This window comes from Staurois parvus, unplaced genomic scaffold, assembly GCF_062004578.1.
Source record: "Staurois parvus isolate SC_StPar_1 unplaced genomic scaffold, SC_StPar_1.0 ptg001775l, whole genome shotgun sequence".
NCBI lineage: Eukaryota > Metazoa > Chordata > Amphibia > Anura > Ranidae > Staurois > Staurois parvus.
Window position 1 is genome coordinate 42,147 of NW_028319571.1, and position 72,089 is coordinate 114,235.

General features: G+C 45.9%; 1 protein-coding gene across 1 annotated transcript; it reads right to left on the minus strand.

Moving 5' to 3' along the window:
* Nucleotides 1-17,174: 17,174 nt before the first annotated feature.
* Nucleotides 17,175-60,411, minus strand: TUNAR (transmembrane neural differentiation associated intracellular calcium regulator). Its single transcript, XM_089663816.1, has 2 exons — nucleotides 59,935-60,411; nucleotides 17,175-17,839 (listed from the first exon to the last, which is right to left on the minus strand). Exons 1-2 carry the CDS (start codon nucleotides 59,971-59,973, stop codon nucleotides 17,654-17,656), a joined length of 225 nt encoding a protein of 74 aa, XP_089519942.1. The 5' UTR covers nucleotides 59,974-60,411; the 3' UTR covers nucleotides 17,175-17,653.
* Between the last annotated feature and the right edge of the window lie 11,678 nt (nucleotides 60,412-72,089).

Sequence of the window (72,089 nt, forward strand, 5' to 3'; positions counted from 1 at the left end):
CCCTAATTGCCTGTCTTATAGCAGATGTATGAATAGTAAATCTTCTACGGATTCCTGTAGGTACTTTTTTTGCACCAGAACTGCATACTGTGCTTTTGCCATGATTTGTGCAGAACATGGCCTCCCAGGGAGGACAGCAACTGTTTGTGTAGACCAGCCATTCTCAACCAAGGTTCCTCAAGAGGTTGTTCGGAGTTCTTTGAGACTCAGATGTTTGGTGCCTCCATATTCCCAGGGCCAATGACACTTGACAGAACCAGCAGCATGATGCCAGTGATCTAGTTAGCTGGAAGGGTGGCATTCTTACCACAACTGTGCAGGACATTCTTCCCACTGACCTCCAATGTAAGGAGCATTCTTCTCACTGACCACCAATGTACGTAGCATTCTTACCACAGACTACCAATGTAAGGGACATTCTTCCCACTGACCACCAATGTAAGGAACATTCTTCCCACTGACCACCAATGTAAGGGACATTCTTCCCACTGACCACCAATGTAAGGGACATTCTTCCCACTGACCTCCAATGTAAGGGACATTCTTCCAACTGATCCCCAATGTAAGGAACATTCTTCCCACTGATCACCAATGTAAGGAGCATTCTTCCCAATGACCACCAATGTAAGGTGCATTCTTCCCAATGACCACCAATGTAAGGGGAAATTCCTCCCACTGACCACCAATATAAGAGACATTCTTCCCACTGACCACCAAAGTAAGGGACATGCTTCCCACTGACCTCCAATGTAAGGGACATTCTTCCCACTGATCACCAATGTAAGGGACATTCTTCCCACTGACCCCCAATGTAAGGGACATTCTTCCCACTGACCCCCAATGTAAGGGACATTCTTCCCACTGATCACCAGTGTAAGGGGGGATTCCTCCCACTGATCACCAATGTAAGGGACATTCTTCCCACTGACCACCAAAGTAAGGGACATGCTTCCCACTGACCTCCAATGTAAGGGACATTCTTCCCACTGATCACCAATGTAAGGGACATTCTTCCCACTGACCCCCAATGTAAGGGACATTCTTCCCACTGATCACCAATGTAAGGGGGGATTCCTCCCACTGATCACCAATGTAAGGGACATTCTTCCCACTGACCACCAAAGTAAGGGACATTCTTCCCACTGACCACCAATGTAAGGTGCATTCTTCCCACTGACCACCAATATAAGGGACATTCTTCCCACTGACCCCCAATGTAAGGGACATGCTTCCCACTGATCACCAATGTAAGGGGGGATTCCTCCCACTGATCACCAATGTAAGGGACATTCTTCCCAATTTTTCTTTATTAAAAGTCTCGCAATCAATAAGCATAAAATATTATACAGAATATAAAAAAATTATATATATTTACAGCAAAACGAAAATAAACATAGCAAATTCTGCTGTCAGACAAAAGAAAACGCCTCAGAAATGAACTTGACATAATTGGGGAAATAAATCGTACTACCACTCACATCACTACACCAGACATCAAACCTGTGAGGTCAAGAAACCACCCCGCCCCCCTTATGCATGCAGCCCTTCTTCAAAAATGATCTTAATCAACAAAAACTACGGGAGTGAAAAGAACAGTATAAGGAAAGAGCCCCTCACCCAGAGATGGACAGTTCACCAAAGGCAGGTCTGATATTCCTCCACGCCCTTATCCAGACCGCCCGAGGCTCTCTGACCCTCTCAAGACCCCGAATCTTCCCAACCTCACCCAGAATATCGTGCACCACCACCTCTACAGGGAGGACTTTCTTCCGGATGGTAATCTGACACCGTGCGTTCCATGTGAAGTAACGGACAACTATACTAACTAGAAAAAGTGTATCCAAATCAAAGTCCCAGCGAGCTGGGAATGCCCCGTACACCCACTCTGCATAACTCATGCGATAGAGAAAGGGGATGCCCAGAGCCCTCCCCACCCTTTTATACACCTCTATGTTAAAGGGACACAGGAGCAGAAAGTGGTCCATAGACTCCACCTTACCAACACACTCTGCTCTAGGACAATCCCGATCATCCACAGGGCGGTGCTTCAGGTTCCCTCTCACATAGAGCCTTCCATGGAAAGCGAGCCAGGCTTGATCCCTAAACTTCAAAGGGATTCTCTCCAAGTTAATTAAACGCAATCCCTCCCTCATTACGGAGCCTGGGCAATCCTTTAAGGCCAGTGACACACTGAAAGCAAAAGCCAAAATCCTCTCCCCCAGAAGCTTCCTGGGAAGGGACCTGATATCCTCCACTGTCACCTGCCACTGCCGAAGTATTTTCAGACACGGGGCAACATAAGCCGGGAGCTTGCCATGTCGGACTCTCAGACTTTTCACTGGGCCGCCATCTTCCCAGCAATGCAGAAAAGGCCTAAACCAAGACTGAAAAATACCCACCCATCCCGGCGGGGTCTCTGCTAACATATTACCAAGATTGTACTTTAAAAAGAGCAAAGAAAAGAAAACTATCGGGTTGACCATTCCTAGGCCACCCTCCCGCCTGGACAGGTAAGTTACATTGCGTTTGATCAAGTTCAGCCTATTTCCCCATAACAGTTGGAAAAAACAGCTGTAGACCCGTGCATAGAGAGATACCGGCAAGATACAGACGAAGCTGACATATAAAAAGATCGGGATCAGGTAAGTTTTGATCAAGTCAACCCTCTCTCTTAAGGAAAGCCTCCATCTCTTCCAGCTTGCTACTTTGGCATTGGCAACTACCAACCTGCTTTCCCAGTTTCGATGACCATAGTCACCAGGACCAAATTTGATGCCCAAAATTTTAATTTCCTGCTGGGGCTCTGGGAAGGCATCCGGAAGTTCGAAGCTTTCACCCTCCTCACCCATCCAGAAAACTTCACTCTTTTCATGGTTGACTTTAGAGCCAGAAGCCTCCGTGTACTGCTCTATCACAGAGACCACCTCCTGCGCCTCCTCAGTCCCAGAGATAATAACAGACACATCATCAGCATAGGCAATGACCTTCAAAGGCGGCACACCAGCAATGCCCAGAGGCACCCCGCACAACGATGCGCCCTCTAGCCTTCTTACAAAGGGGTCGATTGCGAAAGCATATAGCAGGGGGCTCAAAGGACATCCCTGGCGCACACCAGAGCCGACCTCAAAAGGCCGCCCAACCCAACCATTAACAAGTGGGAAGCTCTCAGCCCCTTTATATAATGTCTTCAGCCAATCTATAAACCTCCCCTGCAGGCCGTATCTACCAAGCAGCAACCACAGATATTCATGATTCACTCGATCAAAAGCTTTTGCCTGATCCAATGCCAGCAAGTACTTTCTCCATCCAGCAGCCCTGCATCGTTCCAAAGCCTCCCGGATAGCCAAAACCGCTGAAAAGGTACTTCTACCTTGGACCGAACAGTGCTGATGGCTGAACAACAAATCGCCTGCTACTGACGACAAGCGCCAAAAAAGAATCTTTGCCAAGATCTTTCTATCAACATTGAGAAGACTGATGGGGCGCCAGTTCTCAATCATTGAGGGGTCTTTACCTTTTGACAGAAGAATCACAGCAGATTGCCTCATGGAGGGAGGGAGCGAACCCTCTTCTAGACAGCTATTAAAAACCTCCGCTAAAAAGGGAGCCAGAATGGACTTAAAACACTTGTAAAATTCAGCTGTCAATCCATCTGGCCCAGGCGATTTTTTGGTAGCCAGCTTGTCTATAGCATGAACTACCTCATCCGCTGAAATTGGTTCTGTCAAATTCATCAAAGGCAATGCACCATTTCCCAATCCTGGAGTAGAATCCAGAAAGCTTTCCATCCTGTCCCAGCTAAGGTCCTTTCTTCCCAGGAGGTCTGCATAATACGACCCAAAGATCTCCAAGATCCCTGATCTGGACTTTATCAGGGAACCCGTACTGTCTTTCAGGCCAATGACCGTCTTAACTGCTATGCCTTGCTTACAGTTCTGGTAAGGATCAGGTGAGTGATATTTCCCATAATCCCTCTCCAGTACCAAGGAGGCATGCCGGTCGTATTGACACTTCCTAAGAAGAAGTTTCACTTCAGAGATCTCCCCTGGATCTCCTCCATACGAGACAAGACGATCAAGCTTCCTCCGCAAATGCTGGTAGGCAATATACATACCAAGCTGCTTCTTCTTACTTATGGCCTTGAAAAGTCCAATCGCCCTTTGTTTCACAAGCTCCCACCACTCTGACTTACTGCTGCAAAAGTCCAGAATAGAAACCTGTGCCTGAAAAAAATCCTCAAAGGATTGTCTTACCTCTACATCTTCCAGGAGAGCCGAATTCAGTTTCCAGACACCCCTTCCCCTGGGTGGAGTGTCCGAGGCATTCAGAGTCACAGACAGCATACAGTGGTCAGAGAACTCCACCGCCTTCAACTCAGGAGCTGAGAAAGCAGAGTTCTCCTTTAAAAAAAACCTGTCTATCCTGCTCTGACTATTCCCTCTCTGAAATGTGAACCCCGTGCCGCCAGGGCAGTGCTTAATGTGCACATCTACCAGGCCTGCCTGTCTAACCAAATCTCTGAGAAAAACGCTATCATAACCCAGCCTGTCTATGGAGCCTCTCCTGTCTTCAGGCCTAATTATGGTGTTAAAGTCACCTCCAAAGACAACCTGCTGGGACGTAAAAAGGAAGGGCTTGATCTTTGTGAGGAGGCATTTCCTGCCCCATTTTGACTGTGGTCCATAGATATTGATCAGGCGCAGGTCCTGCCCCCTAACAGAGACGTCTAAGACCATGCATCTCCCCATTTCTACCTCAATTACCCGCCGGCACGTTACCATATCGGTTTTAAAAAGGACCGCAACTCCGCTGCAAGGTTCAGCCGCAAGAGACCAAAAGGAGGGACCACATCTCCACTCCCTTTTTGCTAGATAGACATCGGCCAATGTATTGAGCCAGGTCTCTTGCAAAAATAAAATCTCAGCATCAAACTCGCTGAGCAAAAATAAGGCCGTATCACGAGCTCTTGCAGATTTAATGCTGGTGACATTAATGGTCGCCACCTTTAACAGAGTGGGAACTGCCATCAGGATGATTGGGGTAGTCGTTTCTTAACCTCTACCACACTCTCATCACCCGAAACAGCTCTCTTCAGAGTATGTGACTCCCCCTCATCCATAGATGATAGAGAAATGGATATATCCGATACCATCTCATCACCTGACAAAACTGAAAAAGTATTGCCAAGAGGGACCCCTCCTGGATCTGATTCTGAGGAAGAGAGGACAGCTCTTCTCATCCTCCTCTTCTTCTTCTTCCTCTTCTCCTTCACCCTCTCCCACCCCTCATCAGCCGAATCCCCCCCAGCAGGAGGTGAGACATGGGACATGGATACCCCTCCCTGAGCCCCATCGGCTCCACCCCCATCCGGCACCCCCACAACCTCCTGACCACGTTTGCGCTGACGGGGGACAGGTACCGGAGGTGGAGTAGGCCGAGAGGGAAGATCCACTAAACCAGCCCCCCCAGCAGCTTCCGCCAGTCTGGAGGATCTACGTACCATAGGAACAGGAGGGACAGACTCAGGGGTGACATTACTGGGGGAAACACAATCTGACACAACAGACGGAACAGACACAGGAGGGGCAACAACAGTTTCCTCCCTAGCATCAGCTGCCTCATCCTCTTTATCCAGCCTCTGCAGCTCAGCCTCCAGTCCTGGCAGGTTGTGTAGTGCCTCTGGGCACAGACTGTATGGATGACCCATCTGCTGGCACAAATTACACCGAATCTCAGTGCATTCTTTGGCCAAATGGCCAAAATCCTGGCACAGTGAGCACTTCTTGATGGTGCAGGACGATGCAAAATGACCTTTCTCTCCACATTTGTTACAAACTTTAGGCTGACCTTGATAGAAAATGGTCAGCCTATCCCTCCCCAGAAAGGCTGAGCAGGGAAGATGCTGAACCACATTGCCCAGCACCCTCAATTGCACTGACACCGTCCAGGCCCCTGTCCATATCCTATGCTCATCCAGGACCTTCCGCAGTGGGGTGAGGACCTCACCATGTCGGCGCAGCCAAACTACTAGATCAGCCTCTGGTATAGATTCATTCCGGACCAGGATTGTCACCGATTTTATCAAAGGCTGTCTGGAAACAACCTTTGCCACCAAACCTTTCCACTGCTGAAGGCTCCTGCACCTCCAATATCTTTCCCAAAACAGGTCCAGGCCTTCAGGTTTTACAAATGACAAATCGTATTCATAGCTGCCTACTGGGCAGATCAACGCAAACACATCACAGGCTTTAAACCCCATCTCTAGAATCAACTCCGCCACCCTCCCCCTTACTGGTGGGTTCCCTTCCCCCTCCCACTTCAACTGTACCACATTCCTTCTCCTGACCCCACCAACCATCCCACCACCAAACCTCCCCAAATTGTGACCATTAGCATTCCCAACACTACCCCCACCCCCCTTGGTGCGACTCCCCAAAACAGAGGCATAGCTCCCCCCAATCCTCCCAGCAGCAGAAATATTTGTGGGTCTGGGAGCGTCTGGTGCAACTCCAGCAGATACCGATTGCACAGATCCGGGATTGGATGGTGTATCCTCTCTCTGCTCAGCAGGGGGAGAAATGTCATTTTTAGTCTTAGCAGCAATGTTAACCCCTTCACCTCCACCCACCACCAACACATCCATTGCTTTACCAGTATCAATAGTCATAGACTTCACAGCAATGTCCGCACTCACTGCTGCAACCCTAGAAGCTCCATCAGTCATCTCTTGCTCCAAGAAAGGACACTCAGCCCAGGACTGGATTCGATGTTCAGACACAGCAACAAGTGAGACATCCATGTGTGGTGTTTGCTCTCCATGTTGTGCAGTGTGCTGCTCCCCTCCCCCACCAGCATCAATCAGGTCTGGAGCACCTGGGAGCTCAGGTGAAACAGTCTCTCTGCAGGTGGCAGCCATCTTGCCTTTGGAGGGACTACTGGTCTCAGCAGGAACAGCAGCAACAATTTCCATCTGTGGGGTGCTTGGTGCAGGTTCATCCACATTCCCCTGATGGTCTGGAGACCTCTCTGCCAGGGACTTTTCCTCCAGGTTGGCTGAGGATTCCTCCACAGCAGGCTGCTTGCAGAGCTCCTCATCCGCAGTACTCACCGCAGCAGGTGGGGCAGACATGCTGGAAGCAGCCATGTTGGTGTACTGGGATCTCTCCACCAGTCTTGGCTTTGCTGCTCTGAACCTCCTCTGTCCATCCTCAGGGACTTCTGCAGGGTCATCAGTGAAGGCAAACTTGTCTGCTCTCAGGGGTGACTCCATGTGCTGGATGAACCTCAAGGTTCCATACTCACCCTCAACCCCCTGGCTGGTTGCCACTGGTGATTCCACAGCCTGACATGGGGGGAGAGACGCTGATGTAGATGGAGCCGGGTCATCCATTACCTGAGGCTGCTGATCCACAGAGCTCACTGATGTCTGGCTGGCAAATCTCCTCTCATTATCAAACTTTTCTTTAAATGCTCCACTTCTAGCTTTCAGCTTTTCTAATAATAAAGATTGTCTCTTTACTTTCTCCTCCATGTGCTGGAGCGCTGGCTTCATGCCCAATCTGTTCTTGCTCCAGGCCTGGCAGTATTTGGCTCTGAAGGATTTGTGTTCAGATTTTAACACAATAAGTTTCTCCTCAGCTCTTCCAATAGTCACCAATCTATCAGTAATCTTCTGCCTGAAGACATTGACATCCTCACCAGGGCTGGGACCCACAGTCAGGTCCTCCACCTCCTCCTCCTCACTAGGCCCGGTCTCATCAGGGGAATCCCTCCCAGGGCCTCCCCCTGGATCAGGCATGGTTCCTGGGCCAAGCTAGCAGGCAAGGCCCAGGCTTGAAAACGCTGGTTCTCAGGGAGAGCTCCTTCAGTGTGTCCTCCTCCTTCTCCCACTGACCTCCAATGTAAGGAGCATTCTTCTCACTGACCACCAATGTACGTAGCATTCTTACCACAGACTACCAATGTAAGGGACATTCTTCCCACTGACCACCAATGTAAGGAACATTCTTCCCACTGACCACCAATGTAAGGGACATTCTTCCCACTGACCACCAATGTAAGGGACATTCTTCCCACTGACCTCCAATGTAAGGGACATTCTTCCAACTGATCCCCAATGTAAGGAACATTCTTCCCACTGATCACCAATGTAAGGAGCATTCTTCCCAATGACCACCAATGTAAGGTGCATTCTTCCCAATGACCACCAATGTAAGGGGAAATTCCTCCCACTGACCACCAATATAAGAGACATTCTTCCCACTGACCACCAAAGTAAGGGACATGCTTCCCACTGACCTCCAATGTAAGGGACATTCTTCCCACTGATCACCAATGTAAGGGACATTCTTCCCACTGACCCCCAATGTAAGGGACATTCTTCCCACTGACCCCCAATGTAAGGGACATTCTTCCCACTGATCACCAGTGTAAGGGGGGATTCCTCCCACTGATCACCAATGTAAGGGACATTCTTCCCACTGACCACCAAAGTAAGGGACATGCTTCCCACTGACCTCCAATGTAAGGGACATTCTTCCCACTGATCACCAATGTAAGGGACATTCTTCCCACTGACCCCCAATGTAAGGGACATTCTTCCCACTGATCACCAATGTAAGGGGGGATTCCTCCCACTGATCACCAATGTAAGGGACATTCTTCCCACTGACCACCAAAGTAAGGGACATTCTTCCCACTGACCACCAATGTAAGGTGCATTCTTCCCACTGACCACCAATATAAGGGACATTCTTCCCACTGACCCCCAATGTAAGGGACATGCTTCCCACTGATCACCAATGTAAGGGGGGATTCCTCCCACTGATCACCAATGTAAGGGACATTCTTCCCACTGACCACCAAAGTAAGGGACATTCTTCCCACTGACCACCAATGTAAGGTGCATTCTTCCCACTGACCACCAATATAAGGGACATTCTTCCCACTGACCCCCAATGTAAGGGACATTCTTCCCACTGACCCCCAATGTAATGGGAATTCTTCCCACTGACCCCCAATGTTATGGGAATTCTTCCCACTGACCACCAATATAAGGAAAAACACAAACTGTTGGTGACAGATTGAAAGAAGCAGGAAACATAAATAATTCTTCTCATCCTTGAAAAATATATAGCAGTTCTGAAACACAGTCAGAACCCCAAAAAATCAAGCTATGTTCCTTTCAGGGAAAGCAAGCTAACCCAACTTTTCCAGCCCTTCTTTCCTGGTAAGGGGATCAATCAGTGGCCTCTACATATGACGAAACCCTGCATGTTACAAAGTTTTCTGATGTTGCTAAACAAGTTGTTCAGGTAATTCAGCCGAGAAACGTCAATTTCATTGCTCTGAGAATAGTTGGAAAGGATTGCGAAGTCATCCCAGAGATTGATGCTGATGTATCTACTGAAGGCTTTCTTTCTGAAGATGAGGCTGAAGAGATGGACGCGACTGTCCAGAGGATCTTTTGAGAAAGATTGAAGAATTGAAGGAAAAGCTGATGACTGAAAGACAAAACAAACTGCTTTTGGAACTGCAGATCAGAAAGGAGATGGGGGAAGCAATGTATCAGCAGAGGGTTCATCTTGATGAGACTTGGAGTAAAAAGTTTGAAGACTTTAGAGAAACCACTGAGAAGCAACTGGAGAGCAGACTAGAAATGTACAAGAAAGCCATAAAGAATCATGCTTACCATCAAGCTGTGGAAGAATTGGATGAGAATTAAGTGCCATATGAAGAGTTCCAGGCTGAACAGGAAAAAGTAGAGGAGACGGATCGAAAGATAGAAGAACTTGAGATTGCACTTGGATTGAACAGACAGTCTGACGATGAAGCCATTACAGAAAAGGATTTCATGTCTGGAGCCATTGAAGCATTAACCAAACGTGGACAAGAAAAAGAGTCAGTCTGTCAGTCTGCAGCAAAATCCTCTCTTGTATTAAAAGAGGTATAGACTCCAGAAAGAGAAATTTCATCTCCCCCCCTGCCCGGTACGAATCATTAGTAAGACCTCAATTGGAATATGTATTTCAGTTTTGGGCTCCAATTCAGAAAAAGAACATTGGGGAACTGGATAAAGTACAGAGAAGGGCAACCAAACTGATATGAGGCACGGAGGAGATCAGCTATGAGGCAAGATTAGAGGAACTGAATGTATTCTCTACTGAGAAGAGGAGATTAAGGGGGGATATGATCTCCATGTATAATACATAAGGGGGATATGATCTCCATGTATAATACATAAGGGGGGTATGATCTCCATGTATAATACATAAGGGGGATATGATCTCCATGTATAATACATAAGGGGGGATATGATCTCCATTTATAATACATAAGGGGGGATATGATCTCCATGTATAATACATAAGGGGGGATATGATCTCCATGTATAATACATAAGGGGGGATATGATCTCCATGTATAATACATAAGGGGGGATATGATCTCCATGTATAATACATAAGGGGGAGATGATAACCATGTATAATACATAAGGGGGGATATGATCTCCATGTATAATACATAAGGGGGGATAAGATCTCCATGTATAATACATAAGAGGGATATGATCTCCATGTATAATACATAAGGGGGGATATGATCTCCATGTATAATACATAAGGGGGGATAAGATCTCCATGTATAATACATAAGGGGGATATGATCTCCATGTATAATACATAGGGGGGATATGATCTCCATGTATAATACATAAGGGGGGGATATGATCTCCATGTATAATACATAAGGGGGATATGATCACCATGTATAATACATAAGGGGGGGATATGATCTCCATGTATAATACATAAGGGGGGATATGATCTCCATGTATAATACATAAGGGGGGATATGATCTCCATGTATAATACATAAGGGGGATATGATCTCCATGTATAATACATAAGGGGGGGATATGATTACCATGTATAATACATAAGGGGGGATATGATTACCATGTATAATGCATAAGGGGGGATATGATCTCCATCTATAATACATAAGGGGGGGCTATGATCTCCATGTATAATACATAAGGGGGGATATGATCACCATGTATAATACAAAGGGGGGATATGATCTCCATGTATAATACATAAGAGGGGATATGATCTCCATGTATAATACATAAGGGGGGGATATGATCACCATGTATAATACATAAGGGGGGATATGATCACCATGTATAATACATAAGGGGGGGATATGATCTCCATGTATAATACATAATGGGGGATATGATCTCCATGTATAATACATAAGGGGGGATATGATCTCCATGTATAATACATAAGGGGGATATGATCTCCATGTATAATACATAAGGGGGGGATATGATCTCCATGTATAATACATAAGGGGGGATATGATCTCCATGTATAATACATAAGGGGGATATGATCTCCATGTATAATACATAAGGGGGGGATATGATCTCCATGTATAATACATAAGGGGGAATATGATCTCCATGTATAATACATAAGGGGGGATATGATCTTCATGTATAATACATAAGGGGGGGATATGATCACCATGTATAATACATAAAGGGGATATGATCACCATGTATAATACATAAGGGGGGGTATGATCTCCATGTATAATACATAAGGGGGGATATGATCTCCATGTGTAATACATAAGGGGGGATATGATCTCCATGTATAATACATAAGGGGGAGATGATAACCATGTATAATACATAAGGGGGGATATGATCTCCATGTATAATACATAAGGGGGGATAAGATCTCCATGTATAATACATAAGAGGGATATGATCTCCATGTATAATACATAAGGGGGGGATATGATCTCCATGTATAATACATAAGGGGGGATATGATCACCATGTATAATACATAAGGGGGGATAAGATCTCCATGTATAATACATAAGGGGGATATGATCTCCATGTATAATACATAAGGGTGGATATGATCTCCATGTATAATACATAAGGGGGGATATGATCTCCATGTATAATACATAAGGGGGGGTATGATCTCCATGTATAATACATAAGGGGGGATATGATCTCCATGTATAATACATAAGGGGGGATATGATCTCCATGTATAATACATAAGGGGGGATATGATCTCCATGTATAATACATAAGGGGGGGTATGATCTCCATGTATAATACATAAGGGGGGATATGATCTCCATGTATAATACATAAGGGGGGATATGATCTCCATGTATAAATACATCAGTGGTTCATATAGTGAACTCGGTGTAGTTATTCCCCCTGAGGTCATCACAGAGGACAAGGGGGCGCTCTTTTCGTCTGGAGGAAAAGAAATGTAATCTCCAAACACGGAAAGGTTTCTTCACAGTAAGAGCTCTGAGAATGTGGAATAGACTCCCTCCAGAGTTGGTTGTGGCCAGCTCAGTGGATTTCTGTAGGAAAGTCCTGGATTCTTTCTTGGATACACAGAATATAACTGGATATAAGATTTATAGGGAAAGTTGATCCAGGGAATATCCGATTGCCTCTCGGGGGATCAGGAAGGAATTTTTTCTCCTGCAGGAGCAAATTGGATCGTGCTTTGCTGGTTTTTTTTGCCTTCCTCTGTATCAACTGTGGGTGTAGGATTATAACTTTTTTTAATGGTTGAACTGGATGGACTTTTGTCTTTTTTCAGCCAGACTAACTATGTAACTATGAAAGGAGCATTCTTCCCGCTGATCATCAATGGACTAGTTTTCTCAGAGGTCCCCTGACCTGAAAATTATTTCAAAGGTTCCTTGGGGTAGAAAATGTTGGGAAAGTCTTCTGTGGACAGTGGATTATGAGACATCCAGAGTTCTTTGTATCTTTTTGCTCATTATTTATCTCTAGTATTGTTCTTCTAAGGCTCCCTTTCAGAAAACTCTGAGAACTGTATTTCGCTCAGAGCAGAAGAACACCCAACAATCCAATTATCCTGTTTTCCAGATGTCGTTACCCTAGAGGTTCCCAAGCTTTTTCCATCAGGGACTTTTATATTTGAGAAATGTGTTCTTTAAAGATACAATGTTAATGTTTTTCCTGTTGTTTGGGAAATGGGATTCTATTTGTTATTAGATGGAAGATCAAACCGGAATCTGTTTATTAAAAACATTATAGATACTTCCAAAGGGTCTGCAATTTGTTTTATTTTTTTCTTGCAATTGATACCTCAAAATATGTTGTCACTGCAAACATGCTTGAATTTCCCTTAAAAATGTACGCTTCTACGCTTCTCCTCTCTATCGACCATACGCAGGATATTAGGCTCGGCTCATTTCTGCTGACGGCTCCTGAATGTATTTTTTTGCTGATGGAGCCAATAACGTATTGCATTAATAATAATTTCTCTTGGTAGTTATGTTTAGAACCATTTTTTTTGCAGCAAAGTGTCCAAAAAGACAAATGACCCCCTGTTTATATCCCCCTCCAGCTGTGAGGGACTACAAGTCTCAGCATCGCACACCTAGTCAAGCGTGCTGTTTCCTTGCAAGCCTAGGTGCACCGTTTGCCCACTTTTGGTGTAACCAAAGCTGAGTATTGACTAGTTGGCTTATATGGGTTAACCACTTCCAGTCCGGACACTTCCCCCCCCTTCCAGTCCGGATACTTTCACCCCCTTCCAGTCCGGACACTTTCCCCCCCTTCCAGTCCGGATACTTTCACCCCCTTCCAGTCCGGACACTTTCACCCCCTTCCTGTCCGGACAATTTCACCCCCTTCCAGTCCGGACACTTTCCCCCCTTCCAATCCGGACACTTTCCCCCCCTTCCAGTCCGGACGCTTTCCCCCCCCTTCCAGTCCGGATACTTTCCCCCTCTTCCAGTCCGGACACTTTCACCCCCTTCCAGTCCGGACACTTTCACTCCCTTCCAGTCCGGACACTTTCCCCCCCTTCCAGTCCGCACACTTTCCCCCCCTTCCAGTCCGGACACTTTTACCTCCTTCCTGTCCAGGGCAATTTTCAGCTTTCAGCGCTATCACACTTTGAATGACAATTGCGCGGTCATGCAACACTGTACCCAAATGAATTTTTTAGCAATTTTTTGAGACAGATAAAGCTTTATTTTGGTGGTATTTATTCACAGCTGGGATTTTTATTTTTTTTGCTATGTAAATGAAAATGTCCAAAAATTTGAAAAAAAGTGTTTTTTTTTTTTTTAAAGTTTGCAAATAAATAATATTTCATCATAAATCTTGGCCAAAATTTATTCCGTTATCTTTTTAGTAAAAAAAAAATCCAATTAGTTTATAACCAAAAATTATAATTTTTAAAACATTTTATTTTATTTTACATTTTTATTTTATTTTTTTATATTATTATTTTATTTAATTTTTTTCTTTTTACATACTGTCACCCTAGCAGTACAGTGTCACCATGGTGACACTGTACTACTTGTGGGGGGTGATGAAGATTTTTTTTTTTTTTTTTTTTTTTTTTACACTGATTGCTTTTATACCCATATAGGATGTAAAAGCAATCATTTCTCTTTCTCTCTGTCTGCATTCTTGCAGCCATTGAGAAATACTGTGAGAGCTGTGATTGGGCACAGCTTGTCACATGGTACAAGGCTGTTGTGAATAGCCCTGTACCATGTGACCTCTGTGATCATTCACAGATTTCACACATAGTAAGCAATGATGTCACAAGTGACATCTTGCTTACTACTTTGCATGTAATCACTGATTGGCTAATCAGTGATCACATGATCAGGACCTCGTAGAGAGGTCCCGTCCGACAATCGGTGTTTCACTGTGTCCGGAGGAAACAGCGGGTACCGGATCGTGGTGCTGCGCGCTCCCAGGGAGCGCGCACAAGCAGGGTGCGGGGAGGCCGTTATATATGGCCACCCGACCCTGCACTGCCACCGTCCGGCTGTTTATATACAACGGCCGGTCGGGAAGTGGTTAAAGCATGTCTAAAAAATGTGATACAGTCATGGCCAAAAATCTTGTCCCCCCGCCCGCATTTCAGTCAGATATTGCCCCACTACACCCAGAAAATTGTTGCAATGACAAATGTTTTGGCATTCTTGTGTTTATTTCTTTTGTTTGTATTGGTATGACACAAAAAAGTGGAGGAACAAAATCAATGGCTTCCTATAACCATCAATAAGTTTCTTCCACCTCTCTACTGGAATTTTGGATCGCTCTTCTTCCTCCAACTGCTCCAGGTCTCTCCGATTGGAAGGGTTCCTTTTCCCAACTGCTGTTCTGAGATCTCTCCACAGGAGCTCTATGGGATGGAGATCTGGACTTATTGCTGGCCAGTTCAGCCCTCTCCATCACTTTGTATGAAACCATTTCTGAGGCTTTTTGACATGTGCTTTGGGTCATTGTCCTGCTGGAAGGCCCATGACCTCTGACAGAGACCCAACTGGGCCCAGCAGTAGAATTCTTTGGTAGTCTTCATATTTCATAATGCCATGCATATGGCCAAGACATCCAGTGCCTGATGCAGCAAAGCCACCTCAAATCATCAATGACCCCCCACCATGTGTGACTGGAGGGACTGGATTCTTTTCTTTGAAGGCCTCATTGCTTTTTCTGAAAACAGTAGAATGATGGGCTTTACCAAAAAGCTGCCATTTTGTTTCATCTGTCCACAGCACATTCTCCCAAAAGGATTTTGGTTTCCTCGGGTAAGTTTTGGCAAAATCCAATCTGGCTTCCAATATGTGTTTGTGTCAGCAGTGGTATTCTCCTGGGTCTCCTACCATATTTCTTTGTCAGCAGTGGGGTCCTCCTGGGTCTCCTACCATATTTGTGTGTCAGCAGTGGGGTCCTCCTGGGTCTCCTACCATATTTGTGTGTCAGCAGTGGGGTCCTCCTGGGTCTCCTACCATATTTCTTTGTCAGCAGTGGAGTCCTCCTGGGTCTCCCACCATATTTCTGTGTCAGCGGTGGGGTCCTCCTGGGTCTCCTACCATATTTCTGTGTCAGCGGTGGGATCCTCCTGGGTCTCCTACCATATTTCTGTGTCAGCGGTGGGGTCCTCCTGGGTCTCCTACCATATTTATTTGTCAGCAGTGGGGTCCTCCCGGGTCTCCCACCATATTTCTGTGTCAGCGGTGGGGTCCTCCTGGGTCTCCTACCATATTTCTGTGTCAGCGGTGGGGTCCTCCCGGGTCTCCTACCATATTTCTGTGTCAGCGGTGGGGTCCTCCTGGGTCTCCTACCATATTTCTGTGTCAGCGGTGGGGTTCTCCTGGGTCTCCTACCATATTTCTGTGTCAGCGGTGGGGTCCTCCTGGGTCTCCTACCATATTTCTGTGTCAGCAGTGGGGTCTTCCTGGGTCTCCTACCATATTTCTGTGTCAGCAGTGGGGTCCTCCTGGGCCTTCTACCATAGCGTCCCTTCTCATTTAGATGGTGACGTATAGTGCGAGCGGACACAGTTGTACCGGTGCCTGAAGGTCAGCTTGGATTTGTCTGGAAGTTGATCGAGGTTCTTCATCCACTATTCCAACAATCCTTTGTTGCAATCTTTGATCAATTTTTCTCTTTCATCCACATCCAGGGAGATTAGCTACAGTGCTATGGGCTGCAAACTTCTTGACAATGTTGTGCACAGTGGACACAGGAACATGAAGATCTCTGGAATTGGACTTGTAACCTTGAGACTGTCCATGCTTTTTCATAATTTTTGTTCTCAAATCCTCAGACAATTTTTTGCTGCTCTTTCTCTCCTCCATGCTCCATGTGGCACACAGATACACACAACAGAAAGGTGAAGGCCATTTTTCACCATCTTACCTGGTTGTCGGTGTGATTTCTTTGTTGTCAGCACCTGGTCATTGATACGGGGAGTTTAATGACAAATTACAGGAGTATCACAGGCTTGGAATGTCTCAGTTATTTTTTCCAAGGGGTGTGCTACCAAATATTACTTTGAGGGTGACAAAAATGTTGTCTAGTCCATATCTGGGGTTCTGCGTGGAATGGGTCAGATGTGGCTTTTTGTTTCTCCACTTTTTTGTGTCATACCAATACAAAGAAAGGAAATGAACATGAGAATGCAGAAACATTTGTCACTGCAACAACTGCAACTACTGTACTTTCACTGGCCCTTTGTTTAAAAAGTTTGGAGACCCCCTGTTCTAGGCAAAGTAATTGTTTTCTTGGGTGGAGTTAGGCTTTACTATAACACAGTTTATCTCATAAAGAGTCGTGGTAAAGAAAATTTCCTTTAATCGATAAGAAATCCCATGTGTATTTGCCACATGCAAAAAAGTATTGCACTTACTTCAAAAGTACAGGTATGAACATTCATGTCAACAGGTTAAAATCGAAGTAAAGCAAGAAATAAGAAAGCAAAAAAATCTTTCATTTCCAAACTGAGACGGCGAATTGTCCGTAGGCAGCTCCGCGACCGGCGTGTGACCACAGGAACCAAATCGTTTTCGGAAAACAAAAGCAAAACATTTACATGGCGAGTGGGCCAATGTCCAGACACTCCGCTTCTATGGCATGTAATGATATATTTCATGGTTCTTGTGGACTTTGTCTGAGAAAAGTGAAAAATCGTCTGTTTGGCAGCCAAGGAGAAACCGGTTAAAGTTTGTGCTTGTGGTTTGAGTTTGCTATGACTTCCAGTCTGGCCCAAAGTTTTTGCGGACGGTCTGAAATGTCAGTCTGCATGTCATTGGCGAGTTATAAAGTGGTATATATGTAGACGAATATGATGACCAGCAGGTTGAGTATGGTTCCGATGATCCCCAGCATGGCTAAGATAGTCTCCTCTTTACTTTCTTTTTCTTGGCTTCCTCTGTCATCTTCTCCTCCACCAGGGATGACCATTTTGGTCACAAATTCCAAATTTCCCTTTCTGTGGTTCACCTAGGACAAAGAAAAACACGGTTCTGGATTATTACAGGAAAACTATTACCCTGTAGGACCAATTCTCAACTAGGTTTCCCCCAGAAGTTGCTGGGGGTTCCTTGAACTGTGGCTGTTTGACCTCCCCTTTGATGGTAGCTGAATAAATCTGGGCCCAATGCCACTTGACAGGGCCAACAGCATGACACCAATTATCTTTTAGCTGTTTGTATTTTTCTCAATAATCCCCAACGTATGGACATTCTTCCCAGTGACCACCGATGTAAGAAGCATTCTACCCAATGGCCACCAATGTAAGGAGCATTCCTCCCACTGACCTCAATGTAGGGACATTCTTCCAACTGCCATCCCCCATTCAATTTAAAGGACATTATTCCCACTGACCTCCAATGTAAGCAGCATTCTTCAGACTGACCACCAATATAAGGGCAGTCTTTCTAGTTACCAACAATATAATAAACATTCTTACTACTGACCACCAATACAAGGGGCACTCATCCCATTGACCACCGATTTAAGGAACACTTTTCTCATTGACCACCAATCTAGAAGGAGCATTCATCCCATTGACCACCAATTTAGGGCGCATCTTTCCCCCTGACAACTAATGTAAACAGCATCATCTTCCCAATGATCTCAGATATAAGGAGCATTCTTCCTACTGACCACCAATGTCAGGAGCATTTTTCCTATTGACCACCAATGTAAAGAACATTCATCCCACTGACCACCAAAATAAGGGGCATTCTTCCCATTGACCACCAATGTAAGGATCATTTTTCTCATTGACCACCAATCTGGAGGGAACATTCTTCCCAGTGACCACCAGTATAAGGGGCATTCTTCCCACTGACATGTAATATAAAGAGCATTTTCCCAATGGCATTTAATATAAGGAGCCTTCTTCCTACTGACCTCCAATGTCAGGAGCATTTTTCCCATTGACCACCAATGTAAGGGGCATTCTTCTCACTAAAGACCAATCTAGTGGGAGAATTCTTTCCATTGAATACCTATGTAAGTGGCATTCTTCCCACTGACCACCAATTTAAGAGGAATTCTTTCAATTAACCACAAATGTAAAGGGCATTCTTCCCAATGACCAATAATATAAGGGACAATCTTCCTACTGAACACCAATTTAGGGAACATTATTCCCACTGACCACCGAAGAATGAGAAGCATTCTTCCCATTGACCATAACCACCAATGTAAGGGGTATTCTTCCATCTGACTGCTAATTTAAGGGACATTCTTCCCACTGACCACCAATGTAAGGAGCATTCTTCCCACTGACCCCCAATGTAAGGGACATTCTTCCCACTGACCACCTATGTAAGGGACATTCTTCCCACCGACCACCAATGTAAGGGACATTCTTCCCACTAACCCCCAATGTAAGGGACATTCTTCCCACTGATCACCAATGTAAGGGACATTCTTCCCACTGATCACCAATGTGAGGGACATTCTTCCCATTGACCACCAATGTAAAGGGTATTTTCCCCACCGACCACATATAGATTGGTATTTACAGGGGTTCCCTGAGAACTTAAAATCATTTCAAGGGTTCCCCAATTGTAACAAAAAAAGTTGGGAAAGGTTGATCATGAGAGTTGTCCTACAACACGTCCATCAGATCCAATAGTCTGCACGTCTTTTATTATTGATGCTTTAATAAACCCTCCTGAACTATACTTACGTTTCCACTGCTACTTTCCTTGGTGTTCCCATCTTTCCAGTTCACACAACTTTCAGGCCCTGAAGAAGGGCTATTCACTGATTATTGTCACTCCTATATGAAGTAATAAAAATCCTCTTGGACTTTACGATGATCACTGGTGTTCTGCTCTTCATATATTTTCTACTCTTTATTTTGGTCATAAAAGAGACGTTTGAATTTCGTCCACTAGCATGAAATTAGAACTTACTGACTTAACATGCAGAGTGTTCCCAAGAAAAAAAAAAAAAAAAAAAAAAGCAATTCCCGGATCATTTGGTGGAACCAATTACGGTAACAGTATCAGACATCTCTCATAGCACATTGGTAAATAGCTGCCCAACGAAGATATGCTTCCTCAAGTGCAATAATAAAAGCCAGCTCCGGCTGCACTGAGCTTATGTAATGTGAACAAAAGCAGAACCAGGAGCAACAAACTTGTCCGCAATTATTAGATTCAAACTGCAGGCGGACAGGCTCGCTCTACAGACACTGTCACTTCTTACATTTCACTGGGGATCTGCTGGATTTCCCTCCACCGGCCGCCTGCCTGTCAGGCTCCTGCGATCCGCTTCATGGCGATACAGTGTTTCTTTTTGCCTTTTATTTACCATGTGCCCCACCCCTCCGCCAACAAGATCCTACCCAGTTTATTTCCCATTTTGTTTGAATTTCCCGCACAGGATTTTTACACTGCTCAAAAAATGAAAGGAAGACTGAAAACCCATCAGATCTCAATGGGGACGAATCTCCTGCTGGATCTCTATACTGACATGGATGGGGGATGGAAGAGGTACGTAAGGACGCCCCATCGTTGGATGGAAATGATCGATCTACAGAGGACTGAATTCAGAGACACCCCGAAAATCAAAGTGAAGAAATGATGCAGCAGGCGAGTCCATTTGGCTGAAATGTCATTGCAGCGACTCAGAATGGTCCTCAGTAGTCTGTGTGGCCCCCACGAGCTTGTATGCATGCCTGACAACATCGGGGAAGGCTCCTAATGAGACCATAGATGGTGTCCTGGGGGATTTCCTCCCAGATCTGGACCAGGGCATCAATGAGCTCCTGGACAGTCTGATGTGCAACCTGGTGGCGTCGGATGGACCGAAACATGATATCCCAGAGGTCTTCTATTGGATTTAGGTCAGGCCAGTATGAGGGCCATTCAATGGTATCAATTCCTTCATCCTTCACGAACTGCCTGCATACTCTCCCCACAAGAGGCCGGGCATTGTTATGTACCAGGAGGAACCCAGGACACACTGCACCAGGAGGAACCCAGGACTGTCAAGGTCCTACCTTTTCCCTGAGGTTATGTTTCTCCATGTGCTGGCGTCCATCTTGGATTCTGCTGTGCATGGTGGGAATCCTTTTTATGCCTTCAGGTCTCTGAGGTCCACCCCCCAGGGGGGTGTGGCTGATGACATATAAGCCTGTGGCCTGCACATGCTCTTTGCACTTGTGTCTTGTGTCTTTGTGTCGCTATTACTCTGTTCTGACTCTCGTGACTCTCCTGGTATCTGATTCGGCTTGTGACTTGACTATTCTTTGTATTCTCCTTTGATCTGACCCTCTGTTGCTGAACCCGGCTCGTGACCTGTGATTCTTGTCTGCTGTCCTGTACTGTTTTGTCCTGTTGTTGTTGGCCTGTCTGACTACTCTTTTGTCTCTTCCAGCTACACGCCATTGGCGGCGGCCATTACCGCAGCTAAGGTGTCTCGGGGGCCGTGACCTGGTTCCTGGCTGCGTCAAGTCCATCCCCACCATCAGGGGCCCTGGTGAAGGGCAGCCTGGGACTTAGACTCCGCGCCCTGAGGGACTTCGGTCTGTGGGTGGTGGTTGTCGTCAGCCAGTGCGTTACATTGTTAGGCCTGCCTGTCCGTTCCTCGGCTCCTGCCCTGACAAGGACCCACTGCACCAGGAGGAACACAGGACCCCCTGCACCAGCGTAGGGTCTGACAATGGGTCCAAGGATTTCATCCCCATATCTAATGGCAGTCAGGGTGCCATTGTCTAGCCTGTAGAGGTCTGTGTGTCCCTCCATGGATATGCCTCCCCAGACCATCACTGACCCACCACCAAAACGGTCATGCTGAACCATGTTTCAGGCAGCAGAACGTTCTCCACGGCTTCTCCAGAGATTCTCTCCTGGAATCTCCTCCATGCTCTTGAGACTGTGCTGGGAGACACAGCGAACCTTCTGGCAATGGCATGTATTGATGTGCCATCCTGGAGGAGTTGGACTGCCTGTGCAACCTCTGTAGGGTCCAGGTATGGCCTCATGGTACCATTGGTGACACTGACCATAGCCAAATGCAAAACGAGTGAAAAACAGTCAGAAAAGATGAGTAGGGAAAAAAATATGTCAGTGTCCTCCACCTGTAAAACCATTCCTGTTTTCGGGTCGTCTCATTTTTGCCCATCTAGTGCACCTGTTGTTCATTTCATTAACACCAAAGCAGCTGAAACTGGTTAACAACCCCCTCTGCTACTTCCCTGACCAGATCCATATCCCAGGAGTTTCATGGACTTGATGCTACACTCTGATTACAAAGTCTTCCTTTAATTATTTTGAGCAGAGTATATTGGAAATATGGACTATTTCTGTTCAGTTTCAAGTGGTTGTAAAGGTTCAAAGTTTTTTACCTTCTTGTATTCCATGCATGAAGGTAAAAAAACCTTCATTGTGCAGCCCCCCCAGCCCCCTAATTCCTGAGCCACTTCTTGATCCAGAGATGTGCACAACAGCCCTGGCTGTCCGGGGTCTCTCCATTCTCATTGGACATGACAAAGAATTACAACTTCAAAAAACTTTCCATGTCTCTTACTAAATACCTCAGACTGTCTACTTTCCAAAAAGGGGTCATTTGGGGGTATTTGTACTGTCCTGGCATTTTGGGCCTCAAGAAAAGAGATTGGCCATCAGCACAGCAGAAGTAGTATTGATTGATTTTCAGATATATACCATGATGCCAAAAGTATTGGCCCCGCCCTCCAAATCATTAGGTTCAGGTGTTCCAATCCCCTCCATGGACACAGGTGTATACAATCAAGCCCCTAGGCATGCAGACTGCTTGTACAAACATTGGTGAAAGAATGGGTCGCTCTCAGGAGCTCAGTGGCTCCAAGCGTGGTCCCGTGATAGGTGGCCACCTGGGCAATAAGTCCATCCGTGACATTTCCTGGCTACTAAATATTCCACGCTCAACTGTTAGTGGGATTATAACAAAGTGGAAGCAACTGGGAACAACAGCCACTCAGCCACCAAGTGGTAGGCCACGTCACATGACAGGGCGGGGTCAGCGCATGCTGAAGCGCACAGTGCACAGAAGTCACCAACTGTCTGCAGAGTCAATAGCTAAAGACCTCTCTAAACTTGGTGTGGCCTTCAGATGAGCCTAACAACAGTGTGTAGAGAGCTTCATGGAATGGGTTTCCATGGCCGAGCAGCTGCATCCAAGCCTTCCATCACCAAGTGCAATGCAAAGCGTCGGATGCCGTGGTGTAAAGTACGCCACCACTGGACTCTAGAGCATGGAGACGTGTTCTCTGGAGAGACCAATCATGCTTCTCTGTCTGGCAATCTGATGATCGTGTCTGGGTTTGGCGGTGGCCAGGAGAACGATACTTGCCTGACTGCATTGTGCCAAGTGTAAAGTTTGGTGGAGGGGGATTATGGTGTGGGGTTGTTTTTCAGGGGTTGGGTTTGGCCCCCTAGTTCCAGTGAAGGGAACTTTTAAGGCGACATTTTGGACAATTTCCTGCTCCCAACTTTGTGGGAAGAGTTTGTGGATGGCCCCTTCCTGTTCCAACATGACTGCGCACCAGTGCACAAAGCAAGGTCCATAAAGACATGGAGGAGCCAGTTTGGGGTGGAGGAACTTGACTGGCCTGCACAGAGTCCTGACCTCAACCCCATAGAACACCTTTGGGACGAATTAGAGCGGAGACTGTGAGCCAGGCCTCCTCCCCCGACATCAGTGCCTGACCTGACAAATGTGCTTCTGGAAGAATGGTCCAACCTTCCCATAGACACACTATTTAATAAATATTTTAATTGCATATGTGCTTTTACTTGGGACAGGGTGAGCTAAAAACCTTTTTGGTGCCTGCCCGCATGCCTGCTGTCACTGCTGTCGCAGTCACTGAAATCATACAAGAATTATGCTGCTGATTATAAGATGGGCAGCACACTGACTACCAATAAAATAGCACACTGGCCACCATTGTCATGTGCACACTGCCCACCAATGAAATAGGTACACTGACAACCAACGTAATTGGCACAATGACCACAAATGTAAGGGGGCACCAACGTAAGAGGGCACTCACCACTGATCAACTAATGTTGCATATATCCTTTTGATTGCTATGTTATATGTTGCAAAATAACAGGGACACGCTGCCTGCTATAATGCTGGGGTTAGTTGTTGTGTAGTGTTAGTAGGGTTTAATTATTGTGTTATGTTGGGAGTTAATTATTGTGAAGTGTTGGGGGGTTAATTATTCTGCAGTGCTGGGTGTAAATTATTGTGCAATGTTTGGAGATAATTGTCCAGTACTGGGGGATAATTGTTGCACAATGCTGGGGGTTTATATTGTGCACTGGTGGGAGATAATTGTTGTACAATGCTGGGGTATTGTTATTGGACCATGCTGGGGGTTAACTATTGTGCTGAAAAGTCACAAACTACCATCCTTAGATGGTGAAAAAACACCCACTTTTGGATCACATCGCTATTGTCCCACTTGCCAGCCCAGGACCCCATGGTGAGTGACTCTACGTAAAGGGGAGGGAGACCAGTGAACATATGTTTACTGATCTTTCCTATCTGGTAAAATCCTGGATGCAACATTTACAAAGCCACTCCCGGGTTCAGCTATCACTTTCCTCAGCTACTGTAGCAGGGGAAGAGGCTTATGGAGTGCAATCTGTGCTCCGTTAACTTCAAGGGAGGGCAGGAGAGACATTAGGGGTCTAATACACCACAATGTCTCCTTAAAGACAAAACTACCAATAACTTCAATGATGGGCAGGAGAGGCATTAGGGGTCTTATAAACAGCTGATATCTCATTAAAGAAAATGCTACCATTACCCTCAATGGAGGGCAGGAGAGACATTAGGACCTAATGCACCCCTGATGTCTCATTAAAGACAACACCACCATTAACTTCAGTGGAGAGCAGGACAAACATCAGTGATCTAATAGACCCCTGATGTCTCAATAAAAGCAGCACTACCAGGGAGGGGGGCAGAACCCATGGTGTTTAGGTGACAATGGTCACCAGGGTGGATACAAAGGAGTGAGACTCTCCATTGAGAACACAGTCAGAACACAAAGCTTCAGAAAGACGTAACAAAGAGGCACCGGGGATGAAGGCTCCCATACAGAAAGACTTGACTCAGTTCAAAGAAACAGAGCAAATAGCATCAAACCAAAATATGACAGAGTCTGAAATGCTTTCATTGTTCATAATCTGATCAAATAAAACAGTCAACGCGTTTCGTGGGCCAAGACAAACCCCATTCGTCAGGGATATTTAGTAGATATAGATCGTAAGTGCCATTCAGTGGCCAAATGCCATGACTACTGAGTAGGACAAAACACATTTTGGAATGTCTCATGGTTTTACTGTTGGTTACTGTCCCTGGCCCGCCCCTTTCATTCATTGGATTTCTGTTCTTTCAATCAAGGAGGATCAGCATCAGATGCGGGTGTTACCCAACGTGGTCCACATGCAAATACAGCCTGCTTAGGAACAGCCAGTTCTCTAGATTGACATCCATGCATCAAGGCATTTTGATATTTGCATAACTCCGCCCAATAGCCTGCCCACTGCTTGCATCTAGGCTGAGGGCTCTTGAGAGGAGTACTGAGGCAGGCTGCTGTGATGCCCCCTCCCGGCCCCTCCGACCGGTAATGATTTGCCTGCTTTGCATAGAGAACAGTGGCGGGACAAGGTCATCTAGCGCTCAGAGCAAAGATGCCAAACAATGCCCCCCCCCCCCAAATGTATGAAAATTGTGTGTCAGCAATCCTCCTCCTCCCCCCAAAAAAAATTCAAGCACTAATCTGCACACTTACCCCCTATGCAAACATTCCCTTTGCAAGTCAAAATTCGCCCTAAACAAAAAATGTTCCCTCTTCCAGTAAAAATACCCCCTCTCAGCTCAAATCTGCCCTCTCCCCAGATCTCCCCTCCTGGCACAAATCCTCTACCCCTCACATTTCCCCTCTGAGCCTAAATCCTCTCCCCCCCAAATCCCTTTTCCCAGCACAAATCCCCCTCTCCCAGCACAAATCCCCCCAAATCCCTTTTCCCAGCACAAATCCCTTCTCCCAGCACAAATCCTCTCCAAATCCCCTCTCCCAGCACAAATCCCCTCTTCCAGAACAAATCCCCCCAAATCCCCTCTCCTAGCACAACACCCCTCCAAATCCCCTCTCCCAGCACAGATCCTCTCTCCCAGCACAAATCCCCCCAAATCCCCTCTCCGAGCACAAATCCACCTCTCTCAGCACAAATTCCCTCCAAATCCCCTCTCCCAGCACAAAACCCCTCTCCCAGCACAAATCCCCTCCAAATCTCCTCTCCCAGCACAAATCCCCTCTCCTAGCACAAATCCCCCCAAATCCCCTCTCCCAGCACAAATCCCCTCTCCCAGCACAAATCCCCTCCAAAACCCTTCTCCCAGCATAAATCCCCTCTCCCAGCACAAATCCCCTCCAAATCCCCTCTCCCAGCACAAATCCCCTCTCCCAGCACAAATCCCCCCAAATCCCCTCTCCCAACATAAATCCCCTTCTCCCAGCACAAATCCCCCGAAATCCCCTAACCCAGCACAAATTCCATCCAAATACCCCTATCCCAGCACAAATCCCCCCAAATCCCCTCTCCAGCACAAATCCGCCTCTCCCAGCACAAATCCCCTCTCCCATCACAAATCCCCCCAAAGTCCCTCTCCTAGCACAAATCCCCCCAAATCCCCTCTCCCAACACAAATCCCCTCTCCCAGCACAAATCCCCTCAAATCCCCTCTCTCAGCATAAATCCCCTCTCCCAGCACAAATCCCCTCTCCCAGCACAAATCTCCCCATATCCCCTCTCCTAGCACATATCCCCTCAGTCATCCCTAATAGCACAAATTATAGTTACATAGTCTAGCTGAAAAAAAAAAAAAAAGTCCATCCAGTTCAACCATTAAAAAAAGTTATAATCCTTCACCCACAGTTGATCCAGAGGAAGGCAAAAAAACAGCAAAGCACGATCCAATTTGCTCCTGCAGGGAAAAGATTCCTTCCTGATCCCCGAGAGGCAATTGGATATTCGCTGGATCAACTTTCCCTATAAATGTTATATCCAGTTATATTCTCTGTATCCAAGAAAGAATCCAGGACTTTCCTACAGCAATCCACTGAGCTGACCAGAACCTACTCTGAAGGGAGTCTATTCCACATTCTCACAGCTCTTACTGTGAAGAGACCGTTCCGTGTTTGGAAATTACATTTCTTTTCCTCCAGACGTAAAGAGCATCCCCTTGTCCTCTGTGATGACCTCAGGGGGAATGACTACACTGAGTTCACTATATGAACCACTGATGTATTTATACATGGAGATCATATCCCCCCTTATGTATTATACATGGAGATCATATCCCCCCTTATGTATTATACATGGAGCTCATATCCCCCCTTATGTATTATACATGGAGATCATATCCCCCCTTATGTATTATACATGGAGATCATATCCCCCCTTATGTATTATACATGGTGATCATATCCCCCCCTTATGTATTATACATGGTGATCATATCCCCCCTTATGTATTATACATGGTGATCATATCCCCCCTTATGTATTATACATGGAGATCATATCCCTCCCTTATGTATTATACTTGGAGATCATATCCCCCTTATGTATTATACATGGAGATCATATCCCCCTTATGTATTATACATGGAGATCATATCCCCCCTTATGTATTATACATGGAGATCATATCCCCCCTTATGTATTATACATGGTGATCATACCCCCCCTTATGTATTATACATGGAGATCATATCCCCCCTTATGTATTATACATGGAGATCATATCCCCCCTTATGTATTATACATGGTGATCATATCCCCCCTTATGTATTATACATGGAGATCATATCCCCCCTTATGTATTATACATGGAGATCATATCCCCCCTTATGTATTATACATGGAGATCATATCCCCCTTATGTATCATACATGGTGATCATATCCCCCCTTATGTATTATACATGGTGATCATATCCCCCCTTATGTATTATACATGGTGATCATATCCCCCCTTATGTATTATACAGGGAGATCATATCCCTCCCTTATGTATTATACTTGGAGATCATATCCCCCTTATGTATTATACATGGAGATCATATCCCCCTTATGTATTATACATGGAGATCATATCCCCCCTTATGTATTATACATGGAGATCATATCCCCCCTTATGTATTATACATGGAGATCATATCCCCCTTATGTATTATACATGGAGATCATATCCCCCCTTATGTATTATACATGGAGATCATATCCCCCCTTATGCATTATACATGGATATCATATCCCCCTTATGTATTATACATGGAGATCATACCCCCCCCCTTATGTATTATACATGGAGATCATATCCCCCTTATGTATTATACATGGAGATCATACCCCCCTTATATATTATACATGGAGATCATATCCCCCCTTATGTATTATACATGGAGATCATATCCCCCTTATGTATTATACATGGAGATCATATCCCCCCTTATGTATTATACATGGAGATCATATCCCCCCCTTATGTATTATACATGGAGATCATATCCCCCCATTATGTATTACACATGGAGATCATATCCCCCCTTATGTATTATACATGGTGATCATATCCCCCCTTATGTATTATACATGGAGATCATATCCCCCTTATGTATTATACATGGAGACCATATCCCCCCCTTATGTAATATACATGGAGATCATATCCCCCTTATGTATTATACATGGAGATCATATCCCCCTTATGTATTATACATGGAGATCATATCCCCCCTTATGTATTATACATGGAGATCATATCCCCCCTTATGCATTATACATGGATATCATATCCCCCTTATGTATTATACATGGAGATCATACCCCCCCCCCCTTATGTATTATACATGGAGATCATATCCCCCTTATGTATTATACGTGGAGATCATACCCCCCTTATATATTATACATTGAGATCATATCCCCCCTTATGTATTATACATGGAGATCATATCCCCCTTATGTATTATACATGGTGATCATATCCCCCCTTATGTATTATACATGGAGATCATATCCCCCCCTTATGTATTATACATGGAGATCATATCCCCCCTTATGTATTATACATAGAGATCATATCCCCCCTTATGTATTATACATGGAGATCATATCCCCCCTTATGTATTATACATGGAGATCATATCCCCCCTTATGTATTATACATGGAGATCATATCCCCCCTTATGTATTATACATGGAGATCATATCCCCCTTATGCATTATACATGGATATCATATCCCCCTTATGTATTATACATGGAGATCATACCCCCCTTATATATTATACATGGAGATCATATCCCCCCTTATGTATTATACATGGAGATCATATCCCCCTTATGTATTATACATGGAGATCATATCCCCCCTTATGTATTATACATGGAGATCATATCCCCCCCCCTTATGTATTATACATGGAGATCATATCCCCCCATTATGTATTATACATGGAGATCATATCCCCCCTTATGTATTATACATGGTGATCATATCCCCCCTTATGTATTATACATGGAGATCATATCCCCCTTATGTATTATACATGGAGACCATATCCCCCCCTTATGTAATATACATGGAGATCATATCCCCCTTATGTATTATACATGGAGATCATATCCCCCTTATGTATTATACATGGAGATCATATCCCCCTTATGTATTATACATGGAGATCATATCCCCCTTATGTATTATACATGGAGATCATATCCCCCCTTATGTATTATACATGGAGATCATATCCCCCCTTATGCATTATACATGGATATCATATCCCCCTTATGTATTATACATGGAGATCATACCCCCCCCCCCTTATGTATTATACATGGAGATCATATCCCCCTTATGTATTATACGTGGAGATCATACCCCCCTTATATATTATACATTGAGATCATATCCCCCCTTATGTATTATACATGGAGATCATATCCCCCTTATGTATTATACATGGAGATCATATCCCCCCTTATGTATTATACATGGAGATCATATCCCCCCCCTTATGTATTATACATGGAGATCATATCCCCCCATTATGTATTACACATGGAGATCATATCCCCCCTTATGTATTATACATGGTGATCATATCCCCCCTTATGTATTATACATGGAGATCATATCCCCCTTATGTATTATACATGGAGATCATATCCCTCCTTATGTATTATACATGGAGATCATATCCCCCCTTATGTATTATACATGGAGATCATATCCCCCCTTATGTATTATACATGGAGATCATATCCCCCTTATGCATTATACATGGATATCATATCCCCCTTATGTATTATACATGGAGATCATACCCCCCCCCCTTATGTATTATACATGGAGATCATATCCCCCTTATGTATTATACATGGAGATCATACCCCCCTTATATATTATACATGGAGATCATATCCCCCCTTATGTATTATACATGGAGATCATATCCCCCTTATGTATTATACATGGAGATCATATCCCCCCTTATGTATTATACATGGAGATCATATCCCCCCCCCATTATGTATTATACATGGAGATCATATCCCCCCATTATGTATTATACATGGAGATCATATCCCCCCTTATGTATTATACATGGTGATCATATCCCCCCTTATGTATTATACATGGAGATCATATCCCCCTTATGTATTATACATGGAGACCATATCCCCCCTTATGTATTATACATGGAGATCATATCCCCCCTTATGTATTATACATAGAGATCATATCCCCCCTTATGTATTATACATGGAGATCATATCCCCCCTTATGTATTATACATGGAGATCATATCCCCCCTTATGTATTATACATGGTGATCATATCCCCCCTTACGTATTATACATGGTGATCATATCCCCCCTTATGTATTATACATGGAGATCATATCCCCCCTTATGTATTATACATGGAGATCATATCCCCCCTTATGTATTATATATGGAGATCATATCCCCCCTTATGTATTATACATGGTGATCATATCCCCCCTTATGTATTATACATGGAGATCATATCCCCCTTATGTATTATACATGGAGATCATATCCCCCCTTATGTATTATACATGGAGATCATATCCCCCCTTATGTATTATACATGGTGATCATATCCCCCCTTATGTATTATACATGGTGATCATATCCCCCCTTATGTATTATACATGGTGATCATATCCCCCCTTATGTATTATACATGGAGATCATATCCCCCTTATGTATTATACATGGAGATCATATCCCCCCTTATGTATTATACATGGAGATCATATCCCCCTTATGTATTATACATGGTGATCATATCCCCCCCTTATGTATTATACATGGTGATCATATCCCCCCCTTATGTATTATACATGGAGATCATATCCCCCCTTATGTATTATACATGGAGATCATATCCCCCTTATGTATTATACATGGAGATCATATCCCCCCTTATGTATTATACATGGTGATCATATCCCCCCTTATGTATTATACATGGAGATCATATCCCCCTTATGTATTATACATGGAGATCATATCCCCCCTTTGTATTATACATGGTGATCATATCCCCCCTTTGTATTATACATGGTGATCATATCCCCCCTTAATCTCCTCTTCTCAGTAGAGAATACATTCAGTTCCTCTAATCTTGGTTGCCCTTCTCTGTACTTTCTCCAGTTCCCCAATGTTCTTTTTATGAATTGGGGCCCTAAATCTTCCCCTTTATATCCCTCTTCCTAACACCAATCCCCCCTCCTGGTACAAATCCCCCTCCAAATCACCCCTTCTAGCACAATCTTCCAAATCACCAACCGCGCCCAGGGCAGCCGCCCCTCCTGGTCCCAGCCCTGGTAGAGAAGTGCACAGACCCAGCGATTACATCACTGAGCGCAGACCCAGAGACGACATCACTGAGTGCAGACCCAGCGACGACATCACTAAGCGCAGACCCAGCGACGACATCACTGAGCGCAGACCCAGAGATGACATCACTGAGCACAGACCCAGAGGTGACATAACTGAGTACAGACCCAGCAATGTCATCACTGAGTGCAGACCCAGCGATGACATCACTGAGCGCAGACCCAGCGACGACATCACTGAGCGCAGACCCAGCAACGACATCACTGAGCGCAGACCCAGAGACGACATCACTGAGCACAGACCCAGAGGTGACATCACTGAGCACAGACCCAGAGATGACATCACTGAGTACAGACTCAGCGATGTCATCACTGAGTACAGACCCAGCGATGACATCACTGAGTACAGACCCAGCAATGTCATCACTGAGTGCAGACCCAGCGATGACATCACTGAGCGCAGACCCAGCGACGACATCACTGAGCGCAGACCCAGCGACGACATCACTGAGCGCAGACCCAGCAATGACATCACTGAGTCTAAAATCAGGTGTGTACTGAAAACATAATGATCTCATTGATCGATGTTATTAGCACATCCATGAAGGGGGGGAGCTAGAAAAAGCCAAAATCAGCAGAATAAACTCCATGTTTAACCATTTCCTACTCCATTCAAAATAATAAAAAAGCTTTTAGCTTTAGATATTCTTTAAAACTATTAAAAGACATTTGGTTTTGGCCTTTGGAGATTTTAGCAGCTTGGAAGTATTTGAATGCCATGTCTAAATTTTTTTCTGCAGTTAGGAAAATACGGGCCCAGCCTCATCGGCATCTCCTCTGCCTTTTCCTTCCCTGCAAATTGATGTAAATCCAAAAAAAGAAAAAAAAAAAAAACCCAGCCCAGTGTTCCAGCTGGGTTTTTTTTTTTTTTTGATTTACATCAATTTTCAGGGAAGGAAAGGGCAGCTGAAATTTATTCCGTGACTTCCCTGCGAGCGCGGCGCTCATGTACACAAAGCCCGCGGATGGCGAGATCCGTGTTCTGATACGTTCCTCTTGTATCCTAAACCTGATTAAAATTCCATTTTCGGCCTCCGCGGCGGAGATATCTGATTCTTGTTTCCTGTGAGCGCTCGTGATTTCATTTATCAATCTCCGCTGCGAACATTTCCCTGAGATGTTTCTTGGGCTGCCTAGAAGTGGCAACAGCACACAGGAGCTCCCGCTACAAATCTTCGCTGTCACATGTGCTGAAGATCAGTGCGGAGAATTAGAGTGTGAATTGTTTTATTCAGAGAGTCCGCGGACGGTGCAATATGTGCCGAGCAGCCGGCTCTTCATTGACAAGGAAATCACGAAACAATGTGCAAGGGCAGACTTCCGTTCTATCTATTAGGAAGGATAACCTTCGGGGAAAAGTATCATTTTGGGAAGTCATAATAATAATCATCATAATAATTATTAATCATTTCAGCTCCGAAAGATATTATCCCCTTCGTGACCAGGACATTGTTACTGTAACTGGTAATTGTGTGGTCATGCGACGTTGTATCCAAACAACATCATTTTTTGCCACACAAATACAGCTTTCTTTTGGTGCTATTTGAGCACCATTTTTTTTTTAATTTTGAAAAAATCCAATATTTTTAACTTTCTGCTATAAAATATATCCAATAAGGAAATTAAAAAAAAATCAAATGTCTTCATAAATTTTGGCCAAAATGTATTTTGCTTTCATGTCTTTGGTAAAAACAAAATCCTTAATGGTGGTGATCAGCAACTTATCATTATAAGTTGCTGATTACCTTTTCATTATAAGTTGCTGATCACTGCTATTAAGGATTTTTTTTTACAAAAAATCCCCCTCCAAATCACCCCTTCTAGCACAATCTTCCAAATCCCCTACCGCGCCCAGGACAGCCGCCCCTCCTGGTCCCAGCCCTGGTAGAGAAGCCATTGCACTGCGATAGTGCGGTGGGCAATCTGACACTAACTGACGCTGAGGGGAACCGACTAACTGCCACTGACATCACCACAAACAATATTTTTTTAACTTTCTGCTATAAAATATATCCAATAAGAAAGAAAAAAAAATCAGATGTCTTCATAAATTTTGGCCAAAATGTATTTTGCTTTCATGCCTTTGGTAAAAAAAAATCCCTAATGGCTGTGATCAGCAACTTATAATGGCACTGCGATAGTGCGGCGGGCAATCTGACACTAACTGACGCTGAGGGGAACTGACTAACTGACACTGACATCACCACAAACAAACAATGTTTTTTAACTTTCTGCTATAAAACATATCCAAACAAAAAAAATCAAATGTCTTCATAAATTTTGGCCAAAAGTCACTGCTGGCAGGGCAGAGGACACAGGTCACCACTGGAAGGGCAGTGGACAGGAGTCACCACTGGAAGGGCAGAGGACAGGAGTCACTGCTGGCAGGGCAGATGACAGGAGTCACTGCTGGAAGGGCAGAGGACAGGGGTCACCGCTGGAAGGGCAGAGGATAGGGGTCACTGCTGGCAGGGCAGAGGACAGGAGTCACTGCTGGCAGGGCAGAGGACAGGGGTCACTGCTAGCAGGGCAGAAGACAGGAGTCACTGCTGGCAGGGCAGAGGACAGGAGTCACTGCTGGAAGGGCAGAGGACAGGAGTCACTACTGGAAGGGCAGTGGACAGGAGTCACTTTTGGTAGGGCAGAGGACAGGAGTCACTGCTGGCAGGGCAGAGGACAGGGGTCACTGCTGGCGAGGCAAAGGACAGGGGTCACTGCTGGCGAGGCAGAGGACAGGGGTCACTGCTGGAAGGGCAGAGGACAGGGGTCACTGCTGGCAGGGCAGAGGACAGGGGTCACTGCTGGCAGGGCAGAGGACGGAGTCACTGCTGGCAGGGCAGAGGACGGGGTCACTGCTGGCAGGGCAGAGGACAGGAGTCACTGCTGGCAGGGCAGAGGACAGGGGTCACTGCTGGTGAGGCAGAGGACAGGGGTCACTGCTGGAAGGGCAGAGGACAGGGGTCACTGCTGGCAGGGCAGAGGACAGGGGTCACTGCTGGCAGGGCAGAGGACGGAGTCACTGCTGGCAGGGCAGAGGACGGGGTCACTGCTGGCAGGGCAGAGGACAGGAGTCACTGCTGGAAGGGCAGAGGACAGGAGTCACTGCTGGCAGGGCAGAGGACAGGGGTCACTGCTGGCAGGGCAGAGGACAGGAGTCACTGCTGGCAGGGAAGAGGACAGGAGTCACTGCTGGCAGGGCAGAGGACAGGGGGCACCACTGGCAGGGCAGAGGACAGGAGTCACTGCTGGTAGGGCAGAGGACAGGAGTCACCGCTGGCAGGGCAGAGGACAGGAGTCACTGCTGGAAGGGCAGAGGACAGGAGTCATTACTGGAAGGGCAGAGGACAGGAGTCACTGCTGGCAGGGCAGAGGACAGGGGACACTGCTGACAGAGCACTCAGCAGAGCTCCTTCTCCCACCCCTGCACTGCACACAGGCTGGCCACAACTAAAATCTGAGGGGCATAGCCCACCCCAGCACCCCCCTAGATCCGGCCATGGTCAGGATCAAATCCATGGTCAAAAGGCAGGCAGAGTTCAGACAGTAGTCCAAGTTCAATTCAAAGTTGATAACAGGAGAATCCAAACCAGCAGGCAGGGTGGGGATCAGGTGAAGGCAAATGTCAGGAACAAGATAGGCAGAGAGCTTGAACCCTGCTTTGCAAACACTATGACAAGCATTGCACTGGGGAGCTGCCAGGCTTAAAACGGGTTTGGTCTTCATGCAGAGACTGTGTCTACATCAATCCCCCTGCAGGTGGACAGTCGGACATTAAGAGTGCAGCTCAGCCAAACCCAGGATGCTGGAATGAGACCAGCGCGACACACTTCTGACAGGTAGTCGGTCACTGGACAACTCAACTAGACTTGTTTCGTAGCTTCTCCAAGCCTCAACTTCAGAACCAACGAGTTTCAGGAGCGTACCCCAACATTTATATCAACACAGACAGCACTAACACCTTTATCAGGTCAACATGGAATGTCATGGCAGATGTTAATCAGGATTGGAGGGGTGAAAGTTGTGTAACCACCCTACTCTAGTTAATCAGGATGTCTGCACGGGTGTCGATCTTCCTAGTTAGATGGCTGCAGGTGTGAATTGTTGTTAAATGGCTGGGGTAGAGCATAATTGTCAGGGTCCTGTCCACGGCAGAGGTTCTGGAAGATCTGGCATTTCTGCCAGTACTCTGCATGGCCGCAGAAAGACACATCAGCCTCTGTTTGGTGCCTTTATAAGTAGGCTCATCACTTCCTCAAGTTGCTGGATGATCTCTAGCTCCCCGTGCCCTGTTCCTGTTTCCTGTGACTTTGACACGTGATTTCCTGTTACCGACTTGGCTTGCTCCTGGACCTGTCTACTCTGCCTTACCCCTGATCTGACCTCGGCTTGGCTTACGGATACTCTCTCTCTCTCTCTCTCTCTCTCTCTCTCTCTCTCTCTCTGCTCTGTGTATGACCTCGGCTATCCCATCTGACTACGTCTGCTCTGATTCCCACCTGGTACCTGACCTTGGCTTGAACCGACTACCCAGTAAACATATAAATCCCGGAAGGGCTTGCATACCACGCACAGGCACCTCCTGACTGCAGACCTATCTCCGTGCACCAGCTGTGCTTCTGAGTGGACCACCAACCAGCACTCCTACAGGCTACCTGTGTAACTTTGGGCCTGACTCCCGCTGTCCCGTCTCATGGGAGTCCGTAAATTAACAAGGGAAGCCCTCTCTCCATTGGCCTCCATCACCAGGTACATGTTAATAATACATAGAAGACAGATGGCATTGAAGGTCCCCACCTCTGCTCAGTGATGGTTGTTCCATTTTCAGCTCAAACCATGACTAAGGCCTAATAGATGAAACGCGTTGGCTCTCTTAGTGGATTTTTTTTTGCATTGCTCTACTTAATAAAGACTGCTTATGGATTCTACCAAAGTGCTGGCATTTCTTCAAGATCGGGTTTCAAAACTTTCACCCCTTCCCGGTCTTGGCTAATAACCATCTGCCTTGCCTTTTAAGAACTGGTGAAGTGGTTTGGAAAAGCTAGGAAACATCCTCAACAGAACAAGCCAAACCGGTTGTGACTAATACTGGTTACTTCTTCAATTCTTTTGATGCAAGGCCGATGTTGGTTGTCCAAGAACAGGACGAAAGATATGAAAGGTTGCGAAACCCTCATGTTCTTGCTATATTATCCCATCCTTTGTGTCAGAAAGTCAGCATAGGTGTTAATCCTTCTAGTCACAAGAAGATGTGAATTGTTGTTAAGTGACCAAAGTAAACAGCATTATATGTGGAGGGCAATGGGTGTTGTAGACCTCCACCCTTCTTCAATGAGGGTGTCAGGGCCTTGACTTGAACCTGGGATCTCTACTGTCTCTGGCAGTAACTCTTCTCACTGAGCTACCTGGATGCCGGACAATGCTTAATGATGGTTGTTCCAGTTTCAGCTCAAGCCATTCTTAGGCCTAATAGATGAAACGCGTTGGCTCTCTTAGTGGATTTTTTTTGCATTGCTCTACTTAATAAAGACTATCTTCTTCTGGATTCTACCAAAGTGCTGGCATTTGTTCAAGATCGGGTTTCAAAACTTTCACCCCTTCCCGGTCTTGGCTAATTACCATCTGCCTTGCCTTATAAGAACTGATGAAGTGGCTTGGAAAAGCTAGGAAACATCCGCAACAGAACAAGTCAAACTGGTTGTGACTACCACTGGCCACTTCTTCAATTCTCTTGATGCAAGGCAGATGGTTGTCCAAGAACAGGACGAGAGATATGAAAGGTTGCGAGACCCCCATGTTCTTGCTATATAATCCCATCCTTTGTGTCAGGAAGTCATCATAGGTGTTAATCCTTCTAGTCACAAGAAAATGTGAATTGTTGTTAAATGTAGTAACAAGTAGTTCAAAAACATGTTTGAATCAATTTTATAAAAAAAAATTATCCTGCGATGTCCAAATGCATTTAAATAAATAAAAAAAAAAACATATTTGAATCAATTTTATAAAAAAATTATCCTGCGATGTCCAAATGCAATTAAATTTAAAGAAAAAAAAAAACACATATTTGAATCAATTTTATAAAAAAAATTATCCTGCGATGTCCAAATGCATTTAAATAAATTTAAAAAAAAACATATTTGAATCAATTTTATAAAAAAATTATCCTGCGATGTCCAAATGCAATTAAATTAAAAAAAAAAAAAAAAACATATTTGAATCAATTTTATAAAAAATTATCCTGCGATGTCCAAATGCAATTAAATTTAAAAAAAACAAAAAAAAAAAACATATTTGAATCAATTTTATAAAAAAAATTATCCTGCGATGTCCAAATGCATTTAAATAAATTTAAAAAATATATATATTTGAATCAATTTTATAAAAAAATTATCCTGCGATGTCCAAATGCAATTAAATTAAAAAAAAAAAAAAAAAACATATTTGAATCAATTTTATCAAAAAAATTATCCTGCGATGTCCAAATGCATTTAAATAAATTTAAAAAAAAAACATATTTGAATCAATTTTATAAAAAAATTATCCTGCGATGTCCAAATGCAATTAAATTAAAAAAAAAAAAAAAAAACATATTTGAATCAATTTTATCAAAAAAATTATCCTGCGATGTCCAAATGCATTTAAATAAATTTAAAAAAAAAAACATATTTGAATCAATTTTATAAAAAAATTATCCTGCGATGTCCAAATGCAATTAAATTAAAAAAAAAAAAAAAAACATATTTGAATCAATTTTATCAAAAAAATTATCCTGCGATGTCCAAATGCATTTAAATAAATTTAAAAAAAAAAACATATTTGAATCAATTTTATAAAAAAATTATCCTGCGATGTCCAAATGCAATTAAATTAAAAAAAAAAAAAAAAACATATTTGAATCAATTTTATCAAAAAAATTATCCTGCGATGTCCAAAGGCATTTAAATAAATTAAAAAAAAAAAACATATTTGAATCAATTTTATAAAAAAATTATCCTGCGTTGTCCAAATGCAATTAAATAAAAAAAAAAAAAAACATATTTGAATCAATTTTATCAAAAAAATTATCCTGCGATGTCCAAATGCATTTAAATAAATTTTTAATAAAAACATATTTGAATCAATTTTATAAAAAATTATCCTGCAATGTCCAAATACATTTAAAAAAAAAAGGCATATTTGAATCGATTTTATAAAAAAGTCATCCCGTGACGTCCAAATGCATTTTAAAAGAAAAAAAGAAAAAAAAAAGAAAGTTTCTGCGCAGTTTTTTTCCCAGAATTATGTCTGTCTGCTCTCCTCGCCGTTCCGTACAAATCTTATTCCATTAAGTTATCACTGTTCCCTGATGTAACGACTCCGGCCACAAACCTGTCTGCTATTTTCATGATGTTCCGGGTGACCTTGCCTCCTCTGAGTCATTGCTCCGGCTTTATGGAGCAGATAAAATGTATCTACATCTTTTCAAGGGTCACCGGCTTGCCACAAAATATCTCTTCGCTGAAAAAAAAAGTTACATTGTACCATTTTAGAGGGAATCTATACACTTTTTTTTTTCTCTTTGCTTTAAATATTTATTTAATTCAGATGTACTGTACTGAACGGCTGCCGTAAGTGCTGCTCCCCGCCACTGCGAATTGTCACGCTTCCAGGTATTTCTTCCCTCTCACGGAGGTCACCGGACTCCCACCGACATTGCCTTCTTTTGCTTTTCTCTCCGGAAGGACGGCACCAGCTTTGTCCCGGCATCATCCGGGGTTGCCAGCCACTTTCTGGACTGAGATGTCGGCTCAGAGATGACAGGGTTGTGTACGCTCACCCGCCACTTTATTAGGCACGCCTGTTCAATGGCTTGGTAACACAAATTGCTGTTTAGCCAATCACATGGCACCAACTCAATGCATTTAGGCATCTAGACGTGGCAGCAACTAAGTGCATTTTGGGAACTAGACATGGTAGCATCTCAATGCATTTAGGCATCCAGACGTGGCAGCAACTAAGTGCATTTAGGCATCTAGACGTGGCATCAACTGAATGCAATTAGCATCTAGACGTGGCAGCAACTAAGTGCATTTAGGCATCTAGACGTGGCAGCAACTAAGTGCATTTAGGCATCCAGACGTGGCAACATCTCAATGCATTTAGTCAACTGAATGCATTTAGGCATCTAGACGTGGCAGCAACTAAGTGCATTTAGGCATCTAGACGTGGCATCAACTGAATGCATTTAGGCATCTAGACGTGGCAGCAACTCAGTGCATTTAGTCATCAAGACGTGGCAGTAACTAAGTGTATTTAGGCATCCAGACGTGGCAACATCTCAATGTATTTAGTCATCTAGACGTGGCAGCAACTAAGTGCATTTAGGCATCCAGACATGGCAACAACTGAATGCATTTAGGCATCTAGACGTGGCAGCAATTGAATGCATTTTAGGCATCCAGATGTGGCAGCAACTCAATGCATTTTAGGCAACTAGACATGGCAGCAACTCAATGCATTTAGTCAACTAGACGTGGCAGCATCTCAATGCATTTAGGCATCTAGACGTGGCACCAATTCAATGCATTTAGGCAACTAGACGTGGCACCATCTCAATGCATTTAGGCATCTAGACGTGGCAGCATCTCAATGCATATAGTCGTCTAGACGTGGCACCATCTCAATGCATTTAGGCATCTAGACGTGGCACCAATTCAATGCATTTAGGCAACTAGACGTGGAAGCAACCCAATGCATTTAGGCATCTAGACGTGGCAGAAACTCAATGCAGTTAGGCATCTAGACGTGGCAGCAACTAAGTGCATTTAGGCATCCAGATGTAGCACCAATTCAATGCATTTAGGCAACTAGACGTGGCACCAGTTCAATGCATTTAGGCATCTAGATGTGGCACCAATTCAATGCATTTAGGCAACTAGACATGGCATCAACCCAATTCATTTAGGCATCTAGACGTGGCAGCAACTAAGTGCATTTAGGCATCCAGATGTGGCATCATCTCAATGCATTTAGGCAACTAGATGTGGTGAAGAAGCTTCAAACCGAGCATCAGAATGGGGAAGAAAGGGGATTGAAGTGACTTTGAACGTGGCATGGTTGTTGGTGCCAGACGGGCTGGTCTGAGTATTTCAAAAACTGTCTCTAGGATTTGGCGACTGTGGCGCCCCGGGAAGGTGCGACATGCATGCTCATCAAACTACGATTTGACACCAGCTGTGTGAATCGGAACGGTATCATCTTGGTAAATGGCGCTGTCTTCGGGAAACAATGTCTGCACCATGGGGGGCACGTGGTCGGCCAAGATTTGTACTGTACATAGTCGCTGGCGGTGACTCAACCTTTCAAGGTGATGATGGGGCCTGCAGAACATCGAGATATGGCTGCCCAAACCACAATTGCAACACTATGCCTTACCGTCGGCACAAGACACTCCTGGTGGTAACCATGGGACGTTGTTGGCCACACGTAAACACGTCCGTGGTTGGGAACAGTGTGAAGCTCGATTCATTGGACCGTATTAGAATCTTCCATTGATCGATCGTCCACGATTTATGGGTGTTGCACCCCTCTCTCCTCTCCTGAGCATTAATAATGGTCACTAGTGGTTTGGCCAGGGGCGGATTGACCATTCGAGCACTCGGGCACTGCCCGAGGGCCCGGGGTCAGTAGGGGGCCCCATGAGATGCCCCTGATACCTTTTTTATAGGCTTTTTTGAGTGTGGGCAAGGACACAGGGGCCACATGATCCCCTATTGCCCGGGGGCCCCATGAGTTGTCAGTCCGCCCCTGGGTTTGGCTATTGTATATTTTTGGTTTATGAAGTTCTCCACACAGTTTTTGTGGCTTTGGAAGACTTGGTGGATTGAGCTCTGCAGTCACTTTGGTTGTTTCCATATTCCGAGTCGCAATTCTGCGCAATGCCCTTCTGTCTCTTTTGGTCATTTGGCCATGTGGACCGTGTTTATGCCCATCAGCAGGTGTGTTCCAGGATCAACAGCTGGTGTGTTCCAGGATCAACAGCTTGTGTGTTCCAGGATCAACAGCTAGTGTGTTCCAGGATCAACAGCTAGTGTGTTCCAGGATCAACAGCTTGTGTGTTCCAGGATCAACAGCTTGTGTGTTCCAGGATCAACAGCTAGTGTGTTCCAGGATCAACAGCTGGTGTGTTCCAGGATCAACAGCTAGTGTGTTCCAGCATCATTAGCATATGTGTTCCAGGATCATTACTGGTATGTGTGTTCCAGCATCTGTAACATGTGTATTGCAGGATTATCAGCAGGTGTGTTCCAGGGTCATTAGTAGTTGCATTCTGACATCATTAGCATGTTTTCCAGTATCATTAGTAGGTGTGTTCCAGGATCTTTAGCATGTGTATTCCAGCATCACCAGAAGGTGTGCTCTGGCATCACTAGTAGGTGTGTTCCAGGAACACCAGCTGGTGTATTCTAGCATCCTTAGTAGGTGTGTTCCAGGATCATCAGCATGTGTATTCCAGCATTACCAAAAGGTGTGCTCTGGCATCAGTAGTATGTGTGTTCCGACATCTGCAACAGGTATGTTGCAGCAGCACCAGCAGGCGTGTTCCAGTATCATTCACAGGTGTGTTCCAGTATCATTCACAGGTGTGTTCCAGTATCATGCACATGCATGTTCCAGTATCATTCACAGGCGTGTTCCAGTATCATTCACAGGGGCGTTCCAGCATCATTAGCAGGTGCATTCCAGGATTGCCAGCAAGTGTGCTCCAGCATCTCCAATAGGTGTGTTCCAGCATCATTAGCAGGTGCATATATTTTTTGCTTATGAAGTTCTCCGCACAGTTTTTGTGACTTTGGAAGACTGAGGAAGACTTGGTGGATTGAGCTCTGCAGTCACTTTGGTTGTTTCCATATTCCGGGTCGCAATCTTGCTCAATGCCCTTCTGTCTCTTTCGGTCAGTTGGCCATGTGGACCATGTTTATGCCTATCAGAAGGTGTGTTCCAGGATCAACAGCTGGTGTGTTCCAGGATCAACAGCTGGTGTGTTCCAGCATCATTAGCATATGTGTTCCAGGTTCACCAGCATGTGCGTTCTGACATTACTGGTATGTGTGTTCCAGCATCTGTAACAGGTGTATTGCAGGATTATCAGCAGGTGTGTTCCAGGATCATTAGTAATTGCGTTCCGACATCATTAGCATGTTTTCCAGTATCATTAGTAGGTGTGTTCCAGGATCACCAGTAGTTGCGTTGCGACATCATTAGCATGTTTTCCAGTATCATTAGTAGGTGTGTTCCAGGATCTTTAGCATGTGTATTCTAGCATCACCAGAAGGTGTGCTCTGGCATCACTAGTAGGTGTGTTCCAGGAACACCAGCTGGTGTATTCTAGCATCCTTAGTAGGTGTGTTCCAGGATCATCAGCATGTGCATTCCAGCATTACCAGAAGGTGTGCTCTGGCATCAGTAGTATGTGTGTTCCAACATCTGCAACAGGTATGTTGCAGCAGCACCAGCAGGCGTGTTCCAGTATCATTCACAGGTGTGTTCCAGTATCATTCACAGGTGTGTTCCAGTATCATTCACAGGTGTGTTCCAGTATCATTCACAGGCGTGTTCCAGTATCATTCACAGGGGCGTTCCAGCATCATTAGCAGGTGCATTCCAGGATTGCCAGCAAGTGTGTTCCAGCATCTCCAATAGGTGTGTTCCAGCATCATTAGCAGGTGCATATATTTTTTGCTTATGAAGTTCTCCGCACAGTTTTTGTGACTTTGGAAGACTGAGGAAGACTTGTATGATTGAGCTCTGCAGTCACTTTGGTTGTTTCCATATTCCGGGTCGCAATCCTGCACAATGCCCTTCTGTCTTACAGTCAGTTGGCCATGTGGACCGTGTTTATGCCTATCAGACGACGTTTTCCCGGAAACTGTATACACCGTCATAATCTTCGATCCTGAACCTCGCCACTCGGCAAGTAAATTGGCAACTTCAGTCACAGAGGCACCAGCTGAGCGGCACCAACAATTTGCCATCTATGAAGCTCAGTAAGCTCTGACAGGACTCCGTATTACTGGCAGCACACTAAAGGCAAAACGTCTTTCATTTTGGATTGAGAAAAGGAGGGTTATGACCCCATCGGTGTCTTTTTTTTTTGTCATCTGTGTCCCATTTGGGAGATTTCCCTTCACCTTCTGTCCCATAGCCACAGGAAGCTGGAGGAAATCCCTGTAAATTTAGGAAATTCCCCCAGCATCATTAGTAGGTGTGTTCCAGGATCACAAGTAGGTGAGTTCCAGCATCATTGATAGGTGTGTTTCAGAATCGTTAGCATGTGTGCTCCAAGATTTCTAACAGGTATGTTGCAGGATCACCTGCATATGTGTTCCAGCTTCATTAGCATGTGTGCTCCAGGATCACCAGCATGTGTGCTTCACGATCACCAGCAGGTGTGTTCCAGGCTCATTAGTAGGTGTGTTTCAGGATCACCAGCAGTTGTGTTCCAACTTCATTAACATGTATGTTTCAGCATCATTAGTAGTTGTGTTCCAGGATCTTTAGTGTGCGTATTCTAGCATAATTAGTAGGTATGTTCCAGGATCTTTAGCATGTGTATTCTAGCATAATTAGTAGGTATGTTACAGGATCTTTAGCATGTGTATTCTAGCATAATTAGTAGGTATGTTCCAGGATCATTAGCATGTGTATTACAACATCGCCAGAAAGCATACTCTGGCATTATTAGTAGGTGTGTTTCAACATCTGCAACAGGTATGTTGCAGGATCACCAGTAGGTGTGTTCCAGCATCACCAGTACGTGTTTTCCAGGATCACCAGGTGTATTCCAACATCACCAGAAGGTGGCATCATTAGTAGGTGTGTTCCAACATCTGCAACAGGTATGTTGCAGTATCACCAGTAGTTTTGTTCCAGCATCACCAGTAACTGTGTTCCAGGATCACCAGTAGATGTGCTGCAGGATAAACAGTAGGTGTGTTTCAGGATCACCAGTAGATGTGTTCCAGCATCATTAGTAGGTGTGTTTCAGGATCGTTAGCATGTGTGTTCCAACATTTATAACAGGTATATTGCAGGATCACCTGCAGATGTGTTCCAGCTTCATTACCATGTGTGTTCCAGGATCACCAGCAGGTGTGTTCCAGGCTCATTAGTAGGTGTGTTCCAGGATCACCAGCAGTTGTGTTCCAACTTCATTAACATGTATGTTTCAGCATCATTAGTAGTTGTGTTCCAGGATCTTTAACGTGTGTATTCTAGCATAATTAGTAGATATGTTCCAGGATCATCAGCATGTGTATTCCAACTTCACCAGAAGGTGTACTCTGGCATCATTAGTAGGTGTGTTACAACATCTGCAACAGGTATGTTGCAGGATCACCAGTAGGTGTGTTCCAGCATCACCAGTAGGTGTGTTCCAGGATCACCAGTAGGTGTGTCCCAGCATCATTAGTAGGTGTGTTCCAGGATCATTAGCATGCGTGTTCCAACATTTATAACAGGTATATTGCAGAATCACCTGCAGATCTGTTCCAGCTCCATTAGCATGTGTGTTCCAGGATCACCAGCAGGTGTGTTCCAGGATCACCAGCAGGTGTGTTCCATGATCACCAGTAGGTGTTCTCTGGAATTCCTGGTATGTGTGTTCCAGCATCTATTGCAGGTGCATTGCAGGCTCATCAGCAGGTGTGCTCCAGGCTCATTAGTAGGTGTCTTCCAGGTTCACCAGCAGTTGTGTTCCGACCTCATTAGCATGTGTGTTTCCGCATCCTTAGTAGTTGTGTTCCAGGATCGCGAGCAGGTGTATTCTAGCATAATTAGTAGGTGTGTTCCAGGATCATTAGAATGTGTATTCCAACACCACTAGGTGTACTCTGGCATCATTAGTATGTGTGTTCCAACATCTGCAACAGGTATGTTGCAGGATTACCTGCAGATTCATTCCAGCATCATTGGCATGTGTGTTCCAGGATCACCAGCAGGTGTGTTCCAGTATCAACAACTGGTGTGTTCCAGCATCATTAGCATATGTGTTCCAGGATCAATAGCAGGTGAATTCTGGCATTATTGGTATGTGTGTTCCAGAATATGTAACAGGTGTATTGCAGGATCATCAGCAGGTGTGTTCCAGGATCACCAGCAGTTGTGTTCTGACATCATTATCACATGTTCCAGCATCACCAGTAGGTGTGTTCCAGGATCATTAATAGGTGTGTTTCAGGCTCATTAGCATGTGTGTTCTAACATCTATAACAGGTATGTTGCAGGATCACCTGAAGATGCGTTCCAGCATCATTAGCATATGTGTTTCAGGATCACCAAGCAGGTGTGTTCTCACATTACTGGCAAGTGTGCTCCAGAATCTGTAACAGGTGTATAGCAGGATCACCAACAGGTATATTCCAGGATCACCAGCAGGTGTATTTTGGCATAATTATAGGCGTGTTCCAAGATCATTAGAATGTGTATTCCAACATCACCAGAAGGTGTACTCTGGCATCGTTAGTATGTGTGTTCCAACATCTGCAACAGGTATGTTGAAGGATTGCCAGTAGGTGTGTTCCAGCATCACCAGTAGGTGTGTTCCAACATCTATAAGAGGTATGCTGCAGGATCACCTGCAGATTTGTTCCAGCATCATTAGCATGTGTGTTCCAGGATCACCAGCAGGTGTGTTCCAGCATCATTAGCATATGTGTTCCAGAATCACCAGCAGGTACATTCTGGCTTTACTGGTATGTGTGTTCCAGCATCTGTAACAGGTGTATTGCAGGATTATCAGCAGGTGTGTTCCAGGATCATTAGTAGGTGTGTTCCAGGATCAACAGCAGTTGCGTTCTGACATCATTAGCATGTTTTCCAGTATCATTAGTAGGTGTGTTCCAGGATCTTTAGCATGTGTATTCCAGCATCACCAGAAGGTGTGCACTTGCATCACTAGTAGGTGTGTTCCAGGAACACCAGCTAGTGTATTCTAGCATCCTTAGTAGGTGTGTTCAAGGATCATTAGCATGTTTATTCCAGCATTACAGGAAGGTGTGCTCTGGCATCAGTAGTGTGTGTGTTCCAACATCTGCAACAGGTATGTTGCAGGATCACCAGCAGGTGTGTTCCAGTATCATTCACGGGCGTGTTCCAGTATCATTCACAGGTGTGTTCCAGCATCATTAGCAGGTGCATTCCAGGATTGCCAGCAAGTGTGTTCCAGCATCTTCAATAGGTGTGTTCCAGAATCGCCAGCAGGCACGTCCATTAGCATCTGTGTTCCAGCATCTATAGCAGGTGTATTCCAGGATCACCAGTAGATGTGTTCCAAGATCTCCATTTTAAAAAGGGAAAATGGATGTGGGGTGGATTGTTGAAAAGCAATGTCTGGATGTAAAGGTAAATAATGGGTAGACAGAGTTTATATATACTTGTCAAGGTTCAGTGTTCAACTTTTACTGCAGTCTACCTTTTATGACTGTTGAGGTAGGCATAGTAAGTCTAGAGAGGCCAAGGTTATTCACTCAATTCAAATACATGTATGCGGGCCGTGTTACCTGCCAGAGGATTTGTAATTTCATTCAGCCAACTATTCCAGCCAGACACCTCTACCAGACAACACAACCAAGTTCTAGAAGTCCAATGCAGACCATGCTGTAGTTAGTGAGGCAGCTAGTCCAGGAACCACCTGAGCTTGTGATTGGACAATAAAGGAGCCCCAGCATACAGGCAAAGTGATCCCTGTGCCCCCCCCCCTTCCCTCCTTCCTTCCAGTAAGCATGCTCATTGTGTTAGAATGACAGCTCTGCTAAACAGTAGAAGTGGTGCAGGGGATGACAGGAGGTTTGATATCAGGAAATGTTCAGGCACTTGCAAATTCTGATTGTAAAAATACATTAAGCCCGGGTTCACATATATGCAGCTCGGTACATCGCATGTGATTCGCACAGGAACCGCACCGCATTCCTGTGCAAATCACATGTGATTTGTGTGTGGTGCGATCGCAGCCATACATTATGTATGGCTGAAATCGCACCAGAAAGGTGCAGGACCCTTTTTTGGTTCCGCACTAGAATCGGATCGCACGGGTATTCACACCTATGCGATCCGATTCTGCACATCGCACCTCGTTTTGCGGACTGATTTCGGGGGTGTTGTTAACATACACACCCACATCGGTTCGCATTAAGAGTGTGCGATTCTGCAATTCGCACTGAAAACGCTGCCAATTCTGCACCTAATCAGTGTGAACCCGGGCTAAATGGTCAAATTATCATCTAACTGCTTCCTACACCCACTAAATGCAAAAGCTGGTTGAAGCAGGAACCCATGAACCTGTGGGGGGGGGGGGAGAGAAAATAAACCACGCTGCATAGCAAGACCTACGAGGCGCTTGTTTTCCCTTGCCTCACTTCCAGTCTGCTGAAGCTCTATAGAGATCCATGTGTGTTTCAGCTTTGTAAATAGGTCAACACCCGCACAAGCAGGGCTATATTTCTCAAGAAACAGGTGCAAGAACTCCCCCATTCTGAGTCACCCCTTGTAACACCCCCCCCAGCACACATCTCTGAGCACCATCCCTTGGTTCCTACCCCTATCCACCTCCCCGTACTGCTCCTTTTAGAGAATTTTAGAGAATTGATACAAGTATCAATTTTTACGGAATTTGTTAATGATAGCAAGGAAAGCAGTAAAATCGATCCCTTGCAGCCAGTAACAATAGCCCCACCCCAGCAACAGTAGATTCCCCCAGCAACAATGGACCCTCACAACAAAATACCACCCCAGCAGCAACAACAGATCTTCCCTCAACAGTAGATCCCTTCCAGCAACCATTGACCTACCAGGAACAACAGATCCCTCTCCAGCAACAATAAACATACAAGAGGAACCCCCTAAATGAATTGGGACTTTAACCACCTCCCGTCTGGCCCATGTATATAAATGGCCTCCCTGCCCCCTGCTTGTGCTTGCTCCCTGGGAGCGCGCAGCACCGGGATCCGGTGCCCGCTGTGTCCTCCGGACACAGTGGAACACCGATCGTCGTACGGGACCTCTCTGCGAGGTCCCGATCATGTGATCACTGATTGGCCAATCAGCGATCACATGCAGAGTAGTAAGCAAGATGTCACTTCTGACATCATTGCTTACTACGTGTGAAATCTGTGAATGATCACAGAGATCACATGGTACAGGGCCATTCACAACAGCCTTGTACCATGTGACAAGCTGTGACCAGGGGCGGACTGACCATTTGGAAACTCAGCACTGCCCGAGGGCCCGGGGTCAGTAGGGGGCCCCATGAGATGCACCTGGTACCTTTTTCATAGGCTTTTTTAAGTTTGGGCAAGGACACAGGGGCCCCATGATCCCCTATTGCCTGGGGGCCCCATGAGTTGTCAGTCCACCCCTGGCTGTGACCAATCACAGCTCTCACAGTATTTCTCAATGGGTGTAGGAATGCAGTCAGCAAGACTGTAAAAGCAATCAGTGTGAAAAAAAAAAAAATCTTCATCAACCCCCACAAGTAGTACAGTGTCACCATGGTGATACTGTACTGCTAGGGTGACAGTATGTAGAAAAAAAATAACATAAATAATAATATAAAAAAATTAAATAAAAATGTAAAACAAAAAGGTAAAAATGATAATTTTTGGTTATAAACTAATTTGTGTGTTTTTTTTTTTTTTACTAAAAAGAAAAGGAATACTTTTTGGCCAAGATTTATGAAATATTATTTATTTCCAAAATTTTATAAGAAAAACACTTTTTTTCAAAATTTGTGGACTTTTTTGATTTACATAGCAAAAAAAAAATACAAATCACAGCAGTGAATAAAAACCACCAAAATAAAGCTTCAGCTGTCTCCAAAAAATGCCAAAAAATTCATATGGGTACAGTGTTGCATGACCGCGCAATTGTCATTCAAAGTGTGATAGCGCTGAAAGCTGAAAATTGGCCTGGGCAGGAAGGGGGTGAAAGTGTCCGGACTGGAAGGGAGTGAAAGTGTTCGGACTGGAAGGGAGTGAAAGTGTTCGGACTGGAAGGGGGTGAAAGTGTCTGAACTGGAAGGGGGTGAAAGTGTCCGGACTGGAAGGGGGTGAAAGTGTCCGGACTGGAAGGGGGTGAAAGTGTCCGGACTGGAAGGGGGTGAAAGTGTCTGAACTAGAAGGGAGTAAAAGTGTTCGGACTGGAAGGGGGTGAAAGTGTCTGAACTGGAAGGGAGTGAAAGTGTTCGGACTGGAAGGGGGTGAAAGTGTTCTTACTGGAAAGGGGGAAAGTGTCCGGACTGGAAGGGGGTGAAAGTGTTCTTACTGGAAAGGGGGAAAGTGTCCGGACTGGAAGGGGGTGAAAGTGTTCAGACTGGAAGGGAGTGAAAGTGTTCGGACTGGAAAGGGGGAAAGTGTCCGGACTGGAAGGGGGTGAAAGTGTTCAGACTGGAAAGGGGGAAAGTGTCCGGACTGGAAGGGGGTGAAAGTGTTCAGACTGGAAGGGAGTGAAAGTGTTCGGACTGGAAGGGAGTGAAAGTGTCCGGACTGAAAGGGGGGGGAAAGTGTCTGGACTGGAAGGGGGGAAAGGGTCCAGACTGGAAGGGGGGTGAAAGTGTCCAGACAGGAAGGGGGGGAGAAGTGTCTGGACTGGAAGGGGGTGAAAGTGTCCAGACTGGAAGGGGGTGAAAGTGTCCAGACTGGAAGGGGGTGAAAGTGTCCGGACTGGAAAGGGGTGAAAGTGTCCGGACTGGAAGGGGGGAAAGTGTCCGGACTGGAAGGGGGGGGGGAAAGTGTCCGGACTGGAAGGGGGGGGAAAGTGTCCGGACTGGAAGGGGGTGAAAGTGTCCGGACTGGAAGGGGGGGAAAGTGTCCAGACTGGAAGGGGGTGAAAGTGTCCAGACTGGAAGGGGGTGAAAGTGTCCAGACTGGAAGGGGGGGAAAGTGTCCGGACTGGAAGGGGGGAAAGTGTCCGGACTGGAAGTGGTTAAGGGCATAATTATGTAAATTGAAAATACAAAAAATACAAACTCTTTATTTTGTCAAATTTCCCCAGCATGACAAACCATACCCGATCATAGTAGAACATTGCCATCAAATTTATTTGATAGGTAATACAAATACTTTATATAGTCATACATAGTTACCTATTTTTAAAAAACACATTGTGACATCACCGTCAACACACATTGTTGCAGAGGCATTTTCTATGAGTCCAACGCGTTTTGGAGTGACTTCACTCCTTCTTCAGGGAAAGAAGATAACTCTGCATAGGGGTGACATCATAATACATGAAAGTACAAGAACATAAGGGAATCTTTAACTAGACTTCAAATTGTTACCACCTCATAGGCCAGGGGACCGGCGAGTCCCAGATACATAGGGACCCCCCCAAAACCAGATCAAAGGGCACACCCAGATCATGTTATATTTGGACACTTCAGCACCTCATCCACATCTAACCCAATAAAATGGGGATTACATAGATAAGGCCGTATAAACCTTTTGAGGATTCTATCACAATAATGGGATCTGAAGTGGGCAGCACAGTGGCTAAATGGTTAGCACTCCCACCTGGCAGTACTCGGGTCGTTGGTTCAAATCCCAAACACGGCACCACCTGCCTGGAGTTTGCATGTTCTCCCTGTGCCTGTGTGGGTTTCCTCCCACACTCCAAAGACATGCTGGTAGGTTAATTGGCTCCTGTCTAAATTGTCCCTAGTATGTGTATGTATGAATGTAAGTTAGGGACCTTAGATTGTACGCTCCTCGGGGGCGGGGACTAATAGGAATGTACAATATATATGTAAAGCGCTGCGTAAATTGACGGCGATATATAAATACCTGAAATACGTAATAAAGCTGCCCAACACATACAAAGCCACCTTGCGGTAATCCGGAACCATCTGCATTGGCCCATAAAGAGGAGGATTATCTCCAGCAACAGTAGACCACCATGCAAAAATATATCCCCCTCCAGTGACAATAGACCCCCCCCCCAGCAGCCAGCATCAATAGACCCTCCAGCACGCCTTGCCATTACATACATTCAGTGCTGAAGGTGCCGGAACTGCGTTCTCCCATGTTCCTGCTGAAAAAAAAACACCTGCACGCAAGGATATGTCAACTCCATTCCTCCCACGTGGCAGCCAGCAGGCATGGAGTTGACCATTCAACTCTTCATTGGGGGAGGCAGGAAGGCCGAACATATGATCTCCATACTGGGTGTTTTTGGGGGTGTTTGTGATGTGTTTTCCCCAAAAGGTTCCTCCTAGGAGTTCTCTGACTCTACACATCACAGGTCACATGAAAAAGCTAGTTAACGCCTGTGAGGACCTTGCAGAAGAGAGGAGGAGCTTCTGCATGGATTCTCGACGTCTTACACTGGACACTCTCATAGGCTGATCTTTTTTTCTGTCCCTTACCGGTAATGGTTGGGTTCCAGCGCCCAACCTGGAGCTTCCTCTCCCCACTGGAGCCAAATGGACCATGCTTTCTTGCACTTTTCTCTGTCTCCAAGCACTTGTGGAGGGGGACTTGTCAGCTAAAATGTTGCAGGCGAGCAGGCAAGTGCTTCAAGATGGAGAGAAGTGCCATCTCTGCCATTGGACCCTTGCTTGGACAGCCATGGAGGGGGAGGGGCACCCTGTCTGACCTCACCGCTAGTCTTAAAGTGGTTCTAAAGTCTTATTTTTTTCACCTTAATGCCTTCTACGCATTAAGGTGAAAAATCTTCTCTGCTGCACAACCCCCCCCAACCTCCCTTTATTTTTACCTGGGCCCCTGCCGATCCAGCAATGTGCACAAGAGCAGCAGCTCTTGCCGCTGTCTTCCTCCTCCCTGGGCAGATTGATAGTCATTGGCTCCCCCTGCTTTCAATCAAATGCTGTGCCAAGGAAGAGGGGGTGAGTCCGAACTGCCTGCTCTGTGTCAATAGACGCAGACAGAATGGCTCGGGAGCGAGCCTGCATGGGTGCCCCCATGGAAAGCGGCTTTCCATGGGGGCACCTGCCTAAGAGGAGGAGCCCCAGAAAAGGAGGATCTGGGCTGCTCTGTGTAATACCATTGTAAAGAGCAGGTAAGTATAGACATGTTTGTTATTTTAATATTTAAAAGAAAAAACAAAGCTTTAAAGTAACTTTAAAGGCTCAAGGTATTTCCCTTCATGAATTCTATGCATGAAGGTAAAAAACCTTTTCTGTGCAGTATCCCTCCCAGCCCCCCACCCGATACTCACCTAAGCCCCCTCTCAATCCAGCAATGTACACTGGAGTCTCAGCTATCCCAGGACTCTCTCTCCTCATTGGCTGAGACAGCAGCGGGAGACATTGACTCAAATACAGCAAGTGAGCCAATGAGAAGAGAGCGGGGGCGGGGCTGAGCCACAGCTCTGTGTGTGAAGAGCAGCAGCTTGGGAATGCGCCTGCTCAGGTGCCCCATAGCAAGCTGCTTGCTGTGGAGGCAACCGACAGGAGGGAGGGGCCAAGAGCCCCAGCAGAGGGCCCGAGAAGAGGAGGATCTGACCTGCTCTGTGCAAAACCACTACACAGCAGGTAAGTATAGACATGTTTGTTGTTATTATTTTTTTTTATTTAAGCCTTTAGCATCACTTTAATGTTGCTTTAAGCCACGTCCAGGGGCAGACTGACCATTTGGAAACTCGGGCACTGCCCAACGGCCCGGGGTCAGTAGGGGGCCCCATGAGATGCCCCTGGTACCTTTTTCATAGGCTTTTTTAAGTTTGGGCAAGGGCACAGGGGCCCCATGATGCCCTAATGCCCGGGGGCCCCATGAGTTGTCAGTCCGCCCCTGGCCACGCACACACAATGAGAATTTCAATTGAATGATCACCTGTAATTTCTTGCATGCTAGTCTCATATGGAAAATGAAGAGGTTAGTAAAGTTATGAAAAGTCTTGTAAGACAGAATACAACTTTGGAAGTGATGGAATGTATTGCATGCATGGCCTTGGTCACTAGATTTTTTCCATATGAATACTGTACTAATCAAACGAGAATCATTTTGTTCTGGTATCATACGAGAAAACATTTTGTGCTTGTCCCTTCGGATAATTTTGGATAAACTCATGATCGGCTCTCGAAAACTGTTTATTAATGATCAAGTCATCAGGCGATGAGTATTGGGCCCGCCCTCCAAATCCTTGGATTCAGGTGTTCCAATCCCCTCCATATCATGGGATTCAGGTGTTCCAATCCCCTCCATATCATGTGATTCAGGTGTTCCAATCCCCTCCATGGACACAGGTGTACACAATCAAGCCCCTAGGCATGCAGACTGCTTCTACAAACATTGGTGAAACAATGGGTCGCTCTCAGGAGCTCAGTGACTCCAAGCGTGGTCCCGTGATAGGTGGCCACCTGTGCAATAAGTCCATCCGTGACATTTCCTGGCTACTAAATATTCCTCGCTCAACTGTTAGTGGGATTATAACAAAGTGGAAGCAATTGGGAACAACAGCCACTCAGCCACCAAGTGGTAGGCCACGTCACATGACAGAGCGGGGTCAGCGCATGCTGAAGCGCACAGTGCGCAGAAGTCACCAACTGTCTGCAGAGTCAATAGCTAAAGACCTCCAAACTTGGTGTGGCCTTCAGATGAGCCTAACAACAGTGCATAGAGAGCTTCATGGAATGGGTTTCCATGGCCGAGCAGCTGCATCCAAGCCTTCCATCACCAAGTGCAATGCAAAGCGTCAGATGCCGTGGTGTAAAGCATGCCGCCACTGGACTCTAGAGCAGAGGAGACGTGTTCTCTGGAGTGACCAATCACGCTTTTCTGTCTGGCAATCCAATGGACTTGTCTGGGTTTGGTGGTTACCAGGAGAACGGTACTTGCCTGACTGCATTGTGCCAAGTGTAAAGTTTGGTGGAGGGGGGATTATGGTGTGGGGTTGTTTTTCAGTGGTTGGGCTTGGCCCCCTAGTTCCAGTGAAGGGAACTCTTAAGGAGTCGGCGTACCAAGACATTTTGGACAATTTCATGCTCCCAACTTTGTGGGAAGAGTTTGGGGATGGCCCCTTCCTGTTCCAACATGCCTGCGCACCACTGCAGAAAGAAAGGTCCAGAAAGACATGGGAGGAGCCAGTTTGGGGTGGAGGAACTTGACTGGCCTGCACAGAGTCCTGACCTCAACCCCATAGAACACCTTTGGGATGAATTAGAGCGGAGACTGCGAGCCAGGCCTCCTCCCCCGACATCAGTGCCTGACCTGACAAATGTGCCTCTGGAAGAATGGTCCAACCTTCCCATAGACACCCTCCTAAACCTTGTGGACGGCCTTCCCAGAAGAGTTGAAGCTGTTATAGCTGCAAAGGATGGGGCCAACTCAATATTGAACCCTACGGACTAAGACTGGGGGGCCATTAAAGGTCATGTGTGTAAAAAGGGCGGGGCCAACTCAGTATTGAACCCAACAGACTAAGACTAGGAGGCCATCAAAGGTCATGAGTGTGGAAAGGCTGGCAACCCAATACTTTTGGCAATATAGCGTGTGTATGTATGTATGTATGTATAAAGATATATATATATATATATATATATATACTGTATATATATAAAACATTTTTCATTCTTATGCAAATTATGAAATTTTAGAATAAATCATTGTTTCAGTTTATTTCCAGGTAGCCATTAGGAGTTTCTAACAATATAAACTCATAAATCACAAAACTCTGATGGTGTGACCTATAGAACTAGAGCCCCACACGTGCATGCGCTTGCCATGCGTTCACCAGCGCAGGGAGATTAAATCACGGTGCAAACTGATTGCAATCTAAATTTAAGTAATCTCCAAAGCCGGGGCTCATTAGCCCTTAAATGGCTTTTTGTCCCTAAGAAAGCCATGAATCACATTTAAAGGGTTAACCTGACAGAAGCCAAAAATTCCTGCATTCAGCGGATTCTGCTTCTCCGCGTACGCAGGAAAGACCGGAAAATAATTTAATCCATTAAATCAGCGGCACTGATACACATAAGAGGCATGTTTATCACTCCTGCCACATTGGCATTTTTTTTTTCTTTTACTGGGTCTCACATCTTCCGCGCTGTTGCTAGGAGACAGGAAATCTGGGTACCAGTCTGTTCTGCTTCTATCTCCGTCTTGGGAAATCACTAACTGCTACTTGCTAATCAAGGCAGCATCGTAGCCATGGCTAATATTGTACCAGGGTGGATGATGAGCCTCATTTAAAAGGAATATTCCTGTTTCCACCTAATGCCATTCTTCTTATCCATTCCGATGACATGTGACCCTTCACACTTTACCAAACTTCCTGGGGAACTTTTCCTTTTTTTTTTTTTTCTTCAATAATAAATCAATTATCCTCCAGAATTAGGCTACTTTGCTACAATAGCTTCACTATACAGGGTGGGTGTCAATCTTTTAAATCATCGAAAAATTACATTTAATTCAATCAGACGTCCATCCCAATATATACAGTAATTGTAAAATAAAATGATTGCATATTGAGAGAATACTTCTTAATAATATCAGAATCACCAACTATGCCATGAATCACTCCATATACAAAGCCTGTTACATTGTAGCCATTTGTAACATATACAGATATGGTGTGCAACAATAAATGGCGATGAAGCTTACTTAATGTCATTAAAAAAAGAAGACTGCAATGCATATCTTCCGTGAGTAGTAATTAAAGGGTAATAAAGAACAAAGCTAATACAACTATTATTGTGGTAACAATGATAAATAACAATTTTCACTTCTTAAAAGATCCCCGAAAAACTTCTCCAGCTACAAACCAGCTAAGCAGATGCTGGAGCTAATGAGTTGCTTCAAGGGAAATCCTGACCAAGTTAAAAACTCTTGGATAAGTTGCAGTTAATTTATCAGGTGATACAATGTTTCGCCTAAATATTTCAATGTCTGGATTATTATTTCAATGTAATACTAATACAATATATATTTGAAGCATCCAAGTACAGAGAAATGCTGAGAGCCCCCAACTCCATAGTTTGCTGCTACGAATTCCGAGGTTTTAAACAGAAGGTCCCATAGATTTGGACTGTCTATGGCTGTTCGTGTTGCAAAGCCAATGTGCATTAAAAAATTTGCTTTTGTTCTCCTCTGCAAAACCTGTGATCTTGGTTCACAAGAGGCAGATTTGGCTTTCTTCAGAAGTTGCAAGCTTTTATGGTTTAGGTATGAGATTTCTAAACCATTGGGAGAAAGAGCTCAATCTCATGATGAGGACCTAAGTGTCAGATTCCTATTGTTTTAGGAGCTCTCAAAGATACTTCTCCCCAGAGAGATTAAAAGACTAACAGGTCACATTTAATTAACAACAACAAAAAAACAGTAAAATTCATAAATCTGAGATGCCTCTTCATGGGACTAGACTACGATATTACATTGGAGTAAGAACTGGAACATACAATTAGGGATGATGGCACCCCTTGTATCATACCCCTTTCCCTCTTTAAGAACTGGAACATACACACCTGTAATAAAAAGGTGAGTTTTAGAGCTAGGTGTTAGGTTGGTGCTCGGTGTGGATGTTAGTAGAATGGGGTGGTAGTGGAATGGGGTGGGAGTTCGGTTTACTGTTAGTATTGAAAGAATTGGGGCGAGAGTTGGGGGTGGTGTTGGTGGGTCGGAGTTGGGGTTACAGTTAGTGTTAAAGAAAGGAGTTAGGGTGAGAGTTAGTGATTGGGGGTAGAGGTTAGGGTTGGAGTTAATGTTGGGGTAGAGGTTAGGGTTGGAGTTAATGTTGGGGTAGAGGTTAGGGTTGGAGTTAGTGTTGGGGTAGAGGTTAGAGTTGGAGTTAGTGTTGGGGTAGAGGTTAGAGTTGGAGTTAGTGTTGGGGTAGAGGTTAGGGTTGGAGTTAGTGTTGGGGTAGAGGTTAGGGTTGGAGTTAGTGTTGGGGTAGAGGTTAGGGTTGGAGTTAGTGTTGGGGTAGAGGTTAGGGTTGGAGTTAGTGTTGGGGTAGAGGTTAGGGTTGGAGTTAGTGTTGAGGTAGAGGTTAGGGTTGGAGTTAGTGTTGGGGTAGAGGTTAGAGTTGGAGTCAGTGTTGGGGTGGAGGTTAGGGTTGGAGTTAGTGTTGGGGTAGAGGTTAGGGTTGGAGTTAGTGTTGGGGTCGAGGTTATGATTGGTGTTAGGAGTAGGATGTATAGAATGAGTCAGTGTTATTGGGAGCAGTTAGGGTTGTGGTTAGTGTTAGGAGTAGGAGTTAGGGTTGGTGTTCCGAGTAGGCTGTAGGGTAATAGTTAGTGCTAGAGGCAGTAGTTCTGGTTGAAGTTAGTGTAGGGGTAGGAGTTAGGGTTAGAATTAGTGTTAGGATTAAGAGTTAGGGTTAGAGGTTGTATTAGGGGTAGTAGTTAGGGTTTTTAGTTAGTGTTAGGGGTAGGAGTTAGGATTGGTGTTAGGAGTAGAATGTAGGGTAATAGTTAGTGCTAGAGGTAGTAGTTATGGTTTGAAGTTAGTGTAGGGTTGGAGTTAGGTTCAGTGTTAGGATTTAGAGTTAGGGTTAGAGGTTGTATTGGGATAGCAGTTAGGGTTTGAGTTAGTGTTAGGGGTAGGAGTTAGAGGTTGTATTAGGGATAGTAGTTAGGGTTTTAGTTAGTGTTAAGGGTAGGAGTTAGGGTTAGAGGTTGTATTGGGGTAGTAGTTAGGGTTAGAGTTTGGGGTTAGAGTTTGTGTTGGGAGTAGGATGTAGGGTTATAGTTAGTGTTAGAGGTAATAGTTAGGGTGGGAATTAGTGTTAAGGGTAGGACTTAGGGTTAGAATTAATTTAAGGAGCAGGAGTTAGAATTAGAATTTGTGTTAGGGGTAGGGTTGTGTTAGAAGTAGGATTTAGGGCTAGAGGTAGTAGTTTGGGTAGGAGTTAGGGATAAAGTTGGTGTTAGAGGTAGGAGTTAGGGATAGAGTTGGGGTTGGGGTCAGGAGTTAGGGATAGGGTTGGTGTTAGGGGTAGGAGTTAGGGATAGAGTTGGTGTTAGGGGCAGGAGTTAGGGATAGGGTTGGTGGTAGGGGTAGGAGTTAGGGATAGGGTTGGTGTTAGGGGCAGGAGTTAGGGATAGAGTTGGTGTAAGGGGTAGGAGTTAGGGATAGGGTTGGTGTTGGGAGTTAGGGATAGGATTGGTGTTAGGGGTGGGAATTAGGGATAGAGTTGGTGTTAGGGGTAGGTGTTAAGGATAGAGTTGGTGTTGGGGCCGGGGTAGGAGTTAGGGGTAGAGTTAGTGGTAGGGGTAGGAGTTAAGGATAGAGTTGGTGTAAGAAGTATTTGCTAGGGATAGGGTTGGTGTTAGGGGTAGGAGTTAGGGATAGGGTTGGGAGTTAGGGATAGAGTTGGTGTTGGGGGTAGGAGTTAGGGATAGGGTTGGTGTTAGGGGTGGGAGTTAGGGATAGAGTTGGTGTTAGGGGTAGGTGTTAAGGATAGAGTTGGTGTTGGGGGTAGGTGTTAAGGACAGGGTTGGTGTTGGGGGTAGGAGTTGGGGATAGGGTTGGTGTTAGGGGTAGGAGATAGGGATAGAGTTGGTGGTAGGGGTAGGACATAGGGATAGAGTTGGGGTTGGGGGTAGAAGTTAGGAATAGAGTTGGTGTTGGGGGTAGGAGTTAGGGATAGAGTTGGTGGTAGGAGTAGGAGTTAGGGATAGAGTTGGGGTTGGGGGTAGGAGTTAGGGATAGAGTTGGTGTTGGGGGTAGGAGTTAGGGATAGAGTTGGTGTAAGAAGTAGGTGCTAGGGATAGAGTTGGTGGTAGGGGTAGGAGATAGGGATAGAGTTGGTGTTGGGGGTAGGAGTTAGGGATAGAGTTGGTGTTGGGGGTAGGAGTTAGGGATAGAGTTGGTGTTGGGGGTAGGAGTTAGGAATAGAGTTGGTGTTGGGGGTAGGAGTTAGGGATAGAGTTGGTGGTAGGAGTAGGAGTTAGGGATAGAGTTGGTGTTGGGGGTAGGAGTTAGGGATAGAGTTGGTGTTGGGGGTAGGAGTTAGGGATAGAGTTGGTGTTGGGGGTAGGAGTTAGGGATAGAGTTGGTGTTGGGGGTAGTTGTTGGGTTTAGTCAAGAGTTAAGTTTAGGAGGTTAGAGGTTAAGGCTCTTCTGCTTGGGGTATCTCTGTAGGTTTTGGATCTTACCCTGCACAGCATCAAGAGCTGAAGTGCCGCACATAGCATCTTGCTCTTAGTGAGATGGCCATGTTTGTCCAAAGTGACCCAGCTTCCATCGACACGGATGTCCCATTCGTATTTGTCTTGCCTTCAGCGTGTCACCACGGGACTAAGTCTTTGTATGTCAAGTTCCATAGTTCCCAGTAAAATTGCCTTCAATTCCAGCAACTCATCTTCCAACAGAAGTTCCAAAAAGTCTACCCTGTCCTAGAAAACTGATGAAGATTTGGTCTCACCAACCTGAGAGTGACCCCTTCCCTCTGAGAGAACTCTGAACCCTGGAGATGGATTTCATGCTACTGTCCAGGGTTAGTCCCATGCCATACAAGTCACCTCCTTACAACACATCCTGTTGGGGTTCTGAGTTTGTCTGTGAAGGATCTCTGAGAGGAGGAAGCTCGCAGCTTGAGAGCCGAGTCTCTCTCTGTTGCACTGAGGTTTACAGCTTAGTCAGTCTGAATCTTTTGCTCCTTCTTCCCCTCCCACCTCTCTCCATGAGGATCCCAACACTCCCCCCCTATTGCACTCACCCTCCCCACTTGCACTCACCCTCCCCACAGGCCTGTGGAGAATTTCATTTTAATTTATTCTTTTTTTTGTTTCAGATATTTTTGCCTAAATCCCACAATTTCCAGGAAAGCACAAATGCTTCCACATTAACCAACAGACAAGACGTGTTTTATGGCCATTTTATCATTTTTGCCCTTTTTGTCTCATTTCCAGAGACACTAAAGCTCGGTTCACATCTGTGTGCGTTGGAAAGGCTCACCAAACCGCGCACTCGCGTTCCCGGAGCACACGGAAACACGCTGCCCTTTACCAGACGCGTGGCGGTGCCATTGGTTGTTAACACCTTGCCTACCGGGCACTGTCACCCCCTTCCTGCCCCCAGACCAGTTTTCAGCTTTCAGTGTTGTCGCACTTTGAATGACAATTGCGCGGTCTCGCAACACTGGACCCAATTTATCATTTTTTCACACAAATAGAGCTTTCTTTTGGTGGTATTTTATCTTTTTTATTTTTTGCATTATAAATGAAAAAAGAGCGAAAATATTTTGAGGAAAAAGGTTTTTCTTTGTTCTTCTTCACTGATGTGCGTTGATAAGGCTGCGCTGATAGGCAGCACTGATGGACACTGATAGGCATTGATGAGGTGGCATGGACAGGCAGCTCTGATGGGCAGACACTGGTGGGCACTGATAGGCACCACTGATGGGCACTGAAGAGGTGGCACTTATAGGCTGCACTGATGAGGAGACACTGGTGGGCACTGATAGGCAGCACTGATGGGCACTGAAGAGGTGGCACTGATAGGCAGCACTGATGGGCACTGATGAGGCGACACTGATGGGTACTGATAGGCAGTACTGATGAGCACTGAAGAGGTGGCACTTATAGGCTGCGCTGATGAGGAGACACTGGTGGGCACTGGTAGGCAGCACTGATGGGCACTGAAGAGGCGGCACTGGTCACTTGGTGAAGCGACACTGGTGGGTACTGATAGGCAGCACTGATGGGCACTGAAGAGGTGGCACTGATAGGCAGCACTGATGAGGCGGCACTGGTGAGGCGACACTGGTGGGTACTGATAGGCAGCACTGATGGGCACTGAAAAGGTGGCACTTATAGGCTGCACTGATAAGGCGACACTGGTGGGCATTGATGGGCACTGATGATGCTGAACTGATATGCAGCACTGATGGGCACTGATAGGCAGCATTGATAAGGCGGCAGTGATGAGGTGATACTGGTGGGCACTGATAGGCAACGATGAGGTGACACTGGTGGGCACTGATAGGCAGCACTGATGGGCACTGATGAGGTGACACTGGTGGGCACTGATAGGCAGCACTGATGAGGCGACACTGGTGGGCACTGATAGGAAGCACTGATGAGGCGTAACTGATGAGGCGACACTGGTGGGAACTGATAGGCAGCATTGATGGGCACTGATGAGGCAGCACTGATAGGGAGCACTGATGGGCACTTATAGGCTGCACCGATGAGGCAACACTGGTGGGCATTGATGAGGAGGCACTGATGATGCTGAACTGATATGTGGCACTGATGGGCACTGATAGGCAGCATTGATGGGCACTGATTGATGGCACTGATAGGCACTAATAGGTAGCACTGAAGGGCACTGAATGGAGGCACTGACTGACGGCACGGACTGGTGCCACTGATAGGCGGCACTGTTGGGAAATAATGGGCAGCACTGTTGGGAACTGATGGGCAGCACTCTTGGGCACTGATGGGCACTTTTGACAGTTATGTCAAACTATGTGACAGTGTGAGGAAAGTACTGCCGATAACCGGAAAGTGTACTTATATGGTGGTCAGCTGTGATTGGCCTTTTACCATGTCATGTGATCAGCTGTGTCCAACGGACAAATCGAACACAGACAGCGCCGGATGCATGCCACTGGGGGCGTGATTTGCGAGGACATCATATGACGACCTCCCAGAACTGGACGACCTGTCTTTCGGCTATTGCGCAGTACGGAAGTGGTCAATGTCACCCCCGTGCGTCTTCAAATGCGTACGTTTTTGCGCTCGCCAAATCACATGACATGATGCCGGTGCGTATCGGGGGCTTCTCCTCATTTCTTGCGCATACAGCAGCCCTTTAAAATGAATGGCCATCCAGCCAATCCGCCGGAACGCACAGAAAGCGCCCCATGCCTCCCGCAGCTGCCGGGGTGAACAACGCCTACTACTGCTTTACGGCCATCACTCAGACCTACATATGTGCGGCTCGATCCGACGCGAAATTCGGATGAAATTTTGCTTTATTCGGAGATTCAAATGTAGCCGAATTTCCCAATTTCAGTAGTAATGATTGTAAATGGATCCCAAATAATGAAACAAATTTTCAGCCAAAACACTAAATTAATTCAAACAGCATTTGAAATGAATCGAATTTGAAAATGAAAACAAATTTGAAATCTAAACGTATTGCTGACGATTTCACAGACTGTGTGAGTGTTAGAACACAGCCGCCTTCCGAAATTCGAATTTTAAAAAGAATGGAACAGAATAAAACAGAATAGAATATAAAATAATAAAGTAAATTAGAATAGAATATAAAGGATTAGAATAGAAGAGAATAGAACAGAATAAAATCAAAAAGAAAATAAAGGAATAGAACAAAAAAGAATGGAATCAAATAGATCAGAATAGAACAGCAAATAAAGAAATAGAATAGAAAATAAAGGAATAGAATAGAAAAATATAGAATTGAATAGAAAATATAGGAAAAGAACAGAAAATAATATAATGGAATACAATAGAAAAGAATAGAATTGAATAGGACAGAAAATAAAGGAATAGCAGGAAAAGAATGGAATTGACTATAAAAGAAAAGAATAGAAAATAATGGAATCCAATAGAAAATATAGGAAAAGAACAGAAAAGAATATAATCCAATACAATAGAAAAGAATAGAAAATAAAGGAATAGAATAGAAAAAAAAGAATTGAATAGAAAAGAATAGGACAGAAAATAAAGGAATAAAACAGAAAAGAATGGGATCGAATAGAAAATAATTATATAGAGAAGAACAGAGACCCAGTGATAACACCACCGGGTCTGAAAAAAAAGGTAAAGGATAGAAATGGAAATATTTTATTTAAAAACTGTATTGGCACATCAATGCGGGGGGGGGGGGGGGGGGCATAATTAAAGCGGCTTTAAGCTCTGCTAAAAGACACTCAAGGCATGCTAAAGTTATCTATGGCATTCAAGCTACTGATGCCTGCATTGCATAGAGAAGCACAGAGACCCAGTGATGCAAATATAAGCAGATTAAGCTTTAGCATGCGTGGGATCACCCAATCCATTTACTTCTTCCACACAGATCCCTCCAATAGGCATTTTATAGACCCCAAACACCAATCACAGCCCAGGGCCATGCCCCCAGACAGATTAAAGCTTTATTTGAACCTGAGGAGCCCTTCTCAGCCAAATGCTCCCCCCCCCCCCCGAGGGGATGTCTGGTATCTGATCTCAGTGAAATATTGCAGTGATATTAATCTTGAATTCCAGGCGAATAACTAAAAACACAGAGAAAATACATATATGAGGAGTTGTATGACCGTCCATCCAGTCCTGGAATTAACACAGCTATGCCACACAGCACAACCCTCTCTGGCAGGGGAGGAGACCTGATTTCTTTTTTTTCCCTGCCACAGTTTCACTTTCACTTTCAGGTCTTGTCCCTCTCCCCTACCCCGTGACTGAACAGTAAAACTGATAAACGTATCTCCCGTCACTCTGCTCTGTCCTCCTATCCGCATGCAACTATTTTATATTAAAATCTGAAAAAATAGTTTTATATATTTAAAGATCTCAAAAATTAAGACGTTTATGTTGCTATTGGGGACCTGCTACAGGCTGTCGGAATGGGGTACACAAGGTGTTCCGTGCATCCCCGTTCAGACATTCCCATTCCTGTAAATTGGGGCGCAATGGCTGCTCCCGGTATTACATTGGGGTGGGTGTCGGTTTTGGACAGGGGGGAGGGGCAACAATGCTACACTGCTCCAGAGTTCAGAGCAGCACTGTCCACCATGTGGGCTGTGCCTACCTGCGCTACACTGGGATAAGAAGATGTTGCTGGAGGTGTGGCTATCACCATTGTCACTAGCCAATCAGCACTTGCCCACAGGGCCGTCCTAATAACATCATGGGCCCCTGGGAAAAGTAATGCACTGGGGGCCTCTACCAGCCTCTCCCCAATGTAGGCACCTACTCTCTAGAATTCATGTACAGTCAGGTCCATAAATATTGGGACATCAACACAATTCTAACATTTTTGGCTCTATACACCACCACAATGGATTTGAAATGAAAAGAACAAGATGTGCTTTAACTGCAGACTGTCAGCTTTAATTTGAGGGTATTTACATCCAAATCAGGTGAACGGTGTAGGAATTACAACAGTTTGCATATGTGCCTCCCACTTCTTAGGGGACCAAATGTAATGGGACAGAATAATAATCATAAATCAAACTTTCACTTTTTAATACTTGGTTGCAAATCCTTTGCAGTCAATTACAGCCTGAAGTCTGGAACGCATAGACATCACCAGACGCTGGGGTTCATCCCTGGTGATGCTCTGCCAGGCCTCTACTGCAACTGTCTTCAGTTCCTGCTTGTTCTTGGGGCATTTTCCCTTCAGTTTTGTCTTCAGCAAGTGAAATGCTCAATCGGATTCAGGTCAGGTGATTGACTTGGCCATTGCATAACATTCCACTTCTTTCCCTTAAAAAACTCTTTGGTTGCTTTTGCAGTATGCTTTGGGTCATTGTCCATCTGCACTGTGAAGCGTCCAATGAGTTGTGAAGCATTTGGCTGAATATGAGCCGATAATATTCCCGAAACACTTCACAATTCATCCGGCTGCTTTTGTCAGCAGTCACATCATCAATAAATACAAGAGAAGCAGTTCCATTGGCAGCCATACATGCCCACGCCATGACACTACCACCACCATGCTTCACTGATGAGGTGGTATGCTTAGGATCATGAGCAGTTCCTTTCCTTCTCCATACTCTTCTCTTCCCATCACTCTGGTACAAGTTGATGTCGGTCTCATCTGTCCATAGGATGTTGTTCCAGAACTGTGAAGGATTTTTTAGATGTTGTTTGGCAAACTCTAATCTGGCCTTCCTGTTTTTGAGGCTCACCAATGGTTTCCATCTTGTGGTGAACCCTCTGTATTCACTCTGGTGAAGTCTTCTCTTGATTGGTGACTTTGACACACATACACCTACCTCCTGGAGAGTGTTCTTGATCTGGCCAACTGTTGCGAAGGGTGTTTTCTTCACCAGGGAAAGAATTCTTCGCTCATCCACCACAGTTGTTTTCCATGGTCTTCCAGGTCTTTTGGTGTTGCTGAGCTCACCGGTGCGTTCATTCTTTTTAAGAATTTTCCAAACAGTTGTTTTGGCCACGCCTAATGTTTTTGCTATCTCTCTGATGGGTTTGTTTTGTTTTTTCAGCCTAATGATGGCTTGCTTCACTGATAGTGACAGCTCTTTGGATCTCATCTTGAGAGTTGACAGCAACAGATTCCAAATGCAAATAGCACACTTGAAATGAACTCTGGACCTTTTATCTGCTCATTGTAATTGGGATAATGAGGGAATAACACACACCCGGCCATGGAACAGCTGAGAAGCCAATTGTCCCATTACTTTTGGTCCCTTAAGACGTGGGAGGCACATATGCAAACTGTTGTAATTCCTACACCGTTCACCTGATTTGGATGTAAATACCCTCAAATTAAAGCTGACAGTCTGCAGTTAAAGCACATCTTGTTCGTTTCATTTCAAATCCATTGTGGTGGTGTATAGAGCCAAAAATCTTAGAATTGTGTCGATGTCCCAATATTTATGGACCTGACTGTATAAATAGCTGATGGAATTAAACATACACTATATTGCCCTAAGTATTGTCCCTGCCCAGCGGCAGACTGACCATTTGGGAACTCGGGCACTGCCCGAGGGCCCTGGGTCAGTAGGGGGCCCCATGAGATGCCCCTGGTACCTTTCATAGGCTTTTTTGGGTGTGGTTTGAGTGTGGGTGAGGACACAAGGGCCCCATGATCCCCTATTGTCCGGGGGCCCCATACATTGTCAGTCCGCCCCTGTTCCCGCCCCCTCCAAATCATGTGATTCAGGTGTTCCAATCCCCTCCATATCATGTGATTCAGGTGTTCCAATCCCCTCCAAATCATGTGATTTGGGTGTTCCAATCCCCTCCAAATCATGTGATTCAGGTGTTCCAATCCCCTCCATGGACACAGGTGTATACAATCCATCCCCTAGGCATGCAGACGGCTCCTACAAACATTGGTGAAAGAATGGGTCGCTCTCAGGAGCTCAGTGACTCCAAGCGTGGTCCCGTGATAGGTGGTCACCTGTGCAATAAGTCCATCCGTGTCATTTCCTGGCTACTAAATATTCCACGCTCAACTGTTAGTGGGATTATAACAAAGTGGAAGCAACTGGGAACAACAGCCACTCAGCCACCAAGTGGTAGGCCACGTCACATGACAGAGCGGGGTCAGCGCATGCTGAAGTGCACAGTGCGCAGAAGTCGCCAACTGTCTGCAGAGTCAATAGCTAAAGACCTCCAAACTTGGTGTGGCCTTCAGATGAGCCCAACAACAGTGCGTAGAGATCTTCATGGAATGGGTTTCCATGGCCGAGCAGCTGCATCCAAGCCTTCCATCACCAAGTTCTATATAAAGTATCGGATGCCGTGGTGTAAAGCACGCCGCCACTGGACTCTAGAGCAGAGGAGACGTGTTCTCTGGAGTGACCAATCACGCTTCTCTGTCTGGCATTCTGATGATCGTGTCTGGGTTTGGCGGTGGCCAGGAGAACGGTACTTGCCTGACTGCATTGAGCCAAGTGTAAAGTTTGGTGGAGGGGGGATTATGGTGGGTTGTTGTTTTTCAAGGGTTGGGCTTGGCCCCCTAGTTCCAGTGAAGGAAACTCTTAAGGCGACATTTTGGACAACCTTCCAACCTTCCCATAGACACCCTCCTAAACCTTGTGGACGGCCTTCCCAGAAGAGTTGAAGCTGTTATAGCTGCGAAGGGCGGGGCCAACTCAATATTGAACCCTACGGACTAAGACTGGGAGGCCATTACAGGTCATGTGCGTGGAAAGGGCGGGGCCAACTCAATATTGAACCCTACAGTCTAAGACTGGGGGGCCATTACAGGTCATGTGCATGAAAAGGGCGGAGCCAACTCAATATTGAACCCTACGGACTAAGACTGGGAGGCCATTACAGGTCATGTGCGTGGAAAGGGCGGGCCAACTCAATATTGAACCCTACAGTCTAAGACTGGGGGGCCATCACAGGTCATGTGCATGAAAAGGGCGGAGCCAACTCAATATTGAACCCTACGGACTAAGACTGGGGGCCATTAAAGTTTGTGTAAATGTGCGATATTAAGGCAGGCGTTCCAATTTGTTTGGTAATATTTTTATATATATTTAATAGTACTTTCAATAAAATCAATAGGAAAAAAAAGCATGAAAGAAAGAATAGGCTACACAAAGGGTACAGTACGGGGGGAGGCAGAAGGGCACAGTGCGGGGGGAGGCAGAAGGGCACAGTACGGGGGGGAGGCAGAAGGGCACAGCGCGGGGGGAGGCAGAAGGGCACAGTGCGGGGGGAGGCAGAAGGGCACAGTGTGGGGGGAGGCAGAGGGGCACAGTACGGGGGGAGGCAGAAGGGCACAGTACGGGGGGAGGCAGAAGGGTACACTACGGGGGGAGGCAGAAGGGCGCAGTGCGGGATGAGGCAGAAGGGCGCAGTGCGGGGGGAGGCAGAGGGGCACAGTACGGGGGGAGGCAGAAGTGCACAGTACGGGGGGAGGCAGAAGGGCATAGTACGGGGGGAGGCAGAAGAGCGCAGTGCGGAAGGATGCAGAAGGGCGCAGTGTGGGGGGAGGCAGAGGGGCACAGTACGGGGGGAGGCAGAAGGGCACAGTACGGGGGGAGGCAGAAGGGTACACTACGGGGGGAGGCAGAAGGGCACAGTACGGGGGGAGGCAGAAGGGTGCAGTATGGGAGGAGGCAGAAGGGCACAGTGCGGGGGGAGGCAGAGGGGCACAGTATGGGGGAAGGCAGAAGGGCACAGTACGGGGGGAGGCAGAAGGGCACAGTGCGGGGGGAGGCAGAGGGGCACAGTATGGGGGGAGGCAGAAGGGCACAGTATGGGGGGAGGCAGAAGGGCACAGTACGGGGGGAGGCAGAAGGGCACAGTACGGGGGGAGGCAGAAGGGTACACTACGGGGGGAGGCAGAAGGGCACAGTACGGGGGGAGGCAGAAGGGTACACTACGGGGGGAGGCAGAAGGGCACAGTACGGGGGGAGGCAGAAGGGCATAGTATGGGGGGAGGCAGAAGGGCATAGTACAGGGGGCATAGCAGGTCATAATACAGGGGGGATGAGGAGGGCACAAATCTGCAATTAGGAGGACAGTGCAGGTTTTGGAACAGCTTAGTAAAAAGCATGACTGTCCCTCCCAGCAAATCCGGGACAGTTGGCAAGTATGATGTAATGCAAGACTATCATGGGGTCCAAATGCACCTGGGGCCCCAGAGCAGTGCCCATGCAATAAGATGGCCATGTGCGCCTCACCGGGTGACACCTATCGCACGGAGTGACACCGGACCCTCTCCATGAGCTCCACGAAAAGGAAAGTTTTAAAGCAAGCCGATGATCCCCGCAAGACGGATCGGATCTGCAGATTGCGCACATCTGATGTTAACTGATCTAGGTAAGGCTGCGCAAGATCCGGGACTTGTCTGTAACCAGGAAATGCGTCCGCGATAGCAGGAACCTCCTCCATCTGACATCACGTCTCCAGCATGTGCAGACCGGACCGGTGTTGAAAGATCAGTTAATCCCATATAGGTTGCAAGTCGACAATCCCCGCAGGATGGATCGGATCTGCAGATTGGGGAGGATAATGGATTGGACTCCGATCCATTATGCTCAATCCGCAGATCCGATCCATCCTGCGGGGGGGATCATCGGAGGGGTGACACCAAGTGTTACCGCACCGGGTGACACCAACCCTAGGGATGCTCCTGATGAAATCCTTAACTCTTCTGGGAAGACTTCTGAGAAGAACAGGCTCACAACTGATGTTTCAGTTCCTCCCAAAGTCGTTCAGTAGGGTTGAAGTCAGGACTCTGAGCAGGACACTTGAGTTCCCCCACACCAAACTGGCCAAACCATGTCTTTATGGAGCTGGCTTTGTATGGAGGAGCACAGCCATGGTGGAACACAAAAGGGTCCTCACCAAACTGTTACCGCAAGGTTGGAGGAGCACAATTGTCTACAATGTCTGTGTATGATATAATAACCGTACCCTTCCCTGGAATCACCTGATCTCCATCGTTCACTGGGGTCCACAGGCGTCGGGCAACATTCTATAGAGTTGTGCCCAAAAGTTTGCATTACCTGGCAGAAATGGTGAAAGTTTGGCACTGATATGCCTGACCATGCCAAAAAACTCTTTTATTTAACCCCTCCCTTACCGGGCACTTCTACCCCTTCCTGCCTACCGAGCACTTCTACCCCCTTCCTGCCTACCGAGCACTTCTACCCCCTTCCTGCCTACAGGTCACTTCTACCCCCTTCCTGCCTACAGGACACTTCTACCCCCTTCCTGCCCACCGGACACTTCTACCCCCTTCCTATCTACCGAGCACTTCTACTCCCTTCCTGCCCACCGGGCACTTCTACCCCCTTCCTGCCCACCGGGCACTTCTACCCCTTCCTGCCTACCGGGCACTTCTAACCCCTTCCTGCCCACCGGGTACTTCTACCCCCTTCCTGCCTACCGAGCACTTCTACCCCCTTCCTGCCTACCGAGCACTTCTACCCCCTTCCTGCCTACAGGTCACTTCTACCCCCTTCCTGCCTACAGGACACTTCTACCCCCTTCCTGCCCACCGGACACTTCTACCCCCTTCCTATCTACCGAGCACTTCTACTCCCTTCCTGCCCACCGGGCACTTCTACCCCCTTCCTGCCCACCGGGCACTTCTACCCCTTCCTGCCTACCGGGCACTTCTAACCCCTTCCTGCCCACCGGTACTTCTACCCCCTTCCTGCCCACCGGGCACTTCTAGCCCCTTCCTGCCTACAGGGCACTTCTACCCCCTTCCTGCCCACCGGGCACTTCTACCCCCTTCCTGCCTACAGGGCACTTCTACCCCCTTCCTGCCCACCGGGCACTTCTACCCCCTTCCTGCCTACCGAGCACTTCTACCCCCTTCCTGCCTACCGGGCACTTCTACCCCCTTCCTGCCTACCGAGCACTTCTACCCCCTTCCTGCCTACCGGACACTTCTACCCCCTTCCTGCCTACCGGGCACTTCTACCCCCTTCCTGCCTACAGGGCACTTCTACCTCCTTCCTGCCTACCGAGCACTTCTACCCCCTTCCTGCCTACAGGGCACTTCTACCCCCTTCCTGCCTACAGGGCACTTCTACCCCCTTCCTGCCTACCAGACACTTCTACCCCCTTCCTGCCTACCGGGCACTTCTACCCCCTTCCTGCCTACAGGGCACTTCTACCCCCTTCCTTCCCAGGCCAATTTCCAGCTTTCAGCGCTGTCACACTTTGAATGACAATTGCGCGGTCATGCAACACTGTACCCATATTAAGTTTTTATCATTTTTTTGTGACAGATAGAGCTTTATTTTGGTGGTATTTAATCACCTCGGGGTTTTTAATTTTTCCTAAACAAACCAGAAACCACAGAAAATTTTTGAAAAAAAAATTTTTTTTTTCTTAGTTTTTGTTATAACATTTTGCAAATAAGTGATTTTTCTCCTTCACTGATGTGCGCTAATGAGGCTGCAGTGATGGACACTGATAGGCTGCACTGATGGACACTGATAGGTGGCACTGATGGGCACTGATAGGCTGCACTGATGGACACTGATAGGTGTCACTGATGAGGAGGCACTGGTAGGTGGCACTGATGGGCATTGACAGGCATCACTGATGGGCACTGAAAGGCAGCACTGATACACGGCACTGATAGGCGGCACTGACAGGTGGCACTGATTGGCAGCACTGATAGGTGGCACTGATTGGCATTGATAGGTGGCACTGACTGGCACTGATCGGTGACACTGAAAGGCAGCTCAGATGGGCACTGATATGTGGCATTGATGTGCACTGGTAGGCACTGATATGTCTCATTGATGTGGCACTGATGGGCACTGGCACGAGTCACTGCTGGGGCTACACTGATCATCAGTGCCCTGATGATCAGTGTACATGTCCCCTCCGCGGAATGCCGATTACCGGCTCTCCTCTCCTCTGTCAGCGTGACGGCTCGTGAGGAGAGAAATGCCGATAACTGGCATTTCCCTGTTTACATGTGATAACTGTGATTGGACAGAGCTGATCACATGACCGAGCCGACATCTTCGGCTCTTTCCGTGGTTGGTGGTCCGTTGTGGGAGGGACACAGTGCACCGCTGATCGCCGCGCTGCGCGCTCCCTGAGCCTCACATGTGCGGTGAGAATGGGAGGACGTCATATGATATTGTCCCAGAACAAGAGAACCA

Bases quoted from the DNA above. Each gene is read 5' to 3' on its own strand.
- TUNAR (XM_089663816.1), bottom strand. From the start codon at position 59,973: ATGCTATGTGCGGCACTTCAGCTCTTGATGCTGTGCAGG. The intron at 17,840-59,934 runs GTAAGATCCAAA...TCTTTGTCCTAG, and splicing joins AGCTCTTGATGCTGTGCAGG to GTGAACCACAGAAAGGGAAA.